This window comes from Cryptomeria japonica, chromosome 8 (genome assembly GCF_030272615.1).
Source record: "Cryptomeria japonica chromosome 8, Sugi_1.0, whole genome shotgun sequence".
Classification (NCBI taxonomy): domain Eukaryota; kingdom Viridiplantae; phylum Streptophyta; class Pinopsida; order Cupressales; family Cupressaceae; genus Cryptomeria; species Cryptomeria japonica.
The window spans coordinates 506,771,213-506,843,301 of record NC_081412.1 but is presented as its reverse complement, the minus strand read 5'-3'; the positions used below and the strand labels follow the sequence as shown (position 1 = coordinate 506,843,301).

The 72,089-nt window shown below is 37.9% G+C and overlaps 1 protein-coding gene and 1 pseudogene across 1 annotated transcript; both read right to left on the bottom strand.

The window, feature by feature from the left end:
* Nucleotides 1-30,173: 30,173 nt before the first annotated feature.
* On the bottom strand, nt 30,174-54,278 carry LOC131071136 (U-box domain-containing protein 13-like; annotated as a pseudogene).
* A 1,393-nt stretch (nt 54,279-55,671) lies between these two features.
* LOC131071144 (U-box domain-containing protein 13-like) lies at nt 55,672-58,627 on the bottom strand. The gene is made up of 2 exons (XM_059209527.1): nt 58,394-58,627; nt 55,672-56,890 (listed from the first exon to the last, which is right to left on the bottom strand). The coding sequence occupies exons 1-2, from the start codon at nt 58,502-58,504 to the stop codon at nt 56,006-56,008; spliced, it is 996 nt and encodes a 331-aa protein (XP_059065510.1). The 5' UTR covers nt 58,505-58,627; the 3' UTR covers nt 55,672-56,005.
* Between the last annotated feature and the right edge of the window lie 13,462 nt (nt 58,628-72,089).

Genomic DNA, 72,089 nt, shown 5'->3' with positions numbered 1-72,089 from the left:
CTAATTAGTGTGTATGACATGCCTAGATAGTATTGATTGGTATGTTTTTGAATGTATGTATGATATTAGATATTATTTATTATTTTGGTCATGATGATTTGATATGTTGAATCATTATGCAGTGATATCTTGCTTTCAGTAGCTTGTATGTGATCGAATGTAGACATAGTCTACTAACTATGATTATGTTTGCTTTTCTTATTCCTATTTTTCCCAATCTTGTTGTCATTAATGTTTCAATGTTAGTGAAGTGTATAATGTGTGTGAGACACGAAGGCCATACCATTATGTGACATAAGGGTGCACTTCGTGTCATTTAGATGTGAATTCCATAGCTACATTGATGTCCTAACATAGTGTATGATGGTACATTCTTTAGTTCTTAGGAATGTAAGTTATATATTTATCAAGTAAAAAAAAAGGCATTTTTGTTGTGTTGCTAACTTGGTGAGCCTAGTGGTTAGTGGAGTTTCTACTTCGTAGTTTGTTGATTTCCTAGCATAGTGTTAGAAATAGATTTAATTCTTGTGTGAAGAATTTGTTATTGTTTGTATTCTATTTTATGGATACTTGGTTTCTAGGTCATAAGGAAGTCTTGTATTTTCCTACGAATCCCAAATTCTTGGTCTTGTTTCTCTATTTAGTGTTTTATTGTCTCCTTGGATATATTCCTTGTGATAAATGGGTTGCTAATCTTTTCTTGTTGGTAGTGCTTGGGTTTTTTGGAGGATGTTTCCTAGATCCCTTCCTTTAAATCCTATATATTGTTTTCTAGTTTTGTGCTGTGAATCTAGAGTGTTACAAAAATCCTTGTTCTTCAAAGGTGGGTCATGTAGAAAGATCCCATGGAGTGCAACCACATTTGGAAGAGAGACATACTTTTGGTGAGCATGAAAAGGTAGTTGTGCCTATAGCCACTAAGAGTTGGTTTTGTTGAAAATGGTATCAATGATTTCAAAGTGTGTTTTGATCAAAAGGGGAGATTGTTGGAAATATGGTCATTGATGTCAAAGTGAGATTGTTAAAAATATTGTTATTAATGACAAATATTATTGATGTTAAAGTTTGGGAGATTGTTTGTTATATTATATTCGCTTGTAGGTTGACTCGTGGAATTTATTATTTTGAAAGAGGTCTAATTAGAGGCTGACTCATAATTTTGTTATTTTGAAAGAGGTGTAACTCGAGGTTAGTTCATGGAATTTTATTATTTTGAAAGAGGTGTAATGGGAGGACAACTCATGAAATTTAATTATTATGATTTAATTTTATAGAACCAACCTATGTGTTTTATGTAATTAATTTTAGTGCCCAAAGGAGTATAAAAAGGTGAAGCATGTTTGTTAATACTAGATGTGAAAAATTTATTAATCATTTTAATACAAAGTGGATAAATTTAATACATAACACATTTTGTCAAGTGAAAAAGTGCAAAAAGATATGTTCATCATCTGTTGAAGAAGCAATGTCTTGAAGGTGAAATTTTGAAGAAGATGTTGGTGCCTTCTAAAAAAGATATCTATGTCTCTTGTTGAGTTGGTGCTCAATTAGGTTGGTGTCTCATGTAGGTTGGTGCTTGAAAATATTGTAAGATCATTTATTTTTGTTCTGATTAGATTTGGATAGTAGATCCAAGTTGTCCTTCTCTGTGGTTTTCCCGAAAGGGTTTTTACATAAACCTTGTGTTCTTAATTGTGTGGAACTTCTGGATTTTCTATTATTGTAGTTGTTAAGTTTTAAATAAGAAAAAAATTGACTTATATTAATTCTCCCTATCCTCTCAATATAATTGCATGTTCATCAATTGGTATCAAACTAGTTTTCTTCATAAATAGACTAACCACTAGAAGTTAGATCTCAAGAGCACACATAGGTAGTCAAAAAGGTTTATCCTAAAGTAGAGCTCCATTGTTTGATAAAACAAACTATACATTCTCAAGCATAAGAATGTGAACTTGCATAATGACCCTTCTTTTTCACTTTGTCAATCAATTATGAGTAGTTATAAAGCTCCAAAAAATCCACCAATGGATCAAGCAAGAAATAAGGCTAGTGAAAACAATGAAAAATCCATGAATGCTATCTTGTGTGGTATATCATAATTATAATTTGTCAAGGTGATGCATTGTGCATTGAAAAAGGATATCTAGGACAAACTTCATAACATCTAGGAAGGCGGTGACAAGGTGAAGAAGGCTAAACTCATAGAAGATAGTTCAAGAGCCTGAAAATGAAAGATGAAGAAATTGTGGATCTTATTTTCTTCATGTGTATGAAGTTGTCAACATCATCAAAGGACTTGGTGAAAATATTGAAGAACCAATCATTTCTAAAAAAGTTGCTAAGGTCTCTCCCTTTAAGATTTTATGCTAACTTTTTGACATTGAAGAAATGAAGGATCTAAGTTCATTAACAATGGATGAATTACATGGGACCCTCATTGTGTATGAAATGTGAACTAAAAATAAGAAGCCATCAAAGAGAGAAGTAGCCTTAAAATCTTCAAAGAAGCCCATTATGTGAGAAAATTGAAGAAAGAATCTGGCAAATGCAAAGAAATGGATGATAGGAATAATGAAGGAGACCATGACAAGAAGATAGGGAACACACATCATCAATAAATAAAAAAAATCCATAAACACAAGAAAATCCTCTACTCCAAAAGGGACAGTGCCTCACCTAAAGTGAGTGATGAAAGTGTCTCAAATAGTGATATATAAGAAACTTTTTTCATGGTGGAAACAAGGGCTAATGTGTCATGAAAGGTGAATAAAATAGTGTGAAAAAAAAAAGATGAATTCAAAACAAAAAGAAGATGCTGAAATTAAAAAAGTGGATCTTGAAAAGCTCATATGTGTCCTAAGTGAGATCAAGAAGCTTAAGGAAAAGAATATAAAATAAAAATTGCATGTGTAGAAATATGAAGAAGAGGATTGTCCTTCAAAAGAAAAAATATCACAAAGCCTTGCAAAATTAGAAAATATCATTATCAACTTGAATATTCAATTAGAAGAGACAATGAGGATAGAAGAGGTGGTGAGAACTCATCTTAAGACAAAGGAAGATTATGAGAATCTAGATTTTGAAATTGTTGCATTTAGGAAGGAACTAGAGAAAACAACTGCTCAATTGGACAAAAGCTTGAAGTTCAAGAAGAGTATTGAAATTCTAGATGACATTAGGAATTGTCAAGGGTTGCCATTCATTAAGATTGCTCTTGGGTGAGGAAAATCAAAAGAAGGCTACAAAAGATTATAAACCAAAGGTTACAAAATCATCAAAGAAGATAAATGCAGAAAAGCCTAAAATCTATATAGATGTACTCAAGGGGACTGTCAAGAATGAAAGAAACAAAGAAAAAGAAGATAATGTTCCTTAAAAAGACAAGAATTTCAAAAGAACATTCCTACAAGACAATCTCACATGGCCAAGTTCCAAAAATCTTTCTTTGTTTATTGTTTTTCTTGTAATCATTTTGGTCATATAGTAGTAGAGTATAGAGGAAATACAATAAATAATTTTGTGTGGAACAAAAACAAGATTTCTTGAGTTCTTGGATAGAAACTACAATTCATTTGCTCCTTTGTTGAATTACAATGATATATTTTATAAGTGCAACAACTTTGGTCATATAGCACAATTTTGTAGAAGTGGTTTTGTGGAACCTCTTAGACAGAACAAGAATGTGGATACCTTGCTAAACAAAAGAAAGAACCTACAAACATTTGGAAAATCAAGTGAGAAAAAAATAAAAAATAGAAGTTTATGTTAGTGCAAAGTACTTTTCATGCCCAAAACAAAGGAAACCAATTGTACATTGATAGTGGATGTTCAAGAAACATGATATGAGACAAAAGCAAGCTTCTCACTTTAAAAGAAGTAAAGGAAGGTGTTGTAAAATTTGGAGATATTGTGACAACGAGGATAGCTGGAAAAATTATTCTTAGTCTTGATAATGGAAAAAAAAAACTAAAAAATATTGTGTATGTTGAAGGGTTGAAGAATAATATTTTGATTGTTAGTCAAATGTGTGGTTAAGGAAATACCCTTACATTTCATGTAAAAAGTTTGTGAGATCAAGAAGGCTAGTACAGAAAAATCAGTTGTAGAGGCAAATAGAACAACAAATAACCTATTCATATTCAATGTGATCAAGGGAGAAAGATCTTATATTAGACAAACAAATGAGAGTTGGTTATGGAATAGAAGAATAGGCCATATGAACTTTTGATAATTAGACACTATTTAAGTCAATGTTCGACAATTGATAATTAGACACTATTAGGTCAACATTTGACAACCTATTATATGTGACAACATCAAAGACAAACATTATGCAAGAGAGATTCATGTTCAAACAATCAAAAGAATATAAAAATACTTGAATAGCATTTTGGACTTTGGTTTGTGGTATTTTAGAGATGAAATTTTTAGTTTAGAAACATATACAAATGCAATTTGGGTAGATGGTGTTTGATAATAGTAGAAATATTATGTTGCACACAAGTCCATGTTGCAGAGGCAAAATACACAATACACAAATATTACATATCAATAGTGTCATTTTAAAAAACATGTTCTTTAAGTTCTTTGGATAAGAAAACATTGAAAGACAATAAGGTAGAAAAAAATGTCAAGTTGGAGTATTTCATGTATAAATTTTGAGTGCTTAAGGAGAAGCACAAATTCAGTGGGAGCTAAAATGGGAGATTGATGTCAAGAGGAAGAATTGCATAAAGGTGGAGATTATTTGTGAGAGTACTAGGCATCCCTTTGTCATTGATGTCAAAGGGGGAGAATTAAAAAATGAGGGATTATTATAGAAAGAAGGAGTATTATGTTCTTTTTACATTCACATATGATTAATTCTTTGCAAGGTTCTCATCAATGACAAAGGAGGAGATTTTTGGAAGCCTTGCCATTTATGTCCAAGTGTGTTTTGTTCAAGAAGAGAGATTGTTGGAAATATGGTCATTGATGTCAAAGTGAGATTATTTAAAATATTATAATTATTGACAAAAGTTGTTGATGTCATAGTTTGGTAGGATGTTTATTATATTATCTTTGATTGGAGGTTTATTCATGGAATTTTATTATTTTGAAAGAGGTGTAATTGGAGGTTGACTCGTAATTTTATTATTATGAAAGAGATGTAATTGGAGGTTGACTCGTGGAATTTTATTATTTTTGAAATAGGTGCAATGGGAGGTTGACTCGTAGAATTTTATCATTATGATTTGGTTTTATAGGGCTGACCTATGTGTTTGTGTAGTTAATTTTGGCACCCAAAGGCTATAAAAAGGTGAAGCATGTTAGTATTGGGTGTGAGAAAAGATTTTATCATTTAAATACAAATCGGGGAAAATTTAATAGAGTAAATTTAGTATAGAGTAGATTTTGTGAAGTGTGAAAGTAGAGTAGAATATGTTCACATCCATTGAATAAGAAACAACCAGAAGGTGAAACTTTGTAGAGGTGGTTGGTGCCTCTTGGAAGAAGAGGTTTGTGTCTCTTGTTGACTTGGTGCTCAATTGTGGGGATTGGTACCCCTTACATTAATTCACTCGCCCTTAATATAAGTTCTCTCTCATCAAGTCCACCCTAACCTTTTAGTGTTGTGGGTAAGGATCCTCAATCTCAAGGACCATAAAGGGTGTAACCATTTTTTAGTAAATCTATTTGAAATGGGATTTTATAGTGTTGTGAGGTGTTCTATCTTAGTTATGAGTTTAAAATGTATCCTTTAATGTTGCAGTCCTAAGTTATAAGACTTTGTGATGTTTTGGTTAATTACTCTATTTGGTTTGGTCTTGTCCTTTCCTTAGTAGCAATGAGAGGATAAAGTGTTACAATCTATGAGGGCCGATAAGAACAATAGTTGGTTTTACCTACCTTGTGAACCCTTTTGATATTTATTTTGTTGTTTTGAGACCTAGACATGTTATGGTTTAAAGGATTGTGATTTTGATATCTCTTATATTTGTGAAGGATTGTGCCCAACAAGTACCTTGTCCTTATATTTTTGGAAGTTTCAATGAGTAATCTTAATCGTAGTAAGGATGTAATGTATACTCTTGTGTTTTCCTTGCTTTTTTAATTCATATTATATAGTTATATTGAGTATTTTATCAATGTATTATGTGATTTATGTGTGAAGATCCATTGCATTCAATTTTTCAATAAGGTTTGTTGTGTCATCAACATGTTTTGATGGCGTATTCTAGATGTTTTCTATGACCATAAAGGTGTTTTTTAATGAATTATATTATTAACGTATCATTATTTGTGACATCATGATTAATTTTATAGTCAATTTGGTCAATTATTAGTTGCACCTAGTAAAATTGATTTCTTATTTGTACTTATACATTGTCATTCCTCGTGAATATTTATCATCGCTTGTTTATGCTCATTGTTATTCCTTGTGAATATTTATCATCGCTTGTTTATGCTCATTGTTTTCTACCACTCACCTTAGTCTCATTATGATATTAGAGCAACATAATTTATTTTTCTTAGGCATTTAACTATAGAAACCATGCAAGGAGAAAATGTTATAAAAAGGAGGCATTTTAAAATTGAAATGATGTTCTACATAAGGCATCCAAAACTTTCTTTCTAGGGATGAGAGACTACTACAAATTGAATGCCAAAATTATATGGTTATATATTATAGAAAGAGAGGTATTTTTAGTGGTTTTACATGTACTTCAAATCATCAGCATCTAATGAAGAAAAAAGTCAAAAATTCGATGAACAAAAATTGGTGTCATTGTAAATTATGCTCTATATCAAAGTCTCAAATGATCAAATACTCAAGAGTATTTGGAAGAGAGTGATAGCCAAATTGGAAGTGAAGACTCAAATCTAATGACATTAAGAAATTGAGGTTTAAATTTGAAGTAATATTTGAAGAAGATGAGAATAATTTCAAACTTTTGAGATCAAAGATAATGCAAGCCTTGGAGATATGAAAACAAAGGAATGCATGAAAAGGTGCATAAATGTTCCTATTGCATTCTTTGGTTTTTTTTTTCAAAAAATCTAAAACAATTTGGAGAATGGAATGTCAAAGTGTAAAGGTGAAAATTAGGGTTTCACCAATTAAGGTAACAAAACCACTAATTCTACATTAGAGACCACCACATTGAAAGAGGGATGGACCTAATAGATATAAGCTTAATCCCAATGGGAAAAAAACTAAAATTCTGATTAGGGTCATCTAGTTTGTTTTCCCCTCTTTCTATATTGAAGGGTGTATTTGTGAAATGCTAAAATTAGCGCAAAACAATGATTTTTTTATGTAAATTGATAGAAACAGTGAATGTACTTCAATATATGAATTGTACTTCGACAAATGAATGTAATATGCCACTAATGATAATATAAAATTGCCTCACAAACTAGTCATCGAAAGTAAATAATAAAGGCGACCCCCAAAGTAAATAGGCCTTGGGCTAAGTAAAAAGAAACACTTTTGCTTTCTCCAATGAAGAAATGGTTTAATCAACAAGCAACTCAAAAATCTAGAGATTAATATGAGGCCATGCATAAAATTATAAACCCAATATGTAATACCATCAACCAATCAAGGTCATACAATCAACAATTGCAACCACTAATAACCAAAATGAGCAAGGCCATGTAAATTAGCAAAAAACAAAAACCTAAATACAATTAAAGTAGCAAGGAAAACCATGGGTTGTGTGTGGCTTGGGTCGAGTGTCAACCACCAAATATAAACCTTATCCTCCAAAAATAATCTTGACCACCAAATAAATAAAAAGCAATATGACCACAAAAAAGCTAAGTGCTCTAGCAATATTGAAAACAATGCCACCAAACAGAAGGAGGGGAACAATACAACCTAATAATAAATAGAAACATGCAATCTTGAAAAAATGTGTCCAGACCATATCTCCTACAGAAATGAATGCAATGATGTTGCAAAATTTCAAAAGGTACTTCGGATAAATGTTGTAAATGCCCCAAAAGTTTGTTGTATAAGTAAAAGAGTTTTGCCAAAAAATGATGAATAAGGTACCTGGATAAGCAAATATTTTGCAAAAAAGACCTCGATGAGCCAAAAAAAATTGTGAATAGTTGGGTAGTTGATTCTTTCCTACCCTCTATCTGTATGGATTTTGTACAACAACAATAATGGGAAAAGAATCCTCAAATGTTGAGAATGAAGTTATCCAAAATCATAGTTGGAAAGAATTTTTGTGGTCGTTTGGTCTTCTTAGCACAATGAAGAGGTCAGATTTGATCCAAATTGCTTCAGATACTTAGCTACCTCCCAAAGTTGACAATTAGACCTTCCTTCGATCCTTGAAACTTTGGCAAAAAATGGTCAAATTTAAGTGAAACAAAAGCCAATTCTGACTTTCTTTAGCACCTTGGACTCGATGGTGAGTTGTAATTCTCTCCAATGCTAGCCAAGGTCAACTTGTAATGAAAATCTTATTTCTATCAATAGCTCAATTCTCCAATATGGGAAGAGGTTTACTTGGCCATAACTTTGATACCATGTTGAAATGATAATGGACCCATCATGAAGCTATAGACTTCAAGGATCAACTAAGAAACATGCCTTTCACAAGAGAATGTTGCAACATGAGCTTGCATGAACAATGGAATTGAAATGATATGAAAATAATTCAATTGATGTGTTATAATGTATAATGAGTCTTGCTTATATAGGCAAGGTGATGAGGTAGGATGACAACTACCCTTGATACAAACATTAAAAGGATGGTGCATAATAATAAAATCTAAAAGTAAATAATGAAACATGACCCCATTATAAGATAGCTTCTAGAATGCCACTTGTTGGAGGAATTAGGACACTTTATATAATTATTTATTAATTAGGTCCTTCAATTACTTTTTCACTTAAGATAAACTTGTGTGGTTTTCCCTTTTATTTAATTAGGCTAATAATAGCTTAAGTTGTCTCATTCATTATGATTATGATACTTGACGCATGTTAGTTTTTAATCTTACATTAGGGTTTTGCATCGAGAGCTTCATTCATCATTTCATAAGGATTTCTTCATTCATTGTAATTATATCTCTAATATTATTTGTTCAGTCATATAGAATTCTCACATTGTTACGAAGCACATTATCTTTGTTTGATCTCTTTTGTGTGATAGGCATTTTGCTTGCAGATGATTCTTGGCTCTTGTGGTTGTATCATCATTTTCTACACCACCTAGGATAACTAGCCTGATCCTATGAACAATATTAGATAACAAGTTACATAAAGTAAATTTATGACAACTAACTTAAATGCAAGCTAGATCGTAAGTAAACATAACATGTGAATAGTTTCCTACTAATAAGTAGATAGGAAACAACCTCATTCACACTAACATAATAAAATTGACACAAAAAATGAATGGCTCTAGTAGTAATCCAATATCTAGACCCATGCATAGTCCACCACAACTTGGGGTCCTCCTATATCATAGTTTTCAAATCTATCTCGATTGCCTCTAAATATCCTCAAAGAGTGGCATATTTTATCCACTCATTACAAATCCAACTAAATCATACACTTTTTCAATGACCTTCATAAACCCTTCCTTCACCTTAGTATCTTATATTGATGTAATTTTGTTAGACCTTTGCATATATCACTTCGGTTTCAATGCATAGGTATTCATGTGTAAGGGAGTTTTGAGCTTCTCCCATCTACGATGAATAATTGACTGAATATGCTAGATGTAGAATTGCAATGTAGGATCATTCTCTCATACACTAGTCTTCATTTGATCAAGCATATAATCAATGCATGCTCATACATATCTCCAAGGGAAGGCACACTATATTCCACATATCTAATAAATCTAAATATTGGAGTAATGATGGAGATAATATATTTAGCATCATCCCAAAAGATATCATTCTTCACTACCTCCTTCATCCTTTTCCCCTAGTATGTCTTCAACTTAGGTGACCAATCCTATTCTACTACCATAACCATTATTTCAATGCCTCTTGCAACTCAAACATCCTCTCCAAGAGAATAAAGTGTGATGCATACCAAGTCTCTACATGTTTCAAAAATTTCTTCTTGGAGAAGGTCTTGAAGTGCATGTGAAGTGTGGTGGTTATAAATAAACATCAACACATCTCTACCATCATTAACTATTGTTTTGATCCAACTAATTTTACCCATGTCCTTGAGTGCATTATTCATGGCATACACACAACAATGATTCCACCTAATATATCTACAGGTTGTCTAAATTAACTTCCATATAGGTTTGCACACATGGGCCACATCTATCACTACTTGCATTGCATTTTGTGACCCAGCCTCCTCTATAGAATCTTTGAGGATTTAGAACTAAAAATGAGCATCCCTGTGATGCACTGAAAAAGCAACGACCCAAAGGAAATAAGAGCCCTCTATAAGTGTAACCATGATATAGAGTGGGTGACGCCTAATGTTTGTCCACCCATCCATGAATATGTTGCATCAACTTGTGACCCAGGTTCTCTTCATCTTCTTTATCAAAATATTAATCTTAGAATAGTTCTTATCCAATATTGTTGTCCTTAATTTAGTCTCCCCTAGTGGCACATATGATGGTCCTACTCTTATTATCTTTCCCACAAATTCCTTATAATAAGGAGAGAAAGTCACATGAAATAGAATGTCATTAGCAAAGAAGAATTTTCAATTGGTGTCACCTATATTATCCTTTGCTTGCACATTGAATAAATCTACCAGTGGTTGTGAATCTCTAGGACTAGTCATCTTATGTTTCCCATTATGCCTTGTTGTCTCTAAATTGGATGGATTTGGTGACCTTAAACTATGCAAAGTAGAAGTATAACTCTAATGACCTCTACCCCTTTGTGGAAAACTAGCAAATGTAGGTACTTCTTCAATAATAACCCTACAATTTAATATTTCAGCTTTATATTTTATGTTCACTTCCACCTTTTTATACCCATATACACCTTTTCCTTGGATAAGATGAAGTGAGCATTAGTTCTAGTCATGATACCAAACCATTCAAGTTTACGCCCAAAACTATTCTAGGCTTTGTTGGTACCTTACTTGCAAATTGTTTTAAAGGTAACTTTAGATCGAAGGGGCCCTTGGCCCATTTTCACAAGATTTGAGGAGGGCAATTATAATTTTGGCTCCCAATAGAACTTCTTGTTTAAGTGTCAATATCACCCCTCGTTGTTGATGTACTAGGATCATCAAATGATATAGTTTCACTTTCAATTTCTACTTCAACCCCTTGTCCCTAACCCTTGTCCTCACTCATAATGTGTGAACTCATATTGATAATAATGTTGCAAGAAACAATGATTACAAAAATAAATTAGAAAACCTATATGTTGATGTCATAATTTGTCAAAATAGAAACAATGAGTTATAAACACTTGTATGGTTGTAGCAATGCAAATTGGTGAATTTTAAGTATACAATGAAAAATCAAATATAAGATCATCGAAATGATAGAAACAAGGTTTTTAGTAATTTGTAACAAATGTTTTCATGTTGTGACAAAAAGGGGCAATTTTCACTTTTCAGACTCAAACAACAAGGTTTTCAATCATTCATAATAACTGCAATGAACAATGAACAAATAAATTTTTGAATGCCTACCTTATAATCTTGAATCTTGATGTCCTCTTCTTGCAAGAATATCCCTCTTATCTTGCTCCCTCTCCTTCCATCTGAATTGCTCTACTTTAGTCTGAACACTTTTAGACTCTTCATTGATTTTGTGTGATTTAGAATGAGACCATGTCTCTTTATAGGAGGCCTTGGGGGTTGGGCTCAGATTAGGGATTAGGGTTAGGTCATGCACTTTCAGGACAATTTTTTTTATTTAAAAAAAAAAACTCAAAATTAGTGCTTTTGGATGGGGGAAACACCTATGTGTTTCTACCAAACTCAAGGGATGTCTAGGCATTTTAGAGACACCCCTGCTTCCCCATATCATGCATTTTCTTTAGAAATGCCTCAGAAACACCCCCCCTTAGAGGGAAACATCTTGGGATGGTAGGGATGCATGGTGGAGGTCGTAAGATAGCAGAGAGATGTCCCCTTGGCATCCTTTTGTCTCGAGGATGTCCCCATTTTCAAGACTTGGTGTTTTTTGAGGGGGATGCATCTGCGTGTAACACTGCCTACACATAAAATCCTACCAAAATTAAAAAACTAACTATAGATACTATCCAATTTTCTATTATTGAAGCTTCAATATAATTTCTAGATGTATCTGTAGACGTATAAAAATGACCACATTCCTAAATGAATATTTTATGTTCATTTCCCTATTTAATTAAATCATCCACATTCTTCTATTTTATTAAGTAAATTACTCAATTTATTTAAATAAAATTCACCATACCATTTAATGAATAAATCATTTTATTCAATTAAATCCCCCCTATCCACTTTTAATTAAATTCAAATTTAATTAAATAGTTATCCTAAATTGAATAAATCAAATTTATTTAATTACAACCAAATTGAATGAAAATCAATTAATTCAATTAAATCCTATTATCCCTCCATCCACTTGCAAAAACCCAAACCCCTTTCTAATCCCTTCTAGAATCTTCTAATCGCTTCTAATTAACCTAACCCCTCCTCTAAACTTTGTCACCTCCCTAAGCAAAGGGAAGTCACTTCTCAAATGGCCCAAAGTCTTTGATAACCATTAAAGGTTTTCAACCTTCAACCACTAAATCCTTAAAGTCTTTGAAAACCATTGAAGGCTTCCAACCTTCAACCACTTAATCCTCAAAGTCTCCAATAACCATTAATGGTTAACTCAAACCCTCCCACATGGTTAAAACATTTGTTTTGACTCAACCTCTACCCAACCCAAAGGTCTCATCAGGCCTTTAATGCTTTGACCATGATTATCTCTTAATCATTTGCACAAAGGTTTATCCTTGGATTAGCTCTTAATCCAGTGGGTAATCTTAATTTAGACTTGACCCTTAGCCTTTAGATAACCATGAGGTCTTCTCAGGCCTTTAATGCCTCCAACCTCTTCTTTCAACCCAATCCTATGTTGACACTTGTCACTATTTTATTAGTGCCAATTGTGCACATGGATCCCCAACTTTCAAACTTGGCCCTTGATTAAGCCATTCGATCTTGACCATCCATTGCCCTGTTAAGGCTATAAATAGAGCTCTCATTCCTCCATTTTAAATAATCATCTTTCAAATTTGAAGCATCACACTTATGCTCAAATTCTTTCAAGCTTTCATTTCATATATGCTCATCATTTAGCCTCTTTTAGATCATAAATTAGACTAAATATGCATGCTTAGATTACTTTATTTATCATTTTAGCTCAATCATAGACTAAATATAGTATGCTAGGATAATCTTCATACTAATCTTGTCATCTTATCATCTAGTTTATTGCATTTCTAAGATCATACATAGCTTAGCATCTATTTCATACTAAAGTCTATAAAAGCATCTCTCGTTCTCATATTTGTCATCCCTAAACCATTTTGCTCAGTAATCTGAAAGCAAAAACATTGGTTTGAGGGACATTGTGAGATAGAGAACCATGGGACCCTCTTTGGGAAGATGAGTAACACTACGTTACTCCATAGCTTGCATCAAGAAGTCCTGTGTGTGTGTGTGGACTAGTATTTCTCATTATTTTCATATATTAAGTTTTATTCATCCACTTTTCCCGCACACATTTCTGGCGCCCACCGTGGGGCCCGACCCCAAATAACACATCGGTTTTTGAAATTGATCATTTTTGCAAGTCCGCGGGAAATGAGAATCAGCGCATCGAAAAGATATATTAGCGCATCCGCCTAATAGTTTAGCACTTCTAGCCTATTGTTTAGCGTGTGGGCTCTCTGTCTTAGCGTGTGAGCACTTTTCCTTAGCGCATGATACTGTTCAACAAATTTTCCTGTAGGTGTCGACGCGGGCAAAACACATAGTAGCGCATATACTTAACAGATTAGCGCATCCAATCCACATTTTAGCACCTGTAATAAATCTTCCAGTGTGTAGAAACCAAACATTAGCGCATCAGATTTAAACTTTTCCTGCATATCTGATCGCGGGAAAAAGAAAAAAATAGAGTAGCGCTTACGACACGCAGAATAGCACATCCCAGTAACAGAATAGCGCATAAAAATAATTGTATAGCGCATCTGGAGCATATTGTAGCACGTACAGTTTGTTCTGTAGCGCATCACAGACAAAACAAAAAAATAAAAAATTTATTGTAACCGAATTAAAATTCTAGACTTGTAGAAGTCCCCCGAATCAACTGACAATTTTATCTTTTTGTTTGTTTGCAGGGTTATAACAGTTTCTTGCAGGTAAAGCGAGGAAATTTACTTTTACCGCAAAACGATTTCTTTTGTTGACCTCCAAAAACACAAATTTTTGCTTTGTTGACCATTTTCACTTTTTCTAGATCAGAAAATCTGTCTTTTAAAGATTAAAAAGAACATCATGTTTTTCTGGAGCAACATCTCTGCATAGATTTTAGCAAATCACTAATTTAAAAGGATAAAATAAGACTTCATTGTTTGCTTTCTCTCGAAAGTGGAAGGTATATGCTCTCCCCTTAACTGAGTGATCAAAAAGTCAAACCACTCTTACGCTTTCAGTAATTCACGCATTTAAATCCTTTAGCAGGCCTGCTTTCCTGAGGAGTTGCAATCAACTCTTAAAGTCGTTTATGGCCGGTGTGAAGGGAATGACCTAAGTGGGGAACGACTTTGATGCAAGAATTCCAACCCACTATAATCAAATGTGGAAAGTGACGAAAGTCCTTTTCAACGGTTACGCGCAGTGATTAGCCTTCCCCCAGTATCCTCGAGATACGTAAAGCCTTTGTTCTAAAGGTTGGGAAGCCTCCTGAGAGAGTTCATCACTGACGACCGAACGGGAAGCCTGATTACGAACCATAGAATTAGAAACTTTGAGCCGAGTCAGTATCCAAACATTTGTAACATCATAGTGCAAGGGTGGGGAAGAATCCGCCCCCAAAATTACTCACCATATATCTCCCAAGATAACTACTTGTTTATGGTGAAAATGGATAACAATAAACAACAATATTGAAAGGCTAAATGAATCCAACCACTAAACCCTAGCCTAACAATGAACAAAGATCCACCATAACATATGAAGATTACCTAAGACAATACAAATAACTCAAAATCACAAAGATTATACCATCACATGTCTAATAGGGTTTTGATCTCCATTCTTCCTATCTCCATTGATCTTGCTTGATATATTTGCTCTCAGATTTTTGTATGCACAAGAGCTCAACAAAGAACGGAAAGTGGTTGCAAGTAGGATCTTAGTATAGCTAAGTTGCATAAAAGATCATTAGGCTGTGTCATTAGGGTTTGACAATGAAGAAAACATCTCCTTAAATAGAAGACACAATAAGAAATGGAGGGTTAAGATTGAGAGGTGTAAAAAGAGAGGTCGGTTAGGATTAGAGGGTAGGTATAAGAAATACCAAAATAATGAAAGAGGTAGGTAGTGTAGGAATTAAGAGATGAATGACATGTGTCATGTGTAGAAAAAGATAATGAATTAATTAAATAAATAAAGATTTATTTAATTAATAGAAGAAGTAGGACAATTAAATAAATAAAATATTTATTTAATTTAGGAAAGGGATAATTTAAATAAATAAATGTATTTATTTAAATGAGAAATAAGGCTAGAAGAGGATAAATGAATTAATTAAATAAATAAAAATTTATTTAATTAATAGAAGAATTAGGCTTAGATAATTAAATAAATAAAATATTTATTTAATTAGACATGACAATTTTGGGTGTCTACATTTTGCCCCTCTTTGAGACAATGGGGCTTGTCGCATTGTTTCAAAGAAGATAAGATGAACTGATACAGAGTTGCCCCAAGATGGGAATTATATGCCCCCTCGAGAGATTGGATGAAAATGTCTGAAAAGATTGCAGACAATCTCTCGATAAGAAAGACGGGATAGAATGGACTGATTAGATAAAGTGACAAAGTCACAGGAAGAAGAATACTGACTCGGGAAATGAGGGCGAGGGCTAGGGGTAGTCTATAAGATAGACCATGGGCAAAAGACATCCTCATTGTCATCCACACCCTTAGAAGATCACAGTGCAGAGCGAGAAAAGAGCAACAGCAGTCAGCAGTGATGGCTATCATTCATAGATTCGACCGCGTTCGCCGATTCCAGCGACCAACAGATGCTGGAGAGCTGGTAAGTACCCAAAAACCTCCTCGTACTTTCACGCATTTCAAGTTTTGTCATTAATGCATGCTAGGTAGCAATAAATGTGCTAGGAATAGGGTAGTTGAAATATGCAAAAACGCGCAACCGCGTCTGTGTCAGTGACAGGCGCGTCCGTGTCGGACAGGCGCGTCTGTGTCGGGTCCAGGTGCGTCTGTGCCTGGAACTGCGTTTGTGCTGAAGACGGACGCATTTGTGAAATGTAGAAGCGTCTGTGCCCTGTAGGGGCATTTATGTCATGTAGGGACGTCTGTGTTCCCTGGCCGCGTTTGTGCATGGTATAGGCATGTATGTGTTCAGAAAGCGCGTTTGTGTTGCAGAAGCGCGTATGTGCAGTCTATAAGCGCGTTTGTGAGTGTAAAGCGCGTTTGTGTTGCAAAATGCATAAGTTGAGTCTTTTTAGGTCAAATCGGCAGTTCTGTGATGAACATACGCTGTCGATTGGATAAGCTGCTGAGAGGATACACTCAAGCAAGTCCTCTAGGAAGACTAGGATAGATCAAGGCACTTTGTGATGAACAGGGAGCACCAAGATAGGCAGCACTTTGTGATGAACAGGGAATGTCACACACGTAGTACTTTGTGATGAATAGGGAGTACTACTAGGATAGATAGCAACACTTTGTGATGAACAGTGAGTGTCACTAGGATAGGTAAGCGTATGCATTTAGGTAGCAAGTAGCATTTTGTGATAAACAGTGAATGCCACGATAACTGACATGATTGATTGGTTGACTGCAGGAGTATTTGCCTATGTTGGAGTCACGGGAGAGATTCCCATCGACTCAGAGGTTGCGACCAGAGTTGTCGATTCAGGATATGATTTCTATTGAGGAGATGGGTCTCACACATGTGCTATATGTGCCTGAGTTTCGGGCAAACATGGGTTTGTTGACTGCACTGGCGGAGAGATGGCACTCCAAGACTTGCATGTTTCACTTATCTATGGGTGAGATGACAGTGACGCTTGAGGACATCTACAGGATTCTACATATTCCGATCGATGGAGAGTTGATTCCATATGATCGAGATGGTGACAGGGAGGCACTGAGACGAGTATTTCAGGATCCTGGTTTGGAGATGCGAGCAGGTCATGTGGCATGGGATACCATGACCGCTACAGGTTTAGCTTTACCAGCTGTTATCGGAGGAGTCATCAGTGGGTACTTGTGTCCGGACAGAGCTACACGAGGATTGGCAGTTGGCTGGGGAGGGGCATTGGAGACATTGGTGACTGAGCACACCAGATATGCATGGGGTCATGTGTCCTGGCCCATTTGTACTATGAGCTGCATCAGTTTGTTTACCACGGATCAGTGGGCTTGGGCTACGGAGTGACTCTCCTACAGGTGTGGGCATATGAGCACCTACCGATCACATGACCTATCCACTTCAGAGGCAGAGGGCATGGACGGAGCTTTGTGCATTTGTACGATATGATTACATCACAGCCTCGGATTGGTCGATTGGAGCACTAGAGACGCATCATAGATGACATTGATATGGTTATTTGGAGGCCGTACCTGGGGTGCGAGGAGTGGGATGACAACGCAGTGGAGCTACCCTATGCATTCAGGAGTAGGTATCTTATTGGGCGGACGCCCTATATTCTGGAGAGGCAGCTTGTTGACAGGGTATGCAGACAGTTCGGCCGGATCCAGAGGATGCCGCGAGGCTCGGGCATGTATGCTCGTACAGTCAGAGATCAGGTACAGTTCGGGTCACTGTTATCATATGATCAGGCTGTGACACAGCTGGCAGAGATGATGCCATTACCATGGGACATGTGGCCAGAGGTAGAGGATGCAGGGATGGACGCAGAGTACTCTGCGTATTGGGCAGAGCATCCCTTTCCGAGATTGATAGATCCGGGAGAGCTGCTGGAGGGAGAGGTGGGAGGGGATGATGATGATGATGGTGGAGGAGATGGAGGTAGGGGCCGGCGGAGGTGGAGGGGAGTGGTGGGAGAGAGGCGAGTAGCACCTCGGAGGGAGGGAGGACAGGAGAGAGCAGCCCAGGTAGTGAGGGGTCGAGGTGGATTGCCCCTACAGGTACCAGCAGCACAGGGTCCTAAAGCACAGGGACCTAGACAGGTGCAGGGATAGGGACAGGTGCAGAGACAGGTAGAGGGGGAGGCATAGGTGCAGGCACCTGCAGAGGAGGAGCCACAGGCTGAGGCTGAGGGTGGTGATCCTGAGGAGGATGAGCTGCTAGGGCTGAGAGAGATCTGCCAGGGCCAGGCAGACGAGATTGCGGATTTGGAGCGGGAGAGGGATCGCCTCAGGATCAGGCTCAGGGACACAGAGCGGGAGAGAGACCAGGCCATCCAAAGATATACTGAGGTCGAGACAGCTCTGAGGGCAGGGAGGCGGGTAGCAGAGGATGCAGGGGCAGGCTACGCATATGTGCTGCGAGCCGGAGAGGAGATCGCCTACTGGAGGGATCTGTACTATGGTGTCGTGCCAGCAGATCAGCGGGCGAGGAGCTTCCATAGATCGTCGTGCACAACGACGGCTATGGGAGGGAGTCGTAGGAGGCAGGCATCCAGCGGTGGGGTCATGGGTCCTCCACCACCACCACTAGACAGGTAGGGGGATCCTGGAGCAGGACCATCTAGAGCTCAGACTCCGTCGAGGCCAGGCGGCTCCGAGGGAGGGAGTTCATCACAGCCATAGAGGGCTCCCCTTTGTATCAGTATATGTACCATTTTTGTATTGTAGACACCTGCGGGTGATTTTGTAGCCATATGATTCTTTTGACATCATTGTATTATGACACTTTCGATTATATATATGAGAGATGATTCATCATTTTTTTGCGGCAGCTATATGCATGTGTACCTTATGTGATGAGATGTTCTTATGTGATGCATGTTTTATGATATGGATGCTTATATGATGCAATGCAATATTTTTGTTCTTTGATGTTGTATATGTGATGCATGATGCAAATGTGAATGTATGTAATGCAAATGAATATGATAATGCAAATGATTATTTACATAATGAAAATGTGAGGTGTGCTAACATGTGTTGTATGCAGGATGTGATGCAATTGTGATATCTATATGTATGTAGGAAATGCTTATATGTGGTGATGTAGGTGTAACTATATGAAATGTAAATGTTTTTGGTGTGTCATTATACTCAGTCATGTGATAGCGGGCTACGCGGACTCGAGAAGGACGATGGAAGTCAATCAAGAAAGGGGGATGGAAGACAGAAGATATGAACGTGAAAGAGCTTCTTGTGCGTTATCATCATTGAGCTTATTATGGAAAGTAGGTTATGACAATCGAGGCATCTGTTCGGCCCAGAAAGTCATTGTACCTGTTTGCATGGAGATAAGACAGTCACAAACAAGGAATGCCCCAGTTCATACTAGACTCACAGTGTCCTCATATCCTTGGACAAGTCATAGCATTACTAAGAGACAATCCACAGATAGCAAATACAAATAGGTGACGATACCCCATCCTCGCCTTTCTAGTCAAAGACATCCTAGAGATAGAATCTCTAGTCAAAGACATCCTGGAAAAGCTAAAAGACATGTCACCAAAAAGATAAAATCAAAAGAAAACCAAGACTCGACACCAACATCCACTGTAGTCCTCAAGTTTAGTGTCTCTTGTCACTTGTTTAAGTCTTATTCGATTGTGGTCACAATGTTCACTTTCACAAAAAGGATAGATAGCACTGAACCATATGTTGTCTGAGTCTGTTGAAAGATTTGATTTTGTTGAAGCTCATTGTTGCTGCTGTGTCTCATTTGAAACTGACTGAATCCATGAAACTGATACTTTATTATGGAGAAGACGAAACTTTATTGTGGACTGGCGATGCAGATGTTGCTTTATTGCGGATTGTGCGCGAATGGCCTGAAGGAAGCTGGAAGAAACTATACTCCTCGAAACATGTGATGTTCTCAGTTCCACACCCATTACTAGACGTGGGATTTGCCTTAGCCACAGATAGGATCTGATTTATTATGGATGGAAAGGGAGTGAAAAGGGGGGGTTATGGATGGCTAACCAATCTTAGGTAGATCAATAACAAGCCATGATGGGAATAAGTAAGTTTATTGTGAACGAATAGGTTGTGAGTGTGTGCAAAGTGAAAGAATGAAAGAGAATCCTGAAGGAGAGAGGAGCAAAGTCTCTACGCATGGCGCTGGTGACCCAGTTTTCACCATGGTACTTGCCCAGGGTGCCACCGAAGTGGTTTTCACCGTTGGACGAAATTATTTCTCTTTACTTTTTTTCAATTTTTTTAAATTTTTTTGTTGTCACAAGGCGCCTGTTTGCCAGGTTTTCACCAAGTAACGATTTTTTTGTTTTATAATTTTTTTGATTTTTTTGTATTTTTGAAATTTGGATGTTCCGAAGAGCTTATGTGTAGAACCTGCGAAGATGCATGCTATTGATAGGATCCTCTAAGGGTTCACCTTCTGTAGTTGAGAGCTGATATGCCCCAGATCCATATACCGCTGTAATGATGTAAGGACCAAGCCAGTTTGGTTCGAACTTGCCCTTCTTATCTCTGTCTTGCTGATTCTTGGGGTTCTCTCTGAGGACTAAGTCACCTACCTCAAATGTGCGAGGCTTGACTTTGTGATTGTAGCTACGACTCATTCGTTGTTGGTAAGCCTTGAGATGATTAAAAGCGGACTGTCTTCATTCATCCAGCAGTTCTAGTTCTTGTAGGCGAGAGACCCTGTAATCTTCATCGTTGATTATGTTTCTCAAAGAGACCCGTAAAGAAGGTAACTCGACCTCAATAGGCAAGATGGCTTCAGCGCCGTAGACAAGTGAGTAGGGTGTAGCTCCTGTAGGTGTGCGAACACTTGTGCGATAGGCCCGAAGTGCAAGATTGAGTTGGATATGCCAGTTACGGCCAGCGTTGTCGACTGTCTTTTTAAGGATTTTAAGAATTGTTTTGTTAGACGCCTCAGCTTGGCCATTACCTTGGGGGTAATATGGTGTGGAGAAACGGTGAGAGATATGGAAGCGCTCACAGAGTTCACGAACATCCTGATTTTTGAAAGGACGCCCGTTATCAGTAATAATGAAAGTAGGAATCCCGTATCGGCAGATGATGTAGTTCAGGATGAAGGTAGCGATTTGTTTCCCAGTAACTTGTGTGAGAGGCACGGCTTCAATCCACTTTGTAAAATACTCTGTGGCTGTAATAATGAATTTATGTCCATTGGAAGGAGGGTGAATCTTGCCTATGAGATCGAGTCCCCACTAACAAAAGGGCCAAGGAGATGCAAGTGGTTGTAGTTCCTGTGCTGGTGCATGTATGAGGTCTCCATGAATTTGACACTGCTTACACTTCTTGACAAACTGACATGCATCTTTTTCCATAGTAGGCTAGTAATATCCAGTCCTGATGAGTTTCTTGGCCAAGGTAGGACCACTAGTATGCGGGCCACATATCCCTTCATGCACTTCTCGTAATGCAATCTGAGCTTTGTCACTCTCTAAACATCTAAGAAGGGTGCCATCTAGACCTCGTCGGTATAGGATATCTGCTAAAATGATGTATCTAGAGGATTGGCGAATGAAAGTGCAGCATTGATTGTTCGATAGATCGGGAGGTAAGATATTGTCGCGAAGGTATGTGAATATGGAACCATATAATTGGGATTCAGGACCAACAACACATATCATTTCCGTAGGAGTGATCTCATATGACGGAATCAGCAGGTTGTCTACCAGGAATTCATAGTAGGTCTCATTTTGCGGTAGATCAATGAGCGAAGCAATTGTAGCCATGGCATCAGCAGCGCGATTCTGTTCTCTTGGTATCTGCTCAAACTCTATCTTTGCAAAGTGCTATTTCAGATCATCTACCAGTTGTTTCTAAGGCATTAGTTTTTCATCTTTTGTTTGATAATCATCAATTGCTTGACGGATGACAAGTTGAGAATCCCCAAAAACACGAAGTTCTTGGATCTTCCATTGAACTGCAATTCTTAACCCAGTTGTTAATGCCTCGTATTCCGCTATATTGTTGGTGCAAGGAAATGATAAGCGGTATGACTTTGGTATAGAATCGCCTTGGGGAGTTATAAAGAGTATACCCGCTCCTGCCTCATGCTGTGTGTATGAGCCGTCAAAGTATAGTTGCCATGGCTTTGCAGGTGATATTGTTAGAATGGACTCATCTGGAAATTCTGACTGTAGAGGAGCATCATCTATCATGGGAGCATCTGCCAGTTGATCTGCAATTGCTTGTCCTTTTATAGCTTTTCTGTCCACGTATTCAATGTCGAATTCACTCAAAATCATTACCCATTTGGCCAGCTGCCCAGTAAGCGTAGCTTTGTTGAGAAGATATTTTAGTGGATCAATTCTGGCAATCAACTTAGTCTTGTGAGTGAGCATATAATGTCGTAATTTTTGTGAAGCAAAGACCACAGCGAGACATGCACGCTCGATTGGTGTGTAGTTTAGCTCATATCCCACCAATGTGCGACTGATATAGTAGACTGCTTTTTCCTTGCCGTTAGGTATTTGTTGTGCTAGGAGTGCCCCCAGTGCTGTCGGAGTAGCCGATATGTAAAGTAGCAATGGTTGATCTGGAATTGGTGGCATCAAAACTGGCGGGTTCAAAAGATAGTCTTTGAGCGCCTGAAAAGCCTGTTGACAGTTTTCATCCCATTTGAACCTGGTGTTTTTGTGTAGCAGGTGCTGGAAAGGGTTACACTTATCTGCAAGTTGTGCAATGAATCTTCGTATAGACTGGAGTCTCCCTTGTAAAGATCGAAGTTGACTGATATTCTTGGGTGGCGGCATGTCCAAGATAGCCTTGACTTTTGTTGGATCAGCTTCTATTCCTCTTTTAGACACAATGAATCCTAGGAGCTTCCCGGAGGTCACTCCAAAGACACATTTCTTTGGATTTAGTCTTACCTTGTATTTTTCCAGCCTATCAAAGACAACTGAAAGTATGTCCAAGTGTGTGTCTCTGTCTATTGATTTTCCCAAAAGATCGTCAACATAATCTTCCACTGTTATGTGCATGAGATCATGAAAAATAGTGGTCATCGCTCTTTGATAAGTGGCGCCTGCATTTTTCAGCTCAAAGGGCATGACATTCCAACAGAAGGTTCCCCATGGACAAGTGAATGATGTTTTATGTTGATCTTCAGGTGCAATCCTGATTTGATTATATCCAGAAAATCCATCCATTAAAGATAACATTTCATGGCCTGCTGTGAGATCAACGATCAAGTCAATGTTTGGTAATGGGAAATCGTCCTTTGGACAAGCCTTGTTGATATCTCTGAAGTCTGTACATATTCTGATATTGCGATCTGGTTTGCTGATAGGTACTAAATTGGAGATCCATTCGGGATAATCAATTGGGCGTATGAATCCGACATCCAATAATTTCTCCAGCTCTGCCTTGACTAGCAATGCCACTTGTGGATGCATTTTCCTTAATTTCTGCTTTACTAGTTTTGCCCCTGGTTTAACTGTCAAATGATGCATAACCAAATCCAGATCCAGTCCAGGCATATCAGCGTATGACCATGCAAAGTTGACTTGTCGTTCCTTGAAGAAGCTTATAAATTTTTCCCTTTCGGCCTCTGTCAAAGATTGTGCCAAGAATATGTTGTGTGGAACCTCTGCTGTACCAATGTTTGTCTTTATAGTCTCCTCTACCAACATGGATGATTTTTCTTCATATGATGCTGGGAGAATGTCGAGCCTTCCATCTTCGGGTGCCTCAGAGAGGTTTTCGCCCTCAGATACGTCCTTTCTTTTTACTTTTTTGGAGTCAGATAGCGCCACAGTGTGGTTTTCGCCATAAGACCCTTGTTTTGTTTTTATTTTCACATTTTTGCGACTAGAAGACCCGACACCCTCACCAAAGTATGCTATGTTGTTGAGCTCTATGGTGTATCCTGCTTTGTGGTCTCCAGGGGGAAGATCATCTCGAATGCCAAGATAGTCGATAATAGCTTCGTCATTTTGAAATGTATCAAATTGTGCTGGTCCTTCATGATCCCAGTCAATGAGTTGAGGATGAACAAGGGGAAGGTCATTAGTGTTTTCAGAGTTCGCAAGGCTAATAGTGAAGATGTGGTTATATTTAGGTATGTCAAGGTAATCGTCGAGATCATCGATGGCACTCTCCTCATCAGTTTCGATCGTGAGCGAATCCAAATTGTCATCACTAGTAGAGCCTTCTGGGACAGGTGTCCTCATCCTATGTGATTTTGACCTAGGACCTTGAAACGAAGCTTGTGCGGGATCCTTATGGGTTGGTTCTTGACCAACTCTGAACTTTTTGTAAAATTCCTCCTCCTCTGTAGGTTCATTTGGCTCTCTAAATGTCTCGGTGAGCTCATAGTCACTGGAGGATTTGTCTGAACCCCATTCCCACTCATTGGAGTCTGTGGAATAGTAATCCTCTTGTTGAACTTCGGCAACTTTAATTCGCCATACCTCTTTTGTTCTTTTATTATGTAGTCTGGGATTCAGAAAACCAAGCCCCTTGGAGCATTCCCTTCTTGTAGTTAGCTCAGGTTGTAAGGGCTCCATGACACCTTCTTTGCGTAGTCCGAGAGGGCTTTTTCCATCATACCCGAATCTTTGCAGAATTTTGAAGCCTTTGCCATAGTTCTCACAGGGTATAATAATCTGATCATGTGTGTCCTCTTCAACGTCCTTATAGAGCATTTTATATAAATTTTCTTCTTCTAGTTCAACCCATTTTTGAAAGATGGTAGGATCCCATTTGAGCATCATGATGGAGATTTGCTTGTTAGGATGTGGCCTCCCATATTCCTTGGGAGAGGTCATGACTTGTCGTAAAAACATTGTCTGATTCAGAGTGTATTCTCCCATGCCTTTTTTTTGAAACTTGGCTCTAAGTTCACCTTGTTTGGATGTCGAGGGCTTTAATGACTCAGGATCAATATATGCTGACGAAGGAGTAGCCTCACGATTGCTGGGAATGATAGTCTCAGTATGTGATCTCAAGTTATTACAATATATGAATGGATTTGGATCACCATTGACCGTTACCTCGACTCCATTGTGAGGGAACTTTATGCATTGATGGTATGTTGATGGGACTGCCCTCATTTCATGAATCCACGGACGTCCTAGCAATATGTTATATGTGAGATCTAGATCTAGGACTTGACAAACCACATCCTTTGTGACTGGCCCTATTCTTAGTGGTAAGGTGACCGTGCCCTTGGACGAGCGCTCTTCATCATCATAAGCCTTAATGGTGATTTGGTTTGTAGCATTCACAGCTTTGTCAGAATATCCCAATTGTCTGATGGTGCTCAATGTACAAATATTAAGACCTGCTCCTCCATCTATCAGGACTCGCTTTATTCGATGTTTATGTATGAAGGCTTCAACATGTAGAGGTGCATTATGTGGCTGACTTATGGAGGCATCATCGGCTTCTGTGAATGTGAGGGAGTGTGGAACGGATAGGTATCCCACCATGGCTTGAAACTGGTCCACGTTCAGATCAGTAGGGACGGCAGTATCTCTCAAGATTTTGTCAAGGATAGCTTTATGTGCAGGAGATATACGTAAGAGCTCAAGAATGGAGATGAGCGCAGGTGTCTTCCCTAGTTGTTCTACAAGGTCGTACTCAGGCTTGGTTGATGAAAGATTGGTATTCTTAGTGGAGGCACCTGGCAATGTAATCTTACCTTGACGGGTTGTAACATGACATTCAGAAGTAGATTCGGACGAAGATCCCACACCCTTTAGGACAATTTTGGGTCTCTGAGAAGGATTCTCAGGATTTTTGTTTTTGATAGTAATGGTAGAGATATGATTGTCCATTGAGATGTGATTGATAGTAGAATCATAATTGTAAGGTGCTCTAGTGTAATTGGCTTGATCATCTGTGACTTTGCCTTTTCCTTTGTCATGTTTTGGGAATGGTTCCTTAAACACCTCATGCTCTTGATTAGATGAATGTCCCTCAATCTCAATATCTCCTCTGTCAATGAGATCTTGCACAATGTTTTTCAATCGATGGCAATTACCTGTCTTGTGACCCTTGCTCTTATGAAATTCACAATAATCATCATCATTCCACCAATTTAGTTTTACCTTCAGTTCATATGGAGGAAAGTCTGGAACTGTGATCACTTTGTTTGCCACAAGCTTTTTGAATACTGATTCAAGTGGTTCCCCCAATGGAGTGTACTTCCTTTGCGGTTTAGAAGTTGTTTGATTGTTCACTTGATTGTTGGTAGAACTTGATCCAGAAAAGATGAACTTGGGTCTCACTGTGTTGGCATCAACAACACCATCATTAACTGTGTTCTTGTTCTTGTTCCAAAATTTTGGTTTGTCCTTTCCTTTGAAGTCCTCTTTGTTTTCTTTGAATAGTTTGATAACTCCTTGTTCAATTAAGACCTTTTCTGTTGCTAGGCCCTTTTCAATGACATCCTTGAATGTAGACAAACAAGTTTTTCTGAGATCATAGCCAATAGCCTTATTAACGTTTTGTGTGAACATCTCCACCATTTGTTTTTGCGGGATTTCGCAAGAGCATCTGCTAGCTAAGTTTCTCCATCTTTGTAAAAATGTTGCGAAAGATTCTCCTTCCTTTTGTTTAGTATTGCACAAGGTAGTAACTGAGACATCTGTTTCAATGTTGTAAGAGAAATGCTGAATGAATGCCTCTGCCAAGTCGCCCCATGACTTAATACCAGGAGGTAATTGAGAAAACCATTCCATAGCTTGATCGCCTAAGCTCTGTGGGAACAACCTCATCAAGTATGTTTCTTCTGCCGCTACCTCAATGCAAGCTGTGAAGAATTGTCTTATATGTGCCTTGGGGTCTCCTCTCCCTCTATATTTATCAAATTTTGGTGTCACAAAGTGTGGATGAAATGGAGGCATTGGAATGCTCTTATTGAAGGGATAAGGACATATATCTCTCATAGTGTATGTAGGTTTTGATGTACTCATGTCCTCCACTTTCTTTTGTAGATCTCTAATTTGTTGCTCCAAATTATTCTTGGGAGGAGATTGATTTCTTGTAGCATACCCCATGTTTGAAACGCCCATTTGAGGAGGAGCTTGTTGCATATATGGATGATACTAATCGTAGACATGTCCATATGGAGGTCTATATTGTTGCGACATGTATGGAGCACTTGTCATAACTTCATGTTGGGGAGCCCCATATCTGTTTTGTGTGTATAAACCATATTCAATAGGCCTTTCATTTTCCATTGTGTTGCCCCCAATTTTGACATGAGGTCTCCTTGTGTCAAAATTTTGCGGATGTCCTTGAGTATCCACTTGTTTTGGTTGATCCATACCTTGAGCGTGTGTTTGAGCATAAGGCCTCCATGATGGTCTTTGAGTATAAGTATCATATGTTTGAGCTTGTGTATGTGGGATTGCTAACTTTTGAAGCAAAGCTGATGGTGACTCTGGCATCATATTATTCGGTCCTCTATTTCCTCCACTATTTGGTCTCCTTTGATCCATGTTGGATTGAGTTTGTTGTGAAGGTCAACTTTCCATAAGTTGAGACATGTCAAAGTCATGAGGTATTTTAACTCCACTATGTGCCATCATGTTTAGAAAGTATTGTCGATCTCTCCTCATTATCTCTTCAACCAATCTATTGAATTGAGGATTCATTATGGATTCTTCTATGTCTGTTGATAGTATTGAAGAGTTGTCCACTGTGTCATTGTGTGTAGCATTGTTGTTTATAGTGTTTGCGCTTTCCACATTTGGATTGTGTCTATAAACATTCATGTCTGGTAATGTAGTGTGCTCAGGATTGTAGAATAGATCATTGTCATACTCATAAGAACTCATGTTTACGGATTCTTGAGCTTCTTTAGCTATTCTCCTAGATTTTTGAAGGCGGGTTTCAACCATGAACTAGGTGTTAGACCAATATGTGAAAGACTAGATGAAAAATGAAAGGAGTATGGAAGACCAAGAGTTGTATGGAGTGTAAATGAATCTTGAGGTGTACTTGCAATGTCCAAAGTGTAAGACCAAGTATGTAAGTAGTAGAGTAGGTGTGACTTCCAAAGAGAGGATAGTTTCTCTTGATGAGGTAAGCTGACCTTGACTCTAAGTAAGACCAAATGAGACCCAAAGGTAAGAAACCTTGATGAGGGACCACTTAGCAAAGTGTTGTTGTATGTAGTGTGTTGAAAAAAAGTATAGTGAGGACAAGCAAGTGACCTTTTTGACTCAAGTTTAGACAAGTATGAATGTAAAATGAGATGTGAAGCAATGATGGACTGTGTGAGACCTTAGAACAGGCTGAATGCTAGATGAAACCTGAAGAGACAACCTAAGAAGCTCAAGTATGCCGAAACTGATTTTCTTTGTTTGCTTGATTGTTAAAGTTTTCAAATCCTGACACAGACGCCTCTGTATACTTCACAGACGCGATTATCTGACACAGACGCCTCTCTGTTTGACACAGACGCTGATAAAAACACAGACGCTATTCTGTACTTCACAGACGCGCTTATCCGACACAGACGTGGTTTGAACAGACACAGACGCGTTTCTGTAACCTTAGTGCAATTTTTCCTATCTGTGAAGTTGTTTTGTTGTGACCAAATCTGATTTTTCGACTGTTTTTTGTGACAAGAGGACACAATGTTGATGACTCAATGTTTGCAAACTGTTTAGACTCCAAAAGTGTGTTGTTTGATGTAAAAAGTTTTTGCATACACTTGAAGACACAAAAGACACAATGTTTTGTTGTTTTGTCTTGAATGTTTGAGTGTTTAGCATAAGACAAGCACAAATCTTAGGGCTGGCCAAGACAATAGTTGTTGATCCCACATAGGGTTTTACCCCCGAGGCTACGCTATTCAGAGCGGATACTTAGATGCTTGACCTCACTGGCTCCACCCTCGGCACTCACTTCTCGGGTCAGCCAAGCATCAGTCCCCATGAAAACTCCCCATGGCGAACTTTGTATCTCTACTAAGAACCGTATGTGTGTGGGCCGCTACCAGAGGTCCGACCTCCTGCCTCAACAACTAGAAGGATTTGGGCATCTAAAACAAAGAGGTGCTAGTAAGGGCATCCGCTCGTGTGGCCATACATGCGGCACTTTCAGCTCTGTAAATACAGAAGGCTCCCAGCCGGTAGGGGTTACGCCCTACAAATGATCAAATAAATTTGATCAAACGGGTTTATGGGGAGACATAGTGTCGGTATGAACTAATCAGCACACGTTATCCATAGTTTTCACCATGAATACATTTGATTATAGTGGTTTGGATGAGGTGGGTTTTCCTCGCTACCACTTGGGTCGTTCTCTTCTCACTAGTAGTCCTAATGACCACACGGGAAGACAGGCCCTCTAAAGATTAAACAAAAAGAGCCTATTGCTCAAGACACAAAAGACAATGATTCAATTTTAGTGCACCAATTGAAGTGTTTGCTAATCTATGAAAACAAGGCACACAACAAAATTACAAAACCCTAGCCAAGGCCCTGCAACAAAATTGTTAGTAGTTTGGGTTGTTTCAAATGATAACCCCTTCCTGCAAGCACACAAGTTAGGTAAATTTTTAGAAAACCCAAAAGACTTTGTGAAAAGGGGCCTTCAACAAAAACGTTTTTGCCTCCAAAGCAAGCTGCACAAACCAAGTTAGCTAGATCTGCAAGGGTTAGCCGAAAATAAACCAGATCTAAAATCCTAAGTACAAAATCCGAAAACCCGAATCTCAGAAAAATTGAAATTGCAAAACAGAAAGCACAGACGCCTCTATACCAGACACAGACGCGTCTGTATGACATAGACGCGGTTCTGTTATGCCCACACGTGCTCAGAGATCACAGACGATGTCAAATGACTCAGACGCGGTCCGATGAAGCGCAGACGCGGTTAGAAGTCACAGACGCACCTTTCGAAAACCTGCAAAAATAAAAATTGACAGAAACACAGACGCAATTCCCTATATCGCAGACGCTTCTGAAACCCAAAAACGCGATCCGAACACTCGCAGACGCGAAAAAAAACCTAAAATATCGTCGAAATTGTCTGATCTGCAACTTCAAAAATGCAAAATCTGCAACAAAAATTGTTAAATACAAAGGGACAAGAGTCCCACCGGGCGTGCCAAAATGTTTATGGTGAAAATGGATAACAATAAACAACAATATTGAAAGGCTAAATGAATCCAACCACTAAACCCTAGCCTAACAATGAACAAAGATCCACCATAACATATGAAGATTACCTAAGACAATGCAAATAACTCAAAATCACAAAGATTATACCATCACATGTCCAATAGGGTTTTGATCTCCATTCTTCCTATCTCCATTGATCTTGCTTGATATATTTGCTCTCAGATTTTTGTATGCACAAGAGCTCAACAAAGAACGGAAAGTGGTTGCAAGTAGGATCTTAGTATAGCTAAGTTGCATAAAAGATCATTAGGCTGTGTCATTAGGGTTTGACAATGAAGAAAGCATCTCCTTAAATAGAAGACACAATAAGAAATGGAGGGTTAAGATTGAGAGGTGTAAAAAGAGAGGTCAGCTAGGATTAGAGGGTAGGTATAAGAAATACCAAAATAATGAAAGAGGTAGGTAGTGTAGGAATTAAGAGATGAATGACATGTGTCATGTGTAGAAAAAGATAATGAATTAATTAAATAAATAAAGATTTATTTAATTAATAGAAGAAGTAGGACAATTAAACAAATAAAATATTTATTTAATTTAGGAAAGGGATAATTTAAATAAATAAATGTATTTATTTAAATGAGAAATAAGGCTAGAAGAGGATAAATGAATTAATTAAATAAATAAAAATTTATTTAATTAATAGAAGAATTAGGCTTAGATAATTAAATAAATAAAATATTTATTTAATTAGACATGACAATTTTGGGTGTCTACACTACTCAATTGTGAAGCAATTCACTTTGGGTTAACTTCTAGCAAAAGGCAAAAAAATGGGCGCCCTCTAGGGGGTGACACGACTGTTTGAGCTGACGGAGTATCGAGACTAGTGGGCTATGATGTTACTTATGACCCTTGAATAAAGAGTCTTTCTGAAGTGTCTTATTTGTATCCAAATCTGTTAAAACATTGGAGATTTGAACACATCCTTGCAGAACATACACTTTCTGTTAGATTAGGTAAAATGATTGTACTTTGTGTGCTATGCTTACATTTGTTATTTCAGAAAATCATCCATCACACTTGAAACTTTTCTCAAAATTCAAAATTTTCACAAAAATCATCAAAAAAGAAAAATCAGGGTAGTCTAGTGCATAACAGCAACATATTAGCGCATAGAACACTTCTATTAGCGCATCAAAACCACAAATTAGCACGTGCAGATAAAACAGTAGCATTTCACCTAGTGAATCATACTTTAGCGCATCCGAAAAACAGTCTAGCGTGTCGAAATAACATACTAGTGCGTCGGCACCCACAACTAGCGCATAAAAGACAAAAGTTAGCGCGTGTGAAGCACAGTGTAACGCGTAGTTTTTCCAAACGAACTTAACAGCAAATTTCAATGGCCTAAATTTTAGCGCGTAAAAGAAACAGCCTAGCGCGTAGAATCAATGTTTTAGCGCATAAACCAAAACAGTTAACGCGTATCAATCTCAGTCTAGCGCGTGGATTTTTAACCTATCAAGCAAAAAATTTCCAAACTCCAAATTTTAGCGCGTGTTTAGGGGTAGATTAGCGCTTTTGCTTAATCTTTTAGCGCATCAGATAAATTAAGTAGCGCGTGCAACCTCTATTTTAGCGCGTGAGACAAGGCAGAAAAACAGAGAGTTAAAAACCGAAAATTTTTGAAAATTTCAAAAATAATTTTAAACAGAGTTTTTTATAAAAAAAAAAATCATATTTTATCAAACCAGAGTGACAAAAACAAACGGTTAAAAACTTTTCTCAAGGTTAAATTTGTGTCAAACAAAGTTGTCAGAATCTGAAACGAATCGCACAATAGAGGACGTCTCTCCTATCATAATCCGGAACATTTTCATCATTAGTATCAATCAAATCCTTTAACATCTTACGGATTTTATCTCACAAACACTTGTCCAAAAATTTTCAAATTGTCAAATCCAGTTTCCAGATCGGGAAACTTCTTATCCATATCATTTGACACACTTTATCGTGAAGGGGCATCTAAACCTTCATTCTGATAAAGAAAGATTTGAAATTTTCAAAACAAGAATCAACTAAATCCAAACAAATCAAAGGAAATCATTGATCACTCATGCATGACTAATCCCCTTATTCTGAGAAGAAAGAACCTCTATCGTAACATCACGTTGAAGAAACAACAACCTAGCTTTTCCAAATTCATCAAGAGAAATAAATTTTTATACATCAATCGTCAACTCTTCAAATCCCATCAGGTATTTTTTCATCACGTCAAACGTTATATCCAAAACAAATCCAGTGAATTTGACAAAGAACCCCTGAAAACAAGAGCATACTATCAAAAGTCTGCTTTTAATCAAAAGATAAACCGCGGAGGAAAGATCAATCCAGCATTCCTGCCCAGAACCACCAATGCCCGAGCAAAACATCAACGAGAACTTTGTTCCTTTCATCATTGAAAGTTTCTATTGAAATGCCTATCACTCGCTCTCAAAGAAATAAACAAAGCGAGACACCCGCAGAATCAAGTATGAACCGCAGATTATCAAATCCTTTTGAAGTTCCATCCTCAGAAGAGCCTGAAATTACTGACGCAATTCTTCAGGAATGTCAAGAAAATCCTTCATTCCAAAAACTCATCGAAAAACTCATAGAAAATGACAAAGAAAAATATCTACTCATGCTTACAAGTAAAGGCGTCAAACTTCCTGAAAATTTTGACGCAAACGTCTTTCAAACTGGGTCTCAACAATATACATATCAAGAACAACAAAGAGAAGAAGAAACTCGCATACCTGAACAACATATTCCAGAGCAACATATACCAGAAATGCGAGTACCTGCATTCGAAACCCCAGAACAACACATACCATTTACTACACCTTTTCAGTTAAGAACAAATGCAAGGGAAGAACTCTTCCCTCGACAAGACAATGCACCCTTGATTGCTCTTACTCAACAAATGCAAATGTTGCAAAGACAAATCCAAGATATGCAACAAGGGACAACAGTGCGGTATTCTATAAACGAAATTTGTCCTTATCCATTTGACAGAAGATTAAACATGGTACCTTTTCCTCCAAACTTAGATGTTCCCAAATTTGATAAATATGATGGGAAAAGTGATCCTTGGGATCATGTTCGAGAATTTTGTACCATGAGTCTTGAATTTTCTCATGATGACACTTATCTAATGAGGTTGTTCCCAAGAAGCCTGGGAGGACAAACAATGGAATGGTTATCCAAGATTACACCACCTGTTAGATCATTTGACGAATTGGTTAACAAATTCATCACCCATCATTCTTACAACATCCAACATGCCATAACCATGCTAGATGTTTGCAACACCAAACAAAAGAACAATGAAACATTCATGTTATTCCTTCAACGTTGGCGACGCACGGTATCAAGATATCCTCCAGATATTCCTGAAAAAGAGAAAATGGAAATCTTCATTGATAAATTAAATAGCGAAATGAGTTACAGACTCAAACTTCAATGCATACCATCTTTCGCCAAATTGATTGAAAATGGCATTCAAGTAGAGGAAGCTTGTGTCAAAAAGGGAACATTCAAGTTTTACAAGGAAGGAACAAACTCATCAAACTACAATAACCAAAACAATACCAATCTTGACAAATCTTGATTTTGGACGCGAAACAAAAACGAAGGCAACAATGAATCATATGATCCCAAATCTAAACAACCAGTGCTTGGCTTATCAGGAAATACTCAAAATACGAAAAATCCTAAAAATGCTACTCCCAGTGCTAACACATATGCACCAAACAATGCTCAAGGACAACTCAATACCAACAATGCCAACGATAATCAAAACAAAAACCTGAATCCAGGACCTAACAACAATTCACGCAACAACACCAATGATTTCCAAAAGCGTATCTTCACACCACTGGGCCAATCATTAGAGTCCACATTCAGAGAACTGTTGGCAAACAAGATTCTTTCTTTGCCTCCAATCAACAATTATGAACCCCCAATCAAACCACCTTGGTGGAATGATTCACACTATTGTGATTCCTATCGCAACAAGGGTCATAGAACAAACGAGTGCATGAGATTGAAACACATAATCCAAGACATGATTGATCGAGGTGACTTAATAGTGGATGGTCTCAAAACAAATAATGATCATGAAACCTTCAAAAATCCTCTCCCAAATTATAACAAAGATGGAGCATCAACTTCAAATGATACACGCGGAGCTCGTATTAATCACATCTACAACAACACAATCAACCACATATCAGCCGAAGACCATCAAGTCAATGTTATAACCATTCGAGATAAAAGTGATCATGAATCTGTCAATGTAACAACCCGGACTCAGAAATATGTCTTGAAGGGGCACACTGCACCTCCAACTACCCCACCAAAGATCCAATACGACTTAGTTAACCAACTACGCAAGACTCCAGCTCAGATATCTATCCTGGAATTGTTGAAACTGTCTCCAAAACACAAAGACATATTAGAGCAAGCGCTATTGGAAACAAATGTACCTCAAAATCTGGATACAGACAGATTCCAAGCCATGGTTGCCCATATGACAGAATCTCATAACCTCACCTTCTCAGAACATGATAATACTTCATTGAGTCACCCGCATAATACTCCTCTACATATTGAAGTCATTGTTTGCAAACACTGCATCAAAAGAGTCTTAATAGATGGAGGAGCCGGACTTAATATATGTACTTTAAAACTTATCCGTGCACTAGGCTTCTCAGAAGAATCTATTGATCCTTGTAAAAAGATTACCATAAAAGCATATGATGATGAGGAAAGGTCCTCTAAGGGAACAATGATATTACCTATTCAAGTAGGACCAGTACAAAAGGATACTATTTGTCAGGTTTTTGATATTGATCTCACCTGCAATATCTTATTAGGCCGACCCTGGATACATGAAATGCAAGCAGTACCTTCTACATATCACCAGTGTGTCAAGTTTCTTTATGATGGACAGGAAATCTTCATATCAGGTGATCACAATCCATTTCAATATTGCAATGCAATGGGGGCAGCCCAAGACAGTTTGGTTCCTTATAACAGAGAAAAGCAGCAGTCTTCAACATCTGATCCACCAACAGCAAAATCCAACTCCTTATGGGGAGACTTCAAACAGAAAATGCAAATCAAAGACCAAGGCATGGGCAAATATTCTATGGAGCCTTTATGTTTGACCAGATTGCCAACATCACCTAGATCGCATGGTTTACGTACTATATCAACACATCTGACAACTCAGCCCATAACTAAATTTGATGGTACCTTCATCCAATTGGGGACTCTAGCACATGAATTAGAAGATAAGGACGTTCTTAACTGGCTATACAAAGATGAAGAAGAAGCTAATAGAGCAGCCACTCTAGACATTGTTCTACCAACGCACCTGTATGGAAATGGCTACTTGATCATGAAATAAATGGGATATGGCGGTAAAGGACCTATTGGGAAACGCCAAGAAGGAGTCACTGAACCTATAGATCTTCCTTCACAACCTAGTAGAAATAAAGTAGGATTAGGATCTAAATTCACTTTTTTATTGAAACGGCCGCCACACACAAATGCAAAACCTCAATGGAAGGAAAAGAAGAAGTATAAGGAAGAATCCTGGCAGGAAGCACTCTTTGAATCAGCCGAAACAATCTGTAAGGCACGAGAACGTCAAGATCAGAAGTTGCATCAGGGAAAGCTTTTAAATCATAAGAAGGCCATATCTGCAGCAGTGGCTCATATTAACATACCCATGGCTCAAAAACAAATCATGTCATCACAAGAAACTGTCATTCCTCCCCGAGGAAGCACGATCTATGAACAAATCCAAACCGTGGAAGATGGATCAGATACAGAATCAACACAGAATATCAAAAAAGTATCCATCATCAAAGATTTGTTTTCACCATACAACATACCTGTTTGCAGCACAGATAGAATTTGGGATGATGCCTATGAGACAGATTCCAATGAATATGAATGGGGTACCTACTCTGATACTACTATAGATATCCTAGATGATACTGATTTCATATCCATTTCTCAAGAAGAACATAATGCAGAGGATAGACCTCTTGAATTTGGACCACAACATATCTATGACGTTCAGGAAAGCGAACACAAATATTACGAACAAGTCTATGTAGAATATGATACCATCGAAGACTTCGATGAAACCCTAGACTTCTTTAAAAATAAGACCCATCACGATGATAACTCTATCCTAACACTTACAATAGCTGAACTTGACTCGCCCAACGATTCCTTACCACTTGTCTTCTCTGATCTCATCGACTGGAATGAACCTGAGACTCATGATATACCAATTTTTCCATATGATGAATCTATTATCCACTACCTATGTATCGTAAATCCTGAAATAGGCTCTACCAGTGAACAAAATAACGATGTCTGTTCTTTAGGGAGTGCCAAGTCTCTCAGTCGCAAAAATGAATCAAATAATGAATCTAATGCTGATAACCAGTTAATGGCAGCTATAGATCCCAAAAAAGTAAAAATAAAGGACGCATCTGAGGGTGAAAATCTTTTTAAGGCACCTAACAATGGGAGACTTGACACTCTTCCTGAACATTTTCATGAATGATCACCCATACTGATTGAGCCCACTCAATCAATCAACATTGGTACCACAAAAGCAGCCAGACACATTCACCTTGCAGAATCTCTGACAGAGGAGGAAAGCTCGACATTCATCGTCTTCTTTAAAGGACAGCAAATTAACTTTGCCTGGTCATATGCTGATATGCCTGGAGTAGATCCACACCTAATCATGCATCACTTGTCCATCTCTACAGGAGTCAAGCCAGTCAAGCAAAAGCTACGAAAGATGAATCCACAGGTAGCACTCATGGTCAAAACGGAATTAAAGAAATTATTAGATGTCGGATTCATTCGACCTATTGACTATGCAGAATGGATTTCCAACATTATTCCAGTATCAAAACCAGATGGTAGTATCAGAATATGCACTGACTTCAGAGATGTCAATAAGGCTTGTCCAAAGGATGACTTTCCTCTGCCAAGTATTGATATAATTGTAGATCTCACAGCAGGCCATGCAATGCTCTCCTTAATGGATGGTTTCTCAGGCTATAATCAAATCAAAATAGCTCCTGAAGATCAAGACAAAATAGCATTCACCTATCCTTGGGGAACATACTGTTGGAATGTTATGCCTTTTGGCTTAAAGAATGCAGGCGCAACTTATCAAAGAGCAATGACAACCATATTCCATGATATGATGCACACATTTATGGAAGACTATGTGGATGATTTACTAGCAAAATCTTTCACCAGAGCTGAACATCTCGGCATCCTAACAAAGATCTTTGATCGGTTGCAGAAATTCCAAGTCTGACTCAACCCTAAGAAGTGTGTCTTTGGGGTTACATCAGGCAAGTTACTAGGCTACATAGTCTCAGCTAAAGGTATTGAAGTTGATCCAGCAAAGGTACAAGCCATCATGGATATGCCACCACCAAAGAATATCAGTCAACTTCGATCTCTCCAAGGATGACTTCAATCAATCAGGCGATTCATCGCTCAACTAGCAGATAAAAGTCTACCCTTTAACCACTTGCTACACAAAAATGTACCATTCAGATGGGAGACTAAGTGTGCAGAGTCTTTTTACCAAATTAAACAGTACCTGATGAATCCACCAGTTTTAGTACCACTAATTGCAGGAAAGCCTCTTATATTGTATATCTCAACAACAGATGTTTCACTGGGGGCACTATTGGCACAAGAAGATCAACAAGGAAAGGAACGCGCCATATATTACATCAGTAGAACATTGAATGGCTATGAACTCAATTATACATTCATTGAAAAGGCGTGCTTAACAGTTGTTTTTGCATCTCAAAAGTTCTGACATTATATGCTAGCACACACTATCAAGCTAGTAGCCAAAATTGATCCTCTCAAGTATCTACTCAGCAAGGCAGCTCTCACGGGTCGATTGGCTAAATGGGTCATGATTCTCAGTGAATTTAACATCCACTACATAGAAAGATGAGCCATCAAAGGACAAGCAATTGCAGATCAACTGGCTGAAGCACCGCTACCAGGAAAACAAACCATGGACATTGAATTTCCAGACAGGGACGTTTTTGCTCTTTTCTCCAAACAATGGACCCTATACTTTGATGGATCCTATACACAACATGGTTCAGGGGTCGGCATTCTATTCATCACCCCTGAAGGACACACTATGCCGAGATCATACAGGCTTATGTTTCCATGTACAAATAATGTGGCTGAATATGAAACATTGGTCATAGGCATCAAAATGGCTGTCGAATGGAAAATTACAGAATTAAAAGTCTACGGAGACTCACAACTGGTCATCAATCAAATCAACAACAACTATCAGACAAAGGACGACAAGCTACTACCCTACAAACAGATGGTGGATGATTTCAAACAGTATTTTGTGCACATCACCTTTGAACAAATACCAAGGTTGAACAACAAAGCAGCCGATGCAATGGCTACGATCGCTTCATTACTACAAATTCCAGAACAACAGAGTCGTTATGAGTTCCTGGTAGAGCAACTGTTCTCCCCCGCCTATAACCACTCTGAATCCCAGGTTATATATGCCTTGACCGGTTCAGATTCTCCGTTATATGGACCAATATACGACTACATCAAGCATAATATCTTACCCATCGACCAATCCCGTAACCAAAAAGGTAACTTTATCCGCCAAGCTGCTCGTTAAACCCTTACCGCTGATACCTTATATCGTCGAGGTCTAGATGGTACTCTTCTTCGTTGTCTTGATCGTAATGATTCCGATTCAGCTTTACACGAGCTTCATGAAAGTATTTGTGGTACACATTCAAGTGGCTCTACTCTTGCTAAAAAGCTTCTACGAATGGGATACTACTGGCCTACAATGGAGAAAGACTCATATCATTTCGCCAAGAAATGTCCTAAATGCCAGATCCATGGCAATCTGATACATGCACCAGCACAGGAACTGCAGCCATTTACAACATCCTGGCCCTTTTGTCAGTGGGGACTAGACCTGGTTGGCAAAATACATCCTTCATCTTCAAATGGACACAAGTTCATTATAACTGCCACAGAATACTTTACCAAATGGATAGAAGCAGTTCCCATAACCACAATGACCGGGAAACAAATTGCCTCTTTTATCCTAAATTATCTCATCTGTAGATATGGTATTCCAAGTTCAATCGTCACAGATAATGGACGACCTTTCAAAAACCAAGATGTGCAGGAACTATGTGAAAAATTCAAAATCCAACATCGGTTTTCTACACCATACTATCTACAGGGAAACGGTCAAGTAGAAGCATCTAACAAGACAATCCTAAAAATACTCAAGAAAACAATGAATGATGCAGGCAAAGATTGGCACGTACAACTCAATCCAGCACTTTGGGCATACAGGACCAGCATCCGCACACCTACAGGAGCCACACCATATTCATTGGTATATGGATCAGAGGCTATTTTACCCTTGGAGGTAGAAATTCCATCTCTTAGAGTCTCTTTGAAAGGTTTAATCCCCGATGAAGAGTATCGAGTTAACCGACTGCAAGAACTGGAACTATTAGATGAAAGACGCCAACATGCTTATACTCATCTCAAAGCATATCAGCAACGCATGTGCAGGAGCTACAATCACAAGGTCATTCCTCGTAACTTCAAGGTTGGTGATTTAGTCCTCAAAGAAAATCCCAGAAATCAGCAAGATAGAGAAAAGAAAGGGAAATTTGAACCTAACTGGTTGGGTCCCTATGTCATCATCTCAGTCTATGGATCAGGTGTCTATCAGCTAACAAATTCTGAAGGAGATATGCTCAATGATCCAACTAACAGCATTCATCTGAAAAAGTACTATACTTAGGATAGCTTAGTGCACGGAAAAAGCCAAAAACAAATAAAAAATCAAAAAAATCCACAAAAAGTAAAAATACAAAGTACAATAAAAACAAATGGTGAAAACCTGGTAAACAGGCGCCCTTGTGAAAGACCGGCTCCTTTATCTATATTCATGCCATTTTATCCATCAAAACACTATCGGCCATCGCCCGACACCTAGCATATATCCATTCAGGACATACTTAGCGTAGTCACTATCCTGAGTTATCCATCTATATCTATTCTCTTATCACATTCCACCATGGCTTGGAGATCACTGTACATAAACATATCCAGAGGTACACTCAGCTAGGGGCATTAAATTGTTCAAAACACTTGCAAACATTCAAGACATTCCAACTATTGCAAAACCCAGACGCATGCCATCCAACAAACACAACTACACTTCATCGCAACAACCAAAACAAAAACAATACACAAGAATCTCAAGGATGGATGATTTTCTGAAGTACTAAATGTTGCATTATCGCATAAAAGTCTTGATTATTTTGCATTTTGAACTTTTTAAATTGATTGGAATCTTCTTCTTATCTCATAAAAAAGCTTCAAAGCTAGAGATCATAAGGAACTTACAATATTTTCTTAGTCTTCTGTCTGGGAGACGATCACTTGTACTGTGTGAATATTTGCCTCGAGACGTGATACATATCATTGAAGGCCTGATTCCATTTCACGCATAAAAATGATCTACTCTTGTATGTTTACGCAATACGCACTCAGATTGTCCTGGTTTAATTATACCTTGACGCTTGTGCCATCTTGCAAAATCAAAATTCATGTAAAATTTTACTCAAGACATTATGGTTCAATTATACCATTATGCTTGTGTAAATTTTCAACATATCCAACAATCAATAAATGCTCCATGATGATATTTACAAAGAAAGCAAACAAATGGTTATATCGGATGGCAAATACCGAATGAGAGATGCTTCACAAATAATTAGTTGCATATCATTTTACAATTAGTTGCACATCATTTTACAATTAGTTACATATCATTTTGCATCATTACATCATTTTACATCATATCATATTACATGTAGCAGCATATTAAAACATACATCTCATTTTCAAGATACATCTCATAGCATATAAAACCATATATCCTGCATCATACGTTACATCATCTATGTAAACATTACATCATCATATGAAAAAGAAGTAACACACATAAACATGCATCCATATACACATCACATGATAAAAAATGGTGCCATCCATATATATATCTCAAAAAATGATCAAAATCTACAAATGTGTCTCAAAACTGTGTATACGTCTCAGTACAAAACATACAATGCTCAAAATACAACAGAGATCCTGTCTCTCAAGTATGACTATCTCCGGACGGAGATGGTCTCGCTCCAGATGCACCCGCCCCTGGATCTCCAGGCGGGTCCTCTCTAGCTCCAGATACGCTCGCCCCTGGATCTCCAGGAGGGTCCTGTCTCGCCGGCCCAGTCACTCCTCGGCTCTTAGATCGTGGCCCAGCAGTTCGAGATCGACTCAATCTCGACTGTGCAAAGCTCTCCACCCGCCGGTCTCTGGGAACTGCAGCCTCATAATGCCGCCTGTAATACTCCGCCTCCTGGACACTTCGTGTCAGCTCTCTAAGGATGTCTCTCAAAGGACCACCCACCGCTGCTCTCTACACAGTCGCTAAAGCCTCCTCTGCTCGACCCTGCCGCTCTATCTCCGTATCTCTCTCGACGGTCAACTGCAAGATCTGTCGCTGATATGTCAAAATCTGCGCCTGCAGCTGCTGAACAGTAATCTGCAGGGTCCGGATCTGTGCATCCTCTACATGTCCTGGCACTCGAACCCGCAGCGGTACCTGTGCTGGCACCACCCCTCCCACTCGGCCTGTCCTAGGTACGGGAGGTGGGAGTATATCTACCCTCCTCCTCTGTGCTGGTCTCACCACCTCCTCCTCACCCCCCACTGCCGCTAGCACCTCCGTCACTCTCCCCTCTCTCCCGGCTCCGATAGCCAATCCTCCTCTCCCTCTCTCAATCCTCCCCTGCCGTACAGCTCTCTCCACACCTCTACCACCACGCCTCCCTCTGGCTCCTCTACCTCCTCCATCATCTCCGTCATCTGCATCATCCCCATCATCTCCCCCCTCCTCGCCATCTGAATCAAAGGCTGGCCTCATCTCCTCTGGATCCGAGATCCTCGCTACTGCCCGCGCCGCAAACAAACGAGCGAACTCGTCAGTCATCCCTGCATCCTGTATCTCTGGGGCATAATCCCAGATCTGTCCTGCCAGCCCTGTGAACTCCTCTATGGCCACGGCACTATCAATAGTCGGCCCCCAATCGGCCACATCCTAGGGCCGCCGTGCATACAAGCACGCTCCCTAAGGAATCCCCTGCTGCCACCCGAACTGTCGCAAAACTCGAGTCACCAAAAACCGCTCAATGACGAACGGAGTCCTCCCAATCAGATACCTCGTCATGAAAATGAAAGGCATCTCTATCCCATCCTCCGCCCATACCTCGCAACCTGTATACGGTCTCCAGGTGACCGTATCTATATCATCAAAAACTCTCCTCCAGTGCTCTAGTTTGCCCAGCTTACGCTGGACAACTAGGCCTCTGTATCCATAGGCATATGCTGCACCTACGGACCTATCTCTGTCTGCCAAAGGCCTCACCGCTGGGATGTGCTCCCAGCACCATACCTGTAATAGGGTCACGCCAGCTGACAAACTATTGTAACCGAGGTATACTACCTCATGTAGGCTCCTGTAAAGATGGGCCAGCATCGCTAACCCCCACGCATATCTCCGGCCCTGTGTAACCATCTACTCCAAGACCAGCCCCCATCCTACTGAAAATCCCTTTGACCTACGATCAGGACAAAGGAATCCCCCAATGAATCCTGCCAATACCGATGGCAGCGGTGCATAATCCAGATCCAATAACTCCTGCCAGGGGATCTCATAGCCACAGACACTCTCATCATGAAATATACGGCGCAGTGCCTCTGTGCTGCCCTCCTCTGACTGCTCATAAGGTAAAATGGCCCCTACCACAGGAATGCGCAAAATCCGGTAGCAATCCTCCGGTGTCACTGTCATCTCTCTAGTGGCAAAATAAAAGGTGTTCGTATCACTATGCCACCTCTCTGCCAATGCTATCAAAAGTCCCCGGTTCATAGTGAACCAAGGCATATCAAGAAGTGAGGTCAATCCGCGTCTCTCTATAATATCCAAATCTGCCTGTGACAGACGTGGTATCAACGTCCATGGTCTCGGGAATCTCTCCCTCAACTGCACAATACCTAATCGCTCCTGTCAACAAACAAAACATATCCAATATCAGTTTTCACATCAACACAAAGATATCAAAATCAAACTTACATAAAAAACATGAAACAATTTGCTCATCTACAATCAAAGTTCAACATCCTATCATTTCATATCAACTTGTAAAACAACTAAAATTCTCAAAAACCATATCAAAACTTGTAAAACAACTCAAGTACCACAATCACATAAACTTGTAAAACAACTCAAGTTTCCCACCCATATCAGCTTGCAAAACAACTCAAGTTTCCAACCCATATCGGCTTGTAAAACAACTCAGGCTTTCATACACATTGAACTTGAAACAGACAACGCAAATACATCATATTTTGATCAAAACAACAGCTTGATATCTATACATAACTTAGAAAATTGCACATCAAAACAAGTTACACAAATACTCATCTTGGATACATGCATCAAAACGCGACAGGCAAACAAAAACACAACTTTTCAACTCGGCCAAAACTGCAAATTTTTTCAGATACGCTAAAACAGACCTTTAATGCGCTAAAACAAACCCACGCGCTAGGCTGCTTGTCCTACGCGCTAATCTATCTGTCCTATGTGCTAGACTCTATCTATGCGCTACTCTTTTCTTCCATTGCGCTACCTAATCTGTCCTATGCGCTAGAACCTATCTACGCGCTAATATATCTCTCCTAGGCACTACTCTTTTAGCCCTATGCGCTAGATTAGTCCTACGCGCTAAACCCCCTTGCCTATGCAAACCCCGGCAGCTCCTATGCACTATGTCATACCTACGTGTGAGGCCCTACCCCGATTCAGTTTGACATTTTCAGTTAATTTGCGTATTGAGACTATTATGGATGCTTTATTTTATGCATTATGGACTTAGAACTTATATGATTCCATGATTTGGATCACACTGACATTTGTTGATGTTTTATTTCATGCATGATGATTATGAAACTTTAGATATGTTACTAGAATAGAATTACATTATGATGGTGAATGTCGTTATTGGAAATTTGCAGGACTTCATTTCGATGATAGAAAAATGATGCTTAATTATGAATGGTTCAATTTTGGGAAATTATGTTGATTGCTTATGTGAAATTGAATTTGAAAACAAATGAGAAATTGAATTATTGTTGCCTAATGTATGAGTGTTTGATTTGCAATGGAATCCATGTATTTGATTATGTACAATTGTGATTATTTGGAGTTACTAATGTGTTAATTGAGATGCGTAGGAAAAATTATCCATGTGACCATGGAATTTAATGGAGAACCAAGCCTAGACCAATGTGCGTTTGTTAAGCCGGGAGTTGTCTACTTGGAGAGACAACAACCCCCCTCCCTTGTAATGTATTTTATTTGTGATGTGTATAATGCTTGAGTGTAAAATTTAATTTATATGTAATTGTGTAATCCTTCAAGAGACCAATTTTCCATGTGTGATTTTTATATTGTATTTTGTTGTGTCACTTGACACATGTGCTGATTAAGTGTCATTGATTTTGACTTGTCTCTTGGAGGGAGTTTTGTTTCTACCAAAGCCATTCAAAAACATGAGTGTGGTCCCAAATTTGTCTTGGGTAGGGAGTCTTGGGAGTGGTCAACTCAAGCTTGACCCGTAGGTAAACTTCAGTGGGATTTCCAAAGGGTTTAATGGACTCCTAGGGTAAGTTTTTAGGCTTTTCCAAAGGTCCAAAGGGTATACCTATGGGTTAGGGGCATTTTGCAACATGTGGCTTCTCCCATGTGACTATGTAGTCACTTCAAAAAGTGGTGTTTTCAAGATGCACGAAAATTCAACTTAGGGAGTTCTTCCTAGGATAGAGAACCTTCCTTTTAGAAGTTAAACTCTCTTCCCCATCTTCTTCCACCTTTTCCCTTTCCAATTTGAGTAAAGTGCAAGAGTTTGGGAAGGGCAACCAATGGGAACTCACACCTCACCCAAGGGGTTGGGAAGTGTGTGAGAGGCCTTCTTAGGCAAGAATTTGGAAACTTAGTGAGTAATCACCCACTCTCCTTTCTTGGAGATTATGCTTGTTTGAAAAAGTTAGTAGGAGTTTAGCACTTTTGGTGGATTTTGGAGAAAAGTTAGTGGAATTTGGGCAGCTCATCCCCAACTAAAATTAGCAAACCTATTGGCAGAATAAGGTTGGTTACTTCTTACCTCCTCTTGTTATGTTGTAAATGTTAGTTGTGTTGTTTTGTGAAAGAAAAGAGTTGTTTGTAAGAATGTGTATTATGAAGTTTTTATTGTAGAAGTTAAAAATGTGTAGTTTCTCTTCTTTGTATTTTGTTGTGTTCTTATTGTTTTGGGAGTGTCCAAGATCTCCTACTCTTGGGAGGGTAGGAAGATCTTGGGGTGGAAGGAATATGACAGCCATGGGTGAGAGGCTCTCCTCATGGAGAGTGTTCTCAAGGGTGTCCTTGGTGACCCTTGATGCATAGCCTTGTGTATGCATTTGGGGGTCATAAGGGGAGTAAATATGGCCATGGGCCTTTTGGGGGGCATAAGGATTGTGGGAGTATTCTTGGTTGCATTTGTATTGCCATAAGGTGGCTTATGTTATATTGTTTTTGGTATGCATTCTCCCCATTGGTACTTGGTCCACTTCCACCCATGGAAGAGTCACCATGAAAGTGGTGAATGTGTAGCTTGGGAAGGGATATTTGATTGTAAATGTGTTCCTATGTTTGTTGTGGGGTATGTATGTTTGTAACCCGTCTAGTGCTTGGTTCTCCAAGCTCGGGGGTGGCTTCTAGTAAGCCTAGGCTGGGAGGTGAGCTTCCCATGGTCAAAAATGTGTTTAATTGCAGGTTGCATGGGAATGGGAAAAGAAGGAATAAAGGACCATGCTGCTGTTGTATATTGCAGAAATTAGTTAATATGACAATACATTCTCTTTGGAGTTGTAAATGAAAAGAAAAGAAAAGAGTTAGATTGTGTTATTCACAAGGAAAGAGGATTTTGTATTTCATGTGAACTTGTAAAAGAAAAAGATAGGCAATGATGTATTTATTTTCCATTAAGTAAGGCAAAGTATTCATATTCCATGGAAGGGAAGATGCAAATATTTTGTTGCCAAAATCTTTGTATTTATGTTTATTTTGCTTCCTTTATTATGTTGCATCTACTTTGCTAAAAGAAGTATAATGTCTTTACTTAGATTCCAAATGAAGAGAGAGTGTATTAGGTTGCATGTAGAACTTCTTGTTTTTCAAAGGAAAGAGAAGAAAAGCATTTATTTTCTTATATCTTGCAAGTAAAGGAAAAACTATGCTGCTGAATATTTAATTAAAAAAAAAAATAGTCTTTTATTTTGCTGTTTAATGCAGAAAATAAAACTGGTTATAATAGTTCATCTTTTTCAAAAAAAAAATACATTTAGCTTTTAATATTTATAGCCTTTTGAATGTGGTTTGAACATCCTGCTTTATAAAAAAAAATATATAATAGACACTGCTCTGTTAATACTATATAACAGCATGATAATCTTGTTAAACCAGTCTTTTCAAAAATATATATATATATAAAATTAAATATATATATATATATATAAATATATATATATATAAAATTAAATATATATATATATAAATATATATATATAGATATATATATATATATATATATATATATATATATATATATAAATGATTTTTACATTGTAAATACATCCTGTTTATTCCTCAAGAAATCATTCATAATGACTTTTATATATATATATATATATATATATATATATATATATATATATATATATATATATATATATAATTTATTTATTCCTTAAAAAAAAAAAGAAACATTCTGCCAGTTCCCAGCACATAAAACAGTTTGTGATGAGCTTTTCTTTCCAGCACATATATATACCTATATTTAAACATATATATATATATATATGCATATTCATATATATATGTATATATATTTATTTATATATACATATATACACTGTTTTAAAAAAAAAAAAGACCCTGTCTAGACTGAGAAATTTTAACTATATTCCTTTAACCCTGTAAATATATACATATATATATATATATATATACATATATATATATATACATATATATATATATATATATATATACATATATATATATATATACACATATATATATATATATATATATATATATTGGTAATTACATTTAAAAAAAAAAACATTTTTTAAAAGCCTGCAAAAAAAAAAAAGAACATCTAACAGCAAAAAGCCGGGGCTAGGTTGTTGCGGGCCGCAGCGCCGGGTGGCGGCGGCCGCAGCGGGCGGCGACGCCGCAGCCTGCGGCGGCGCCGTTCGCAGCGGCGGTGCCCCGCGCTGTGGTGCCACCCGCACCCCCGCCTCCCCTTTGCTTCCCCGCCACCGTTTAAACCTGCGTCACCGCTTGGAGATGATGCCCCGTCCAATGCAGTTTCTCCGCCGCATGTTGGGTTCGCTCCGCCCGAACGTTAAGTTCACTCGGCCTCCTTTCACCGTCCACCCTGCACCCATCACACCAACGCGCTCACAAAAAAAAGGGGTGTGGAATACGACGTGTTCGCCCTAACCCTAATTTCGGGTTAGGGCAACACTCACAAGTTTTAAAAATAAAAAGGGGGGGGGGGCGGAAAATGATTTTTAAAAAAGATAAGTATCACCCTTTCCCCTCCCCTTATGATAAATAATTAAAATCTCATTTTTATAAAGATTTAAGTGCATATATGGGTAAAATATATATATATATATATATATATATATATATATATATATATATATATATATATAAGGAATAATTTGGCATTTAATTTGTATTAGAATTGATAGATGTGAAGATAAGTTTTGAACTCCCTTGTTAATATTGGGCATAAGAAGGAGGAACGTCATAAAAAGATTTAATTACCTAGGTGGATTAGATTTTTAAAATAAAATAAAATTAATAAAATAAAGGGGTGTCAACACTAAGATTTTGTAGGGCCAAAGAGGGCCAAATTAAGTATATGTTTATAACGTGATTTTAAATTTATGGGGGTTTCATTTAAATAAGGTGTTTAAATAACGAGAATAATTATGCTTAGAAATTCTAGTGGATAAGAAGATAAGATAAGTTTTAAAACGCCTAAATTTAAAATTAATCGTTACACTTGAACTTTTAATTATTTATTAATGTAGCTTAGTGAGATTCCTTTTTGGGAGAAATTTTAGTTCATGGAATAACTTAGTTATCCTTATTACTAAATTGAATTTAACTACCAGATTTACACAAATGTAGTTAAGACCAAACTCAAGATGTATTATTTTATTTAAATTAATCACACTTAGTTGATTATTCTGGTTAAGTACGCCGTTAATTAGTTAAGTAATTTAAAAAAAAAAAAAATTCCGTTCGTGCCCAAAAGTGGGCATGACACTACGCGCTACCCTGTTTCCCCTACGCCCTACCCAAGTCTTTGCATGCGCTATTTTATCTACACGCGCTAACCTACAGATCCTATGCGCTAACTAACATTTTCGGACGCAACCCCTAAATTTAAATCTGATGCGCTATTCTACACTTCGTATGCGCTACTGTTGACCCTAGACGCGCTAAAACGAAATACCCAAACTTTGAAATTCAAAAAATGACTAAAAATGACTAAACAAAAAATCAAAAAGGGGTCAAAAACGTTGACTTACTGGTGGTCCATGCGCTACTGGTCTCCGGTACCTCCGAACGTGCTCAAAATGGTGCCTGTGATAGGGAATAGGCATTTTCTCTCCAGAGCAAATTCTCTTTCTTCAAAAGTCAACAAAGCACAAATGACTTTATATCAAGCCCTTTTCCCCTTTTATAGGAGGAAAATGAAATTAGGGTTAGCCAACTGGACCTGTAATATGGTTGCGGTCTCACCTATACCAAAACAGTTGTATCTTATCGGGAGATGAATCAATCTGCACACTCTTAACATGCACGAAATCATAAACATCATACAAACTTCATCAATTTAAATCAAAAAAATTTCAAAAAAATTGATTCATCTCCCGAGGGGGCATCACATCAAATATCGAATCTAGGGCATCAAATCAAATCTGGGGCATCACTGGCAAATCAAAAGAGCGACACAAAAATTGCATTTGATCATAAAATCACAAAAACACATCATTTTCTTTGAAATAACATGTGCACACACGTCACTTCAAAGAGGGGCAAAATGTAGACGTATAAAAATGACCACATTCCTAAATGAATATTTTATGTTCATTTCCCTATTTAATTAAATCCAATTTAATTAAATCATCCACATTCTTCTATTTTATTAAGTAAATTACTCAATTTATTTAAATAAAATTCACCATACCATTTAATGAATAAATCATTTTATTTAATTAAATCCCCCCTATCCACTTTTAATTAAATTCAAATTTAATTAAATAGTTATCCTAAATTGAATAAATCAAATTTATTTAATTACAACCAAATTGAATGAAAATCAATTAATTCAATTAAATCCTATTATCCCTCCATCCACTTGCAAAAACCCAAACCCCTTTCTAATCCCTTCTAGAATCTTCTAATCGCTTCTAATTAACCTAACCCCTCCTCTAAACTTTGTCACCTCCCTAAGCAAAGGGAAGTCACTTCTCAAATGGCCCAAAGTCTTTGATAACCATTAAAAGTTTTCAACCTTCAACCACTAAATCCTTAAAGTCTTTGAAAACCATTGAAGGCTTCCAACCTTCAACCACTTAATCCTCAAAGTCTCCAATAACCATTAATGGTTAACTCAAACCCTCCCACATGGTTAAAACATTTGTTTTGACTCAACCTCTACCCAACCCAAAGGTCTCATCAGGCCTTTAATGCTTTGACCATGATTATCTCTTAATCATTTGCATAAAGGTTTATCCTTGGATTAGCTCTTAATCCAGTGGGTAATCTTAATTTAGACTTGACCCTTAACCTTTAGATAACCATGAGGTCTTCTCAGGCCTTTAATGCCTCCAACCTCTTCTTTCAACCCAATCCTATGTTGACACTTGTCACTATTTTATTAGTGCCAATTGTGCACATGGATCCCCAACTTTCAAACTTGGCCCTTGATTAAGCCATTCAATCTTGACCATCCATTGCCCTGTTAAGGCTATAAATAGAGCTCTCATTCCTCCATTTTAAACAATCATCTTTCAAATTTGAAGCATCACACTTATGCTCAAATTCTTTCAAGCTTTCATTTCATATATGCTCATCATTTAGCCTCTTTTAGATCATAAATTAGACTAAATATGCATGCTTAGATTACTTTATTTATCATTTTAGCTCAATCATAGACTAAATATAGTATGCTAGGATAATCTTCATACTAATTTTGTCATCTTATCATCTAGTTTATTGCATTTCTAAGATCATACATAGCTTAGCATCCATTTCATACTAAAATCTATAAAAGCATCTCTCGTTCTCATATTTGCCATCCCTAAACCATTTTGCTCAGTAATCTGAGAGCAAAAACGTTGGTTTGAGGGACATTGTGAGATAGAGAACCATGGGACCCTCCTTGGGAAACTGAGTAACACTACGTTACTCCATAGCTTGCATCAAGAAGTCCTGTGTGTGTGTGTGGACTAGTATTTCTCATTATTTTCATATATTAAGTTTTATTCGCCCACTTTTCCTGCACATAGTATCAATCTACAAGCAAATTATCAACGAGTGATGAGTAATGCATTTAATGGTTTCATTAAATATCTTTTTAGATAGAGTCCCATTGATAAATCCATGCAAACTAACTGTGGAAGGTCATTTTAATAACTTTGAAAAATAGAATTATATAAGACAATGGTTAGATCTGTATGAGTGAGACACAAGAATCACTAAAGATTTGTGCTCCACGGGGACCCATCCCCTACCTTGGTATCCTCGTCCCTATCCTCGAAAAATTTCAAGGACTTGGGAACTTGGATACTTGGGGTTCTATTGCGTAAGACGACCCCTTAACTAGCAATAACTCAAACTTGAGCTCTGATTTTGATACAAACCTACCAATTGGATCTACTAATTAGGGACAACCATATATTTTCTTTGTTTTTGTTATTTTATAATTGAAACTTGGAGCCTTTGGGCATTTTGTTATAATTCTTGTATAATATGTATGCACATTAACAATGGAAGCATTTGAATTTTGTTAATTTGTCTATCAATGCTCATGTGAAATCTCAATATATGTCTAATGTTATGTATTAAGCTTCTACAATATCTATGATTAATGCTTTAACAATCTTATAATATAGATATTTGAAAAACAAAATTATTTAAAAAAACTCTCCATTTTTTAATAGTCTTCCCCTCCTATCCCTTAAAAAATGATCCAAAACACATTGACAATGAAAGCATTTGAATTTTGTTAATTTGTTTATCAATGCTCATGTAAAATCTCAATCCATGTCTAATGTTATGTATTAAGCTTCTAGGATATCTATGATGAATGTTTTAACAATGATATGATATGAATATTTGAAATTTCTTTATATTTAAAAAAAAAATCTCTAGTTTTTAATAGTCATACCATACAATTCCCTAGAAAATGGTTCAAAAGTACATCATACCAAAAACATGTCCCATCATCCCATGTCATCCTTGTCCCTGAAATTTGAAATTTGGAGCATAGCTAAAAACATTCAACGACCAAATTTCAGCCATGACAATGCTCATTCATTGAATCGGTAAATATTGCAGCAAGCATAGTAGTTTTTACTATTTATTGTGTAGTCCCCACTTTGAAAGAGAATTTAATAATAAAATTAAAATATTAAAAATCAAATTAAAATATAAAAAATAATAATTAAATATAATTGAAAATTAATTAAATTAATGAATGATCAAAAGACATAAAATGAAAAGTTGTGACTCCCTCAAACATGAGATATAAAAGGGAGAAGAGAACCTCATTTGAAGGGGTAATTTAACAACCTCATTTGAGGGGGTAATAAAGAGTTGCACTCTTTCAAAGGGTGCTAATGGTGAGAGGGTGTGTCTCTTGCCAAAAGACATACATGATGAAGAGGTGTGACCTCTCCTTCACATTGAAAGATATAAAGAAAAAGGATCAAAAGCATCCAGTGACATCACCATGGATCAGATCAGAACTGTTATTAAGTTGGAGGCAGTAACATCCTTGTTCTTGGTGGTTCTTGGTGGTATGCATAGGGATGTGCTTAATATGTATGTGCAATATATGAAGCCTGATAATGTTCTTATGCAGAATTTAGTAATAATATTAATATAGACTGCAATATGTATGACACTTGATTTCACATGCATTCATCATACATGAAAGGTTATTATATTGTTGGCCTGGTCTTAATTCATCTACTAAGTCCTATGAAGGGATAGATTGGTGTGTAAGGAATGGCGAGTAAACCCATCACAAGTGATGGTGAGCGCAAGATGGGTAGGGCGTAGTTCTGGGTCTTTAGCCAGCCTCCTGGTAGGGGGCATTACATATTGGCGATCCGAAAACTGGAGGAAGATGGAAATAATGAGAGTCTCGCCTTTGTTTTCATCATCTCCACTCGATAAAAGTTTTAGACTTCTTACACAATCATGCATGCTCAGACTCCAGAATGCTGAGAATAATAAACAAATATTCATATTTGACACTAATTTTACCCAACAGTTCAAACCCTCCAGTCCAAGGGGAAAAAGGCCTTGTTCTTCCCAGTTTCAGATTGCTTCAAGCACTTCTTGTCCACTCCACATGATTTTTGACATTTAAGATGGAATATTACTTTTCACTCACCAACATCCTTGTTTCATAGCCATTTTGGTGTCACTTATGGCCAGGATACAAGGTTCAGCTCTCAAATAAATATACGAAACATCATCATACCAAAAAGACACACCCTCTTCATCATGTATGCCCTTGGCAAGAGGTGTGACTTAATACCCATACTTGCTCTGGTTTGTTCATGTGTTCTAACAGAGAAATTGCTTTTTTCTTGCCCCTTGCTGTGCCATTCTGGGCCAAAGCTGTTAAGGGCTCTAAAGCTCCAAGATCTTTGATTACAATCAGATTTTGGGGATCATTTGTGGACAATGCAAGTAAGACAGCTTCTGCATTTTCCCGGTTTCGAGGTGAACCAGTTCTGGTTATATAAACTAATATTGGAATAGCATCAGCATTTCCAATGGCTATTTTATCTTCTTGGTGACTTGCAAGAATAGACAATATGGCCACGGCTTCATCAACCATTCCTGCACTAGGATCTACAAGTAACTGAATCAGAAGGGCCACAACTCCAGCCCCTACGGCCTTTGCTTTGAATCTTGATAGATGGGTAAATTAAAAAGTGCTGTGGTAGCGTCTTTCTTACCTCTCTGGCTTCCCTCACGAAGCAAGCCAACCAAAGCAGATATGGCTCCAGATGCACCAATTGTTATCTTGTTCTCATCAACTGACAAGCTAAAGAGAGTTGCACTAGCATTTTCTCTTGCTTCCATGCTACCATTTTTCAGAACCTCAACAATTGGAGCAATTTCCCCAGCCATAACTATTGCCCCTTTATTGTTTTCATAAATGGGAAGGTTAAGTAGAACTGTCACAGCAAGCTCTTATGTTGTTGCATCTGGTGTTGACAGAAGATTAACTAGTAAATGAATGGCCCCTGCCTCTGCTATACAAATCATACAGGTTGGCATCATTATAGTTGTTTTTCATCAATTGAATAAGCTAACCAATTTGACAATTTAAAAATAAATGTTGTCATCAAGATTGATGCAATTATTTTATTGCAGGTTAGTCATTGAAGTTTTTTTTAATTTCAGTGTTCTTTTCAATGAAAAAAAAAATAGGGTAGAGGATTCAGTAATTGAGCATTCTTATTTTGCACGTGAAAAATTCAAATCTCTTCCAATATTTTATAGCAGCTTACTTGTCAAGTCCCCTGCTTATAACTAAAGTTTCAGGGCCACATCATCAAATATGATGCCACATCAGCAGGCTTTTTGCCAAGGTGTTCAAAACAGCCCAAAAAAAGGTGAGGTCAATAGTCGTACATAAAAGGCTCCGATACTTGTGCAGATGATGTGGCATCACATGATTGGTTGCTTTTTACAACTAAGGGTACATTTCATTCAATTATGGGTATTAAAGTCACAGCTATTGGTGCAAGGTTGCCAAAAAAAATTGAATATTAAATCAACAAGTATGGGTATTAAGTCAATAACTACTATCACAACAATTGGAACGTGTTCAACTACTGGGTCCTCTCCCCTATCTGACACTAGAATTATTTTGAGGACATATCCCTGAATGTTTGGCAGAAATTCCAAGGAAAACAAGGGCACGGAAAAAAATAAGTAGTATACACGTCCCAACATAACCTTGCAAAGTCATTTCACAATGTTATTTTAAGGGCATCACCTTTTGTTGGATAATAATTTATACACACTAAAGGGTAGACTCACAAATCAGTGGATTTTGTTCACCATGACTCCCTCTACTAACGCCTGTGTGCTTAAAGAAGTCATTTGTCTTATAATTATTACCAATTTATTTGAGAAAAATTTATCATGATATCATGACACCCACATGAAGGCTATCTTGAGATGAACTACAACAGAGGCATATCAAATCTCACAATGCTGTTTATTCTGATTATGAATCAGGGAGTGTGATCTAAAACATTGATACAAAATTCTTGAACACAATTTACTCCACAAACAAAACATTTTCTGCTATTGAAACCCCAAAATAACTTCTAAACTTATTAGAATGGACAAATCGTCAACAGGCTCACAAAAAGCATTAAGTGATTTTATCGCATAGCATTTTAGATAGAGAAGCACAAATGCACGTAGAAACACTGTAAAAGTTAGATTTCGACAACTTCATAAATTAGAAGCGATAAGACAAATGGTTAGATACATGTGCACAGGAAAACGAATCAATAAAGACAGTCAACAATAAATAAAGCTATGACAATACTGATTCGTTGAATTAGAAAATATGCCAGCAAAGCACAGTTGTATTTATTGGTTAATTTCAAAATTAGAGGAAGAAGAAAATAATTTGAGAGTTTGGCCTTAATTTGCATCATCTTCAATTGATAAAAGTTTCAGTCTTTTTACACAATCTTGCACGCTCAGAGAACTAAACAAATGCTTAAATATTCATAACTGACACACAAAATACACACCAGTTCAAACCCTTCCCATCTAAAGAGAAAAAACCTTGTTCTTCCAAACATCAGATTGCTTCAAGCACTTGTTCACACCACGTGCCTTCCAACATATAAGAAAATATATTATTTTTCACACCCCAACATCCTTACCTCATAGCCACTTGGATGTCACCATATGACCAGGATACAAGATTCAGCTCTCAAATAAATATATAATACAACCACAGGAAGATGATCTTTGATCACCATGACTACTTGGCCCTTGCTCTGGCCTGTTCATATGCTCTAATAGAGAAACTGCTTTGCGCTTGGCTCTTGCTGTGCCCTTCTGAGCCAAATCTGTTAAGGGTTCTAAAGCTCCAAGGTCTTTGAATACAATCAGATTTTGGGGATCATTTGTGCACAATGCAAGTAAGACAGCTGCTGCATTTTCCCGGTTTCGAGGTGAACCAGTTCTGATTATATCCACTAATATTGGAATGGCCTCAGCATTCCCGATGGCTATTTTACCTTCTTGGTGACTTGCAAGAATAGCCAATATGGCCAGGGCTTCATCAACCATCCCTGCACTAGGATCTACAAGTAATTGCATCAAAGGGGCTACAACTCCAGCCCTCACGGCCCTTGCTTTGTTACCTTGATAGATTGTTAAATTAAATAGTGCTGTAGCAGCATCTTTCTTACCTCTCTGGCTCCCCTCGCGAAGCAAGCCAACCAGAGCAGGTATTGCTCCAGATGCACCAATTGTTATCTTGTTCTCATCAACAACTGACAAGCTAAAGAGAGTTGCAGCAGCATTTTCTCTTGCTTCCATACTACCATTTTTGAGAACCTCAACAATTGGAGCAATTGCCCCAGCCATAACTATTGCCCCTTTATTGTTTTCATAAATGGAAAGGTTAAGTAGAGCTGTCACAGCATGCTCTTGTGTTCTTCCATCTGGTGTGGACAGAATATTAACTAGCAAAGGAATGGCCCCAGCCTCTGCTATAGAAATCCTGTTATCAGCATTCCTTTTTGCTAGAAGGCGTAATTCACCAGCTGCTGCTCTTTGTTCTTCAAGAGTCCCAACTGACAGCTTTTGGGCAAGCAAAATACTAACAGATTTAGATTTTTTCAATTTTTCAATCAAAAGCTACAACTTCAATTAGCAGAGTATTAGCATAGCATTGCTGAAAGACTGGCAAAGTCTATATTATAGGTACTTAGATCTTGTATAATTTTAAAAAAAAAATAATATACAGAATAATAAATAAAAAAGTTATATAGAAACAATTTTATCAATTGATTAAAAATATAACCAATCTCAAAAAAACCTTCCACCATGTTTTTACACTAACTGCATTCTCCTGTTAATCCGTCTACCAATTCAATGCGATTCCAATTTATAACATATTTTTATATCATGACGATGAATAATCTTCCATTAAAATATACTTCAATATTTTTTATTATTAATTTTTTAAGTTGTATCTATTATATGATTACTTTTTTCTAATTTTAATTTATAAAACATTTTTTTTCTTTTGCCGGTCTGAAGTGTCTGTCTGCACCTTTTTTTAAATGGTGTCTGGTCCCCATGTACTGTACCAATACTTTCAAAGGGCTTGACCTGTGCATATATATGTACTCATTTCAAGATATCATTCAAGAATAGTCATTTGATGAATTAAAAAAACATGTCAGATAATTATATCTAAATTGTAATCATTTGTTAATACAATCAATAAATGGTGAAAGTAATCTATTGAAATTATGTAATTTCTATTTTTTTTAATTGTAAAATTGTTTATCTATATAAAAATCTAGTTTTTTGACATTCTAATTAGTATTTGGTAGTTGACATTAATTTTCTACAGTTCATGTAGTATTTAATAGGAAGTTTGTTGAATTAAGTGTATTTTAGATTATATTCAGTGATCTAACAGCAGGAAAAGGAGAGCCACACAGCTAATAGATCACTGAATATAATCTAAAATATGAATTCAAAACATACATAATTGATCTCAGAAATAATCTTTTAAATATTATTTTGATTTTTTCTAGTTCACAAAGTTCATTTTTGCTCATTGGAGCATCCATGTTACAAACTTATTACAAATACCAGCTCCTTTAGAACAAACTTATTACAAATACTAGCTCAATGCTTTAACCAACTAAGCTCAACCTCCTAGACTATTATTTTGATTTTCAAAAATTGATATATGTATTATATAAAAAAATCAATATAACCTCTAAAATTCAATCCTTCAAAACCACAAATTACAGAAAAGCCAAAAGTTCCAAATTAAATGCAACGTGAAACCAGAAACCCTTACTTTAAAGCCCAAAAGCAAGCACAATTTCCTACAGAACTTGATCTCAAAAGCGCTTATTCCAGAAATATATTAATTTCCACAACCATAACTTTCAAAACGGAATTTAAATATGAAATAATACGAATGATTTAATCAAGCTTCGACGGCAATGAATTTTTATGAAAAAGTAAGTTTCAAAACCGTAGCTTTGAAATTATAAATCAAAAGCACACAGAGATGATTGAATTTGAGGTTTCGCTACAAACATAAATTTAAAGCCTTACATTTTCACAAAGGATTTGAATTGTTTGTGACTCAATGGTATCACTCTTGACGCCAGGGAGGCCGAAGTGCAATTTATCTTGGTGTGACAGTGATTGCTTCTCACGATCCATGTTTTCCCCTGGTTATAACTTCAGTTTTCACTTCCAAACAAATGAATGGCTCCTTCCATTTTTTTCAACTCTTAACAGGGTTGGTTTTCTCCCCAAGCAAACATCAAATGTGGAAATGTCCAAGTAAACGTTGTCGCTTTTGACTTCCTCCAAAGAAACTTCCCTGAGTGTTAACCCAGTCATATTTTAAATATATAATTACATTTATCTTTAAAAATGTTTGTAATTTTATATATTTTAAAACCATTTTATTTTACTATAAATTATTTTTATTATTAAAAAAAATAGAAAACATAAATTTTATTATATCTATAGTATTCATTAAATTGAATTATTCATATCTAATATTTATTTAAATTTTTAAAAAATTATCATTATTGTTGTCTTAGAAACAATGGCTTGCAAATGGAAATTTAAAAGCAGGAGCGGGACAAATAAATAAGGGGAATGGAGGAAGACTCGTAAAGAAAGATCACAAAAGAGGAACCCAGTCTCGGCAAGAAATTGTTCCATTCGGTCGCTATAGGGGCCAATGCCTTCTCGTTGGGTTGTAGAAAGGAAGGAAAGAACCCAGTAAAAGCAAATTCAAGGCAACAAACAAACAATGGAACGGGCAAACATGTAGCATAATCAGAAATCCCTCAACCAAAAAAGCAAAACTTGGAAACCTTAATTGATGTTATGCCCAAGATTGAATCCGTTGCCTGGGCTCTCAATCACACAACATTGATAGCTCGAGTTTTTGGGAAAATAGCAACAAGGGCTCATATTCAGAGTTGGGTAGAGAAGAACTATGAAAAGGCAACAATTTCTACTTTCCTCCCAAGTGAGGTTTCTTCATTATAGAATTTGATTCAGAAGATAGGCAGAAAGTAATGACGGCAAACCCATGGAAATTTGGGAAAGAGTTTTTTTTTACCCAAAGATGGAAACCCAACTTCAACCCATGTAAGATGGAGCCCTCAGAAGGACCAATATGGTTCAAGATTTTATCACCTTCCACTAGAGTATTGGTCAAGGGTTTGTTTAAACCAAATCGGCCATAATCTAAGCTCTACCCTAGAGATTGATTTGGGAGATGTAGACTTTATCTTCTTTGTCAGAATCAAGATTTTGGCTATTAAGGAGTTCCCAGTAGCAATAAGATTGCTCTTGTCAATAGGGGAATGGAATCAAGAAGTTGAAATTAAGAACAAAAAGTTCTTTTGCCTTCATTGTAGCAATAGAAAACACTTTGTATCATCTTGCCCAGTTCCCAATGAATGACAATGGCAACCAAAGAAGAGAAATGATATACTTATGCCTCTTCCTATAGTTTGATCCAAAATGAAAAACCCAAATTTGGAAACAACTTTGTATTGCCTCCCCCTAAGAACAAGGAATAGATCAATAAGGCTAGGTCACATGGAGGGGGCTTTCCAGGGCTTCCTAAATAATAGAGTGGGTGCTATAGAGATTTTTTAGGAATTTTTTAAAGCGAGTGGTCCCATGAAATTTGTAGTCCACTTCTGCTTAAAAATTTAAGCTCCTAAATTGAGGGAAGGTGGTGGTCCCATGAACAGGGTAATTCGGCTTAAAAATATAAACATAAATTTTGATTTCCCTCTAAATTTTTTGTTTGCTGGATTCATTAAATATTTTTTGGTGGGAAACAAATTATAATTGACAAGTGACATAAATTATCCTAAGCTATAGGGGCTAATTCTAACCCCACCCCATTTTCACCCGCTCAAAAACGAAAATCTAAAAAGTAGGAGCTTCTATTTTTTAGGGGAAGATTCCAAATGATCCTCTATCCCAAAAAATAAAATTCCATGGGACCAATTTTTCCATAAAAATAGAGCCTAAGCCCCTCCCATTGGACCCCGGCCTAAGAGTCCAAATCTTGATTGTCTCCAGGGCTCCCCTCTAGTGATTAGCCCATCTGATTCTTCCCAACAAGAAGTTCTGCAAAATTCAGGCCCAGTGACTATTGCAGAATCAGTTTAAGAAGAAAAATCTTGTGATCGAAACATAGAAGAAATGAAATCAGGGGAAATACTTTTTCTCAATGAGTTCAACAAAGATTTAGATGGTGACGGTGATAGGGATGAGGACAGTTCATATTCTGATGAACTGGGGATTACTAGTGCAAGAAACATCTCTCAATCGGCTTCCAAAACTCTTGACATTGGAATCAATGGGAAAAGACAGAACTTGGATGAAAAACCAACAAGCTCAAAAGAGAAGAATTTGCGATAGAACAGTTTTTGTCAACAACTAAAGAATATTTACTAAGATTAAAGGGAAAAAGCACCTCCCTTAGAGGTCAATGAAAATTACAACCTAGAACATTAAGGGCTTAAATGCTCCTAACAAAGAGGTGCTTAATTAAGCATCAAATCATCAATCTCATTATAAACATCATATTGTTACAAGAAACAAAGATAGACTCTAATAATTTTCATTTGTGTTGCCCCCATGGGTGGAGTGAATTATATTCTATGGCTATTGGATCGACAGGTGGATTGGGACTCCTTTGGAAAAGGAATAATGTTATCCTCACTCCAATTCAAGCTTAGGAGAATTAGATTCTATGCAAGGAAAAAAGTCTTCTTTCAAACATGGACTTCTTTCTCTTCAAAGTTTATGGTCCAATAAAAAACAAGGAGAAGATAGTGCTTTGGGACTCCCTCATTAAAGAACTTGCAGGATTGGATGGAAATAAAATCATCCTTGGAGGAGACTTCAATTCACTTTTGTGCTTTGGTAAAAAAAGTGGAGGTCTACAACACCTCCAACATCAGTGCTAGAATTCAACTGACATTTACTACATGGGTATGGTTGATGTACATTCCAAAAATGGCACTTTCACATGGACTAACCAATGTGAGAGGTTCGTGAATATCAAAGAGAGATTGGACCACTTTTTACATTCACCAGATTGGCTTGCCTCTCCTAATGAACTGATCTCAAGCATCGTTCCCAATTTTTTGTTGTAACATTGTCATCCTTTCTTATAGCACACATGACTTTTCTAAAGGATATGAAATTAGTCCTCCATCTAAATGTTTTTGTTACAAATTCATTTTTATGGAATGTGTAGACACCTAAAATTGTCATGTCTAATTAAATAAATATTTTATTTATTTAATTATCTAAGCCTAATTCTTCTATTAATTAAATAAATCTTTATTTATTTAATTAATTCATTTATCCTCTTCTAGCCTTATTTCTCATTTAAATAAATACATTTATTTATTTAAATTATCCTCTTCCTAAATTAAATAAATATTTTATTTATTTAATTATCCTACTTCTTCTATTAATTAAATAAATATTTATTTATTTAATCAAATCATTAGCTTTTTCTACACATGACACATGTCATTCATCTCTTAATTCATACACTACCTACCCCTTTCATTATTTTATTATTTCCTCTACCTACCCTCTAATCTTAGCCGACCTCTCTTTTTACGCCTCTCAATCTTATCCCTCCATTTCATATTGTGTCTTCTATTTAAGAAGATGCCTCCTTCATTATCAAACCCTAATGACCTAATCTTGAAGACTTGGCTACACTACGATCCTACTTGCAACCACATTCTGTTCTTTGTTGAGCTCTTGTGCATATAAAATCTGAGAGCAAATATATCAAGCAAGATCAATGGAGATAGGAAGAATGGAGATCAAAACACTATTGGGCATGTGATGGTATAATCTTTGTGATTTCATTTGATTTGCATTGTCTTAGGTAATCTTCATATGTTATGGTGGATCTTTGTTGATTGTTAGGCTAGGGTTTGGTGGTTGAATTCATTTAGCCTTTCGATATTGTTATTATTGTTATCCATTTTCACCATACACATTTTGGCACGCCCGGTGGGACTCTTGTCCCTTTGCATTTAACCCTTTTGTTGCAGATTTTGCGTTTTTGAAGTTGCAGATCGGACATTTTTCGACGACATTTTAGGTATTTCCGCGTCTACGAGTGGTCGGATCGCGTCTCTAAGTTTCAGGAGCGACTGCAGAGGCGGAAATCGCGTCTGTGTTTTCAACAAATTTTGTTTTGCAGGTCTCAGACAGGGGCGTCTGTGTTACATAATCGCGTCTGTGTTACTTCTGATCGTGTCTGTGTCCGAGAAGGGCGTCTGTGTGTTTTGGCCGCGTCTGTGCATCACAGAACCGCGTCTGTGTCATACAGACGCGTCTGTGTCTGGTATAACAGCGTCTGTGTTTTTACTGTTTCGGAATTTCAAACTTTCTTTGATTCAGTTTTCGGATTTTGCACCTAGGGTTTCAGATCTGGTTTATTTTTGGACTAACCCTTGCAGATTTAGCTAACCAAGTTTGTGCAGCTTGTCTTGGAAGCAAAAAAAAAAACGTTTTTGTTGAAGGCCCCTTTTTCACAAAGTCTTTTGGGTTTCTAAAATTTACCTAACTTGTGTGCTTGCAGGAAGGGGTGATCATTTGAAACAACCCAAACTACTAACAAATTTTGTTGCAGGTCCTTGGCTAGGGTTTTTGAGATTTTGTTGTGTGCCTTGTTTTCATAGATTAGCAAACACTTCCATTGGTACACTAAAATTGAATCATTGTCTTTTGTGTCTTGAGCAATAGGCTCTTTTTGTTTAATCTTTAGAGGGCCTGTCTTCCCGTGTGGTCATTAGGACTACTAGTGAGAAGAGAACGACCCAAGGGGTAGCGAGGAAAACCCACCTCATCCAAACCACTATAATCAAATGTATTCATGGTGAAAACTATGAATAACGTGTGCTGATTAGTTCATACCGACACTATGTCTCCCCATAAACCCGTTTGATCAAATTTATTTGATCATTTGTAGGGCGTAACCCCTACCGGCTGGGAGCCTTCTGTATTTACAGAGCTGAAAGTGTCGCATGTATGGCCACACGAGCGGATGCCCTTACTAGCATCTTTTTGTTTTAAGAAGCCCAAATCCTTCTAGTTGTTGAGGCAGGAGGTCGGACCTCTGGGAGCGGCCCACACACATACGGTTCTTAGTAGAGATACAAAGTTCGCCATGGGGAGTTTTCATGGGGACTGATGCTTGGCTGACCCGAGAAGTGAGTGTCGAGGGTGGAGCCAGTGAGGTCAAGCATCTAAGTATCCGCTCTAAATAGCGTAGCCTCGGGGGTAAAACCCTATGTGGGATCAACAACTATTGTCTTGGCCAACCATAAGAATTGTGCTTGTCTTATGTTAAACATTCAAACATTCAAGACCAAACAACTAAACATTGTGTCTTTTGTGTCTTCAAGTGTATGCAAAACAACTTTACATCAAACAACACACTTTTGGAGTCTAAACACTTGCAAACATTGAGTCCTCATTAACATTGTGTCCTCTTGTCACGAAAAACAGTCAAACAGTCGGATTTGGTCACAACAAAACAACTTCATAGATTGGAAAAATTGCACGAAGTTTACAGAAACACGTCTGTGTTTGTTCTAACCGCGTCTGAGTCATCTAAACGTGTCTGTGAAGGGCAGAATAGCGTCTGTGTCTGTAACAGCGTTTGTGTCAAACAGAGACACGTCTGTGTTTGGGAATTGCATCTGTGAAGTATACAGAAGCGTCTATGTCCAAAATTGAAAATTTTTACAGTCCAGCAAACAAAAGAAATCAGTTTCGGAATACTTGAGCTTCCTAGGTTGTTTCTTCAGGATTCGTCTAGCATTCAATCTGTCCTTGGGTCTCATACAGTCCATCATTACTTCATATCTCGTTACATTCATACTTGTCTAAACTTGAGTCAAAAAGGTCACTTGCTTGTCCTCATTATACTTTGTCAGCATACTACATACAACTACACTTTGCTAAGTGGTCCCTCATCAAGGTTTCTTACCTTTGGGTCTCATTTGGTCTTACTTAGAGTCAAGGTCAACTTACCTCATCAAGAGAAACAATCATCTCTTTGGAAGTCACACCTACTCTACTACTTACATACTTGGTCTTATACTTTGGACATTGCAAGTACACCTCAAGATTCATTTACACTCCATACAACTCTTGGTCTTCCATACTCTTTTCATTTTTCATATAGTCTCTCACATCTTGGTCAAACACCTAGTTCATGGTTGAAACCCGTCTTCAAAAATCTAGGAGAAAAGCTAAAGAAGCTCAAGAGTCCGCAAACATGAGTTCTTATGAGTATGACAATGATTTATTTTTCAATACTGAGCACACTACATTGCCTGACATGGATGTTTATAGACACATTCCAAATGTGGAAAACACAGACACTACAAACAAAAATGCTACACACAATGACAATGTGGACAACTTTTCAATACAATCAGCAGATGTAGAAGAATCCATAATGAATCCTCATTTCAATAGATTGGTTGAAGAGATAATGAAGAGGGATAGACAATACTTCTTACACATGATGGCACAAAGTGGAGCTAAAATACCTCATGACTTTGACATGTCTCAACTTATGGAAAACCGACCCTCGCAACAAACTCACTCCAACATGGATCAAAGGAGACCCAATAGTGGAGGAAATAGAGGACTGCATATGGTACCTGAATCACCATCAGCTTTGCTTCAAAAACCAAAAATCCCACATACACATGGTCAAACATATGATACTTACCTTCGAAGACCATTATGGAAGTCTTATGCAGATAGATATGCTCAATCACATGCTCAAGCTATGGATCAATCAAAACAAGTGGACATTCAAAGGCATGCTCAAAATTTGGACACAAGGAAACCTCATGTCAAATTTGGGGGCAACACAATAGAACATGACATGCCTATAGAATATGGTATACACGCACAAAATAGATATGGGGTTCCTCAACATGAAGCTATACCAAGTGCTCCCAATATGCCGCATCAATATAGACCTCCTCCATATGAACATGTCTATGATCAATATCATCCATACATCCAACAAGCTCCTCCTCAAATTGGTGTCTCAAACATGGGGTATGCTACAAGAAATCGATCGCCACCTAAGAATAATTTGGAGCAACAAATCAGAGATTTACAAAAGAAAATGGAGGACATGAGTACACCAAAACCAACATACACTATGAGAGACATATGTCCTTATCCATTTGATAAGAGCATCCCAATGCCTCCATTTCCTGCACACTTTGTGACGCCAAAATTTGACAAGTATAGAGGAAAAGGAGACCCCAAGGCACACATAAGACAATTTTTCACAGCTTGCATTAAGGTAGCGGCAGAAGAAACATATTTGATGAGGTTGTTCCTGCAAAGCTTAGGCGATCAAGCTATGGAATGGTTCTCTCAATTACCTCCTGGTATTAAGTCATGGGGTGACTTAGCAGAGGCATTTATTCAGCATTTCTCTTACAATATAGAAACAGATATCTCAGTCACTACTTTGTGTAATACTAAGCAAAAGGAGGAGAATCTTTTGCGTCATTTTTACAAAGATGGAGAAATCTAGCTAGCAGATGCTCTTGCGAAATCCCACAGAAACAAATGGTAGAAATGTTCACTCAAAACGTTAACAAGGACATTGGCTATGATCGAAGGAAAGCTTGTTTGTCCACCTTCAAGGATGTTATTGAAAAGGGCTTAGCAACAGAAAAGGTCTTAATTGAGCAAGGAATCATTAAGATATTCAAGGAAAACAAAGATGACTTTAAAGGAAAAGACAAGCCAAGATTTTGGAATAAAAACAAGAACACAGTCAATGATGGTGTTGTTGATGCCAATACAGTGAGACCCAAGTTCATCTTTTCGGGATCAAGTTCTACAAACAATCAAGTGAATACTCAAACAACTTCTAGATCACGAAGGAAGTACACCCCATTGGGAGAACCACTTGAATCAGTATTCAAAAAGCTTGTGGCAAACAAAGTGATCACAGTTCCAGATTTTCCTCCATATGAACCAAAGGTCAAACCAAATTGGTGGAATGATGATGAGTATTGTGAGTTTCATAAGAGCAAGGGTCACAAGACAGGTAATTGCCATCGACTGAAGAACATTGTGCAAGATCTCATTGATAGAGGTGATATTGAGATTGAGGGACACTCATCCAATCAAGAACATGAGATGTTTAAGGAACCATTCCCAAAGCATGACAAAGGAAAAGCCAAAGTCACAGATGATCAGGCCAACTATACTAGAGCACCTTACAACTATGACTCAACTATCAATCACATCTCGACGGAAAATCATATCTCTACTATTACCATCAAGAACAAAAATCTTGAGAATCCTCCTCAAAGACCCAAGATTGTCCTAAGAGGTGTTGGATCTTCTTCCGAACATACCCTTGAATGTCATGTTACAACCCGTCGAGGTAAGATTACTTTGTCAGGTGCTTCCACTAAAAATGCTGCTTCTTCATCAACCAAACCTGAGTATGACCTTGTAGAACAGTTAGGGAAGACACTCGCACTCATCTCCATCCTTGAGCTCCTACGTATATCCCTCGCTCATAAAGCTATTCTTGACAAAATCTTGAGAGATACTGTTGTTCCTACTGATCTAAACGTGGACCAGTTTCAAGCCATGGCGGGATACCTTTCCATTCCACATTCCCTTACATTCACAGAAGCCAATGATGCCTCCGTATGTCAGCCACATAATGCACCTTTACATGTTGAAGCCTTCATACACAAACATCGAATAAAGCGAGTCCTGATAGATGGAGGAGCAGGTCTAAACATTTGTACATTGAGCACCATTAAACAATTGGGATATTCTGATAAAGCTGTGAATTCAAAAAATCAAATCACCATCAAGGCATATGACGATGAAGAGCGCTCATCCAAGGGCACGGTCACCTTACCTCTAAGAATTGGGCCAGTTACAAAGGATGTCGTTTGTCAAGTCCTAGATCTGGATCTCACATACAACATATTGCTAGGACGTCCTTGGATTCATGAAATGAGGGCAGTCCCATCGACATACCATCAATGCATTAAGTTTCCTCATAATGGAGTCGAGGTAACAGTTAACGGTGATCCTAATCCGTTCATATATTGCAATAACTTGAGATCACATACGGAGACCATCATTCCCAGTAATCGTGAAGCTATTCCTTCTTCGGCATACATTGACCCTGAGTCATTGAAACCTTCGACATCAAAACAAGGTGAACTTAAAGGCAAATTTCAAGACAAAGGCATGGGAGAATACACTCTAAATCAGACAATGTATTTACGACAAGTCATGAGCTCTCCAAAAGAATATGGAAGGCCACATCCTAACAAGCAAATATCCATCATGATACTCAAATGGGATCCTACTACCTTTCAAAGATGGGGCGAACTAGAAGAGGAAGATTTATACAGAATGCTCTATAAAGACATTGAAGAGGACACACAAGATCAGATCAATATACCCTGGGAGAAATATGGCAAAGGCTTCAAGATTCTACAAAAATTTGGGTATGATGGAAAAAGCCCTCTTGGGTTATGCAAAGAAGGCACTATGGAGCCCTTACAACCGGAATTGACTGTAAAAAGAGAACGCTCAAAGGGACTTGGTTTTCTGACTTCCAAGATCCACACTAAAAGGACAGAAAAGGCATCACAAATCAAAGTTGTCAAAGTTCAACAAGAGGATTACTATTCCACAGATTCCAACAAATGGGAATGGGGTTCAGACAAATCCTCCAGTGACTATGAGCTCATCGAGACATTTAGAGAGCCAAATGAACCGACAAAAGAAGAGAAATTTTATAAAAAGTTCAAGGTGGGTCAAGAAATAACCCATAAAGATTCCGCACAGTCTTCGTCTCAAGGTCTTAGGTCGAAATCACATAGGATGAGGACACCTGTCCCGGAAGGCGCTACTAGTGATGACAATTTGGATTCGCTTGCGATCGAAACTGATGAGGAGAGTGCCATCGATGACCTCGACGATTGCCTCGATATACCCGAATATAACCACATCTTCACTCTTAGCCCCGCAAACTCCGAAAACATTAAAGGCCTTCCCCTTGTTCACCACCAACTCATTGACTGGGATTATGAAGGACCAGCACAATTTGACACATTTCAAAATGACGAAGCTGTTATTGACTATCTGGGCATACGAGATGATCTTCCCCCTGGGGACCACAAAGCAGGATACACCATAGAACTCAACAACGTGGCATATTTTGGTGAGGGTTTCGGACCTTCCAGTCGCAAAAATGTGAAAATAAGAACAAATCAAGGGTCTTATGGTGAAAACCACACTGTGGCACTATCTGATCCCAAAAAAGTAAAAAGAAAGGACGTATCTGAGGGCAAAAACCTCTCTGAGGCACCCGAAGATGGAAGGCTCGACATTCTCCCAGCATCATATGAGGAAAAGTCATCCATGTTGGTAGAAGAGACTATCAAAACAAACATTAGTACAGAAGAAGTTCCACACAATATATTCCTAGCTCAGTCATTGACAGAGTCCGAAAGGGCAAAATTCATAAGCTTCTTCAAAGAACGACAAATCAACTTTGCATGGTCATACGCTGATATGCCTGGACTAGATCCGGATTTGGTAATGCATCATTTGACAGTCAAACCGGGGGCAAAGCCAGTAAAACAAAAATTAAGGAAAATGCATCCACAAGTGGCATTACTAGTCAAAGCAGAGTTGGAGAAATTATTGGATGTTGGATTCATACGCCCAATTGATTATCCTGAATGGATCTCCAATTTAGTACCTGTCAGTAAACCAGATCGCAGCATCAGAATATGTACAGATTTCAGAGACATCAACAAAGCTTGTCCGAAAGATGACTTCCCATTACCAAATATCGATTTGATTGTTGATCTCACAGCAGGTCACGAAATGTTATCTTTAATGGATGAATTTTCTGGCTATAATCAAATCAGGATTGCACCCGAGGATCAACACAAAACATCATTCACTTATCCGTGGGGAACTTTCTGTTGGAATGTCATGCCCTTTGGGCTAAAAAATGCAGGTGCTACATATCAAAGAGCGATGACCACTATCTTTCATGATCTCATGCACATAACCGTGGAAGATTATGTTGATGATCTCTTGGGTAAATCAATAGACAGAGATACACATTTGGACATACTTTCAGTCGTCTTTGATCGGTTGGAAAAATACAAGGTAAGATTAAACCCCAAGAAATGTGCCTTTGGAGTAACCTCCGGGAAGCTCCTAGGATTCATTGTGTCCAAAAGAGGAATCGAAGCCGATCCAGCAAAAGTCAAGGCTATCTTGGACATGCCGCCACCCAGAAATATCAGTCAACTTCGATCCTTACAAGGGAGACTCCAGTCTATACGAAGATTCATAGCACAACTTGCAGATAAGTGTAATCCTTTTCAGCACCTGCTACATAAAAATATCAAATTCAAATGGGATGATAACTGTCAACAAGCTTTTCAGACGCTCAAAGATTATCTTTTGAATCTGCCAGTTTTGATGCCACCAGTTCCAGATCAGCCTTTGCTACTATACATATCAGCTACTCCAACAGCACTAGGCGCACTCCTAGCACAACAAATAGCTGACGGTAAGGAAAAAGCAGTATACTATATCAATCACACATTGGTGGGATATGAGCTAAACTACACACCAATCGAGCGTGCATGTCTCGCTGTGGTCTTTGCTTCACAGAAATTACGCCATTATATGCTCACTCACAAGACTAAGTTGATTGCAAGAATTGATCCATTAAAATACCTTCTCAACAAAGCTACACTTACTGGGCGACTGGCCAAGTGGGTAATGATCCTGAGTGAATTTGACATTGAGTATGTGGACAGAAAAGCAATAAAAGGACAAACAATCGCGGATCAATTAGCAGATGCCCCCATGATAGATGATGTTCCTCTAAATTCAGAATTTCCAGATGAATCCATTTTAACAATATCACACGAAAGACCATGGCAACTATACTTTGATGGCTCATACACACAGCACGGGGCAGGAGCTGGTATTCTCTTTATAACTCCTCAAGGCGATTCTATACCAAAATCATACCGCTTATCATTTCCTTGCACTAACAATATAGCGGAATATGAGGCATTAACAACTGGATTACGAATTGCAGTTCAATGGAAGATCCAAGAACTTCGTGTTTTTGGGGATTCTCAACTTGTCATCCATCAAGCAACTGATGATTACCAAACGAAAGATGAAAAATTAATGCCTTACAAGCAACTGGTAGATGATTTGAAACAGCACTTTACAAAGATAGATTTTGAGCAGATACCAAGAGAGCAGAATCGTGCTGCAGATGCCATGGCTACAATCGCTTCACTAATTGACCTGCCTCAAAATGAAACTTGCTATGAGTTCCTGGTAGACAACCTGTTGGTTCCTTCATATGAGATCACTTCTACTGAAATGATATGCGTTATTGGTCCCGAATCCCAGTTATATGGTTCCATATTCACATATCTTCGTGACAATATCTTACCTCCTGATCTATCAAACAACCAACGCCGCACTTTCATTCGCCAATCCTCTTGATATGTCATTTTCGCTGATATCCTATACTGACGAGGTCTAGATGGCACTCTTCTTAGATGTTTAGAAAGCGACGAAGCTCAGATTGCGTTACGTGAAGTGCATGAAGGGATATGTGGTCCGCATACTAGTGGTCCTACCTTGGCCAAGAAACTCATCAGGACTGGATATTATTGGCCCAATATGGAAAAACACTCATATCAATTTGTCAAGAAATGTAAGCAATGTCAAATTCATGGAGACCTCATACATGCACCAGCACAAGAACTACAACCACTGGCGTCTCCTTGGCCCTTTTGTCAATGGGGACTTGATCTCATAGGCAAGATTCACCCTCCTTCTTCCAATGGTCATAAATTCATTATCACAGCCACAGAGTATTTCACAAAGTGGATTGAGGCTGTGCCTTTCACACAAGTCACTGGAAAACAAATTGCTACTTTCATCCTTAACTATATCATTTGCCGATATGGTATTCCTAAATACATTATTACTGATAACGGGCGTCCCTTCAAAAATCAGGATGTTCGTGAACTCTGTGACCGCTTCCATATTTCCCATCGTTTCTCCACACCATATTACCCCCAAGGTAATGGCCAAGCTGAGGCGTCTAATAAAACAATTCTTAAAATCCTCAAAAAGACAGTCGACGACGCTGGCCGTAACTGGCATATCCAACTCAATCCTGCACTTTGGGCCTACCGCACAAGTGTTCACACACCTATAGGAGCTACACCCTACTCACTTGTCTACGGCGCTGAAGCCATCTTGCATATTGAGGTTGAGTTACCTTCTTTACGGGTCTCTTTGCAAAACATCATCAGTGATGAAGATTACAGGGTCTCTCGCTTACAAGAACTAGAACTGTTGGATGAACGGAGACAAATTGTTTTTAATCATCTCAAGGCTTACCAACAACGAATGAGTCGCAGCTACAATCACAAAGTCAAGCCTCGCACATTTGAGGTAGGTGATTTGGTTCTCAGAGAAAATCCTAAAAATCAACAAGACAGAGAGAAGAGGGGCAAGTTTGAACCAAACTGGCTGGGTCCTTACATCGTTACAGCAGTCTATGGATCTGGGGCATATCAGCTCTCTACTACAGAGGGTGAACCTTTGGAGGATCCTATCAACAGCATGCATCTTC

Excerpts from the sequence above, each read along its gene's own strand:
- LOC131071144 (XM_059209527.1), bottom strand. The coding sequence starts at position 58,504 with ATGGATCGTGAGAAGCAATCACTGTCACACCAAGATAAATTGCACTTC. Across the intron at positions 56,891-58,393 it reads TTCAAATCCTTTGTGAAAAT|CTGTCAGTTGGGACTCTTGA; the intron begins GTAAGGCTTTAA and ends CTTGCCCAAAAG.